A 72,089-nucleotide genomic window follows, 5' to 3' on the forward strand; every position below is an offset into this window, starting at 1 on the left:
TCCCACTCGGGTGTGGGCCCAGCCCTGGCTGCAGGGCAGCCTTTTACGAGCTCACCTGAGTCACCTTGACGGCTTCCTCAAAGAAACCACTCTTGCATATGTATAAGATCATCCTAAGAGTTGGTATTAGTTGGTCTTCCAGTTGCCAGAAAGCATAAGGCATGAATGGATCCGGAGACTTAATTATACTCCTCTGCAAGTGGAGATTAAGGCACCCTACATCCCCGTTGTGCAAACCACTTTCGCACTCAATTAATTTCAAGCCTTCTTAGCAGTAAGACCACTGATTTACTTACTTTTAAGCCTGTGCACATTTGTAGACTAAAGGAAATCTGCTCGTTGCTGTGAGGGAAAACAGTCAAGCTGTTAAATGCAAGCACAATGTTGGCCCATATTATGAAAAACAAGTCAAATTTCGGTATCCAAGCACATCCCCTACTTCCAAAGTGTAGATACACATGAAGATACAAACTGCACTATGTGTTCATGGCCTTCGGCATCTAGGTGTACTTCCGCAGGATCGCTGGTAAGTGAATTGAGCTTGCAAGTAGCAGTTCACTCAGAGCGCATGTCGCCAGTCTGTGCTCAGGTCATGATTTGCTGCTTCTACTTCGGACATGGGAATAGGTACGAGTGCTTCTTGTTTTTCAGTGACATCTCTACGGTCCTTGGAAAGAGGAATGCCATCTTCTTGCAAACAGTGCCTGTCTTAGTTTTTAAACCATCACACCTAAGGACATAGCTCTTACTCCAGTTATCACCCAGTATCAGTACCTGAGTTAAGTTTACGTCCTTTTGCTCATTTTAAGCCTGACTGAGCATTGCATGCCTCTGGTAACCATGCTCCAGCAGAAGGTGAACTGCAATTCCCACCCAGACAGCTCTGGCACTTCAGCCGAGGCTCATGCATTCCCAAATTACCAACTGATCATCTCAGCAAGACTTTTTTTTACTGCTCCACTGTTGCCTTTCAGAAAAATGCAATGAAACAGATAAGGATCCTCCTACAAGACTACTTCTTGCTCCTTGGAAAATCCTTGAACAACAACAGAAGTCAGTACTAGAGCATCACATTTAGAAATACTTTCTTCTCCTCTTTGATACTGGGAAAGAAGTCAGCCTCAGAATGTTCAGCCTGCCTGCAATGAAAGTTACCTAATAATCAGCTTTCAGGCTACATTAGACAGCATTCCTTCTTTGCTTCCTGATGAAACTGTTACTTAAGTAGGGGCAAAAAAAAGAGAACCACAATGAGGGTTTTATGTTTCAGTCCCTAAAAATTAAACGCTTTTATGTGTTCAAAGACTGGGATCCCAGTATTCATGTAAAAGCCATGAGCACCAGACTTCCTAATAATTTTCTATTTTCTGAAAGAGTAGGTCTCTGTTTTTTTTTCCTTCACAGGTTAGATTTTCTTTACAGTAGCCTATTAACTAAAACATACACCATCACATTAACTTCCTAAGACTGAGGAGGAAAATGAAGCTGCGCTTTCCATATCCTGTGAACATGATGTAAAAATAACACCAGTTTAACCATTTTCTCTTTGCCCAGTCGCGTTCTAAAAAAAATGCAAAGAAAACCCCACCACTGCCTTTCGTACAGAACCAGAGTATACAGGCTTGTATGAGGCCCTCTGTGAGAACATGTGGGTTCTTTTGTAGGTTAAGGAGCAGAAGTATCTACTCACGTGGTCCCAGTTGGGGTAAGATTGTCGATCAATATAAATTTAGGCTGAATGTGCCAGGCAATGAGTGAGGGCAGAACTTGCTGCTGTACCCTTTGAAGTACCGTGAGGCAAACAGGAAGTTTCTACCCAAGATGCTTTCAGAGTCCAAGTTGCTCCATAGTTGGGCAGCAGCTGAGCACTAATGTTCTTGGATTGTGAATTTGAATGCAGGCACCTATATTGTGTTTCAGTTGCATTGTAAGCCTCTGTGCTTTTCCCTCTGTATTACACATAATGATGATTTTCTATTGTTATTATAGAAAACAGTTCTTTTTTTTTGTGACTTCTTTCATGTAAATTTGTTTAGTACATTATTAAGGGATGTTACAGTTTTGCAGTGCTTTGACTTAGTGAGCTCTGGATGAAGCACTACATTCTTATCCAATGACATTGTATCTCCAGATGCTATTTATATATTGTCTCAATTCATAAACAACATTTGCATAACTGTTATTATAGCACATTTGCCTGCTGCATATGCTGTAGGAATACATGCCCGTGACATTAATTACTGATTATCTTTGTAGACAAGAGGCTTTCTATTATAACTGATGAGTAGTCAGGAAAGAGTTGAGCTACTGTTACAGATCCTGCCTGCTGCTGTCTCTGTATTTCTGAGCATTTCAGATGGCATGATTAATCCCCTCTCTCCTTCGTTCTATAAATACATTTGAAAACAACTTACCAGTGATTGTATTTTAAGATTTTCCTTTTGTTTGGAAGCTGCTGTTTCTATGCCATCATCTATACTACAGTTTATTTAGGTGGGTGTTTGGGTGTTAGGATATAATTGGAGAGTTTAATAGGCTCATCCCATTATGCACAATGTTCTGATGGTGCATGACCTCATTTCAGTTACCTGGCAATTGCTATACAAAAGAGTGATGTTGGCTTCTACTTGGAAGTTGATCAGAAGTACTAAACTTGATGAACATGTATCTTACATAGTGCAAAAATGTACTGGGAAGGAAAGCAATTCAGTTTAATTACCTTTAATTAGTTTTGTACTTAGAGACAGAAAACAGTTTTATTGGTAATTATTTTTATTTACAATTAATTAGATTTACATATGGCATCCAGATGCCTTCAGCCTCAGAATCCTAAAAATCCCCAAACTCGTGCTGGTGGTTAACAAATGTTAGTTTAATATAATTTTAATGTTGCTATTCACAGTGACTGTTAATCAAGGATGTAAGATTTGCTTGTTGGTGGTACATGAAAATAAAACCCATGACCACTGGAATTTTTTTAAGGATTCACAAGGAGAAAAACTTTATTTACAGAAACTGTGTAGGTGAATCAGTTACATATTTAAGCACAATACATATTTAAGTACAATATGAAAATTGCTTATATATTAAATTCTTTTAGAGTGAACTCCAATTATCCTTGTATGATTTGTTGTATATAGCAAAATTACAAAATAAATCCTTCTGCAACTCAAGTACAATACTTGAGTATCGTAACAATACTTTTACATAATATGCTGGAGACTAAGTTCATAGCCTATAAGGAAGATGAAATGTATTTACTTCCTTCCAGCCAAACTGTTTCAATCCATTCCTGAATTTTAATTTATTCAGTAAATTTTATGAAACTGGGACTTGTAAAAAAACTAATAACCTTCAAGTGGAGTCCATCGGTCTACTCTTAAAGCATTACTGTTTTGGGGTTTTATTTTGGCAGAGTTTTGAGTACTATGCTAATTCTTCTCAGTCTTTCCCTCTAGCTCCATAGGCCTGATCCACTATAGGATCAATGTTTACAACTGTCACTGGAATTGTGTTTTCATCTGTTATAAAAAACAGGCTCATTTTACATGTTTTTGGAAACATAGGGATGTGTCTTTCTCTAGAAATAGCCAGGGACTACCTTACACCGGAGTTCAGTCCGGGCTGCAAGCATTCATTCACATTCTGCCATTCCAGTCACGGCAATTCCCATTTCTGGATAAAATACTAGTGGCCCTGCTCCCAGTTCAAGGCTGCTTTTTCACTAATTACATTTGTTTGTTTTTTTTAATATCTAACTAATGTCTAAGTAGGCTTCATTATCTTACACAACACTTCGGTGGAAGAACTAGACCAGCTCTGAAGAAACTGTAGCTTAACACCCATTCTAACTTGCAATACTAACTTCTCTCTTTGCTATACTCTTGCTGCCTTCGTTTCAATTCTTTTTTTCGGTTCTAGATCCTCTTTCTCTGATGCAAGACAAGGTTAGTAAGGACTCTAGCAATAACAAGTTTTACCTTGTAATTCTGAGTTTGTTGCACTTGCTCAAACAGCTTGATAAACTGCTGTGGGTTTGGCTATTTTTTTTTGTCACCTCTCCCCCTGCCCTGAAGTTGTGAACTTCTATCTGGAATAGAGAAGGAAATGGAGCACATAAATTCCTTGACCTTAGGAAGACAGAACGATAAAGATTGGGTCTGTACTGTTTCTGAGGATGCTCTAAAGCCATCCTAAGGATATCTCAGTATACATGAGTGCATTGCAGGTCTCACTTCCAGACTTCTAACATTAGCAAAATCCAAATCCAGGTTTGGCATGTAAAGGTACATGTAAAATATGCCTCTCTAGCCTGTGGAGATGTTAAGATAAATACATAAAAAAATTCAGGACCTGTAATCCTCTGTCTTCAGGCCTTCCCCATGAATTCAGTAAAGTATCCTTTATCATATTCTGTACCAAAAGAAATGCAAACCCTCCCAATAAAAATGAAAGTAAAAGGAATGATGGACTGGTTTTGGTCTGAAGGTCCATTTTAAACATCACTGAGTTCAACTTCCCTACATGAAGCAGGAACACCTTCCACTAGATCAGATTGCTCAAAGCCACATCCAACCTGGCCTTGAACACCTTTCAGGCATCCAACAGCTTTGCTGGGCAACTTGTTCCATGTCTCACCACCCTCAGTATAAAAAAATATTTCCTTGTATCCAATCTAAATCTATCCTCTTTCACTTTAAAACTGTTACCCCTTGTCCTGTCACTACAGTCCCTGGTAAAAAGTATGTTTCTTATAAGCCTCCTTTATATATTAAAAGATCTCATAGCCTCTTCTACAGGCTGAGCAACCCCAGCGCTCTCAGGCTTTTTTCCCAGCACAGGTATTCCAACCCGCTGGCTGTTTTCATGGCCTTCCTCTGGACCTACTCTAACTGGATCACGTAGTTCTTATGCTGGGATGCAGTACTCCAAGGGGGGGTTTCACAAGAGCGGAGTGCAGGGAGAGAATCACCTCTCCTGTCGAAGCCCAAGGCTGCAGACAAAGCTTCTCCAGCCCTGGGTATAGCTCATCAATGCCCAAAGTGAAGGAACTGCCCCAGCCTGCCTCCTGAAGAACCATTCCCCTGTCTATGCCCTCAAGCAAGGGCCAGTATGCCTTCAAGCCAGTAAGAAGCAGATCCTGCGAGACGAGGCGGGGTAGTGCTTTTTATCATGTTCCCCCTTGCTCAACTGGCTCAGGCATGAAAACTCCCCTCAGAAAAGTGGACATTCACATGTAGGCTTGAAGGTATTCATCCCTTCTGATGGGGCATAATTCACTCAACTAGGCTGACTTGACAAGCAGCTGTCATGCAATTAAAAAGTGTCAAAAACCACCAGCCAGAAGCACCCCCAGAATCATTTCTCTCACCACAGGACTGCACATGATCTGCAATGGTACATCAGATTGTGTAAAACTTCCTCTCCTTCCATTCCCCCCCGGGCTGCCTCCCTGTACCCAGCTGCACAACTGCTGCAACCTTCAAGTTGTACCAAAAATAACAACAATAGAGGACTTGAATTCTGGAAGGAATTCATATATAGTAAAGCTTAGAAGTTTCACATTTATAAAAAGTATGTAGCTATGGTTGTGAATATTACTGGTACACTGATACCCAAAACAAGCACTGAAAATGCAGAAAACCCCTATATTAAAGTCAACTGGTAACCTCCAAATAACCCTCTCAGGCTCTGCAAGCACAGAAAAGAACATGCAATAAAATGGAAACTTCTACTCTAAATTAAACATGCAGAGTTATGCACCAAGTCATGGCAGCAAACAGTGTGACAGGCTCCAAAACCAGGCTATGCATTGAACTAATAAAGTTTACTTCAGTGAGGCAACAAAAAGGTGCCGTATGTAGAAATACTATCTTAATGTGTTTGTGGTATTAAAAGGTAGTTTAGTACACTTTGTATCTCTAGCCTGGAATATGATATATAATCCCACAGCAAATTGATATTCAATGAATTTGCTGTGAGTTTCTTGTTTATGTGGGCCAAAATCCCTAAGAAAGATCACTACTTCTGAATAATCTGTCCCAAGTTTGTCAAAGTCTCACCACAGGCTTTAAGGACTGCCTGTTAACCGAAGAACTTGCTTTGCAAATCTAAACCTAGACAAAGTTGCATAGTGTTACCAGATTACATACACACACAAAAGAAAGAAATCACCACAAAACAGGCTGTTTCAGATATCAGAATATTACTTATATTTAATTAAAACAAGTTTTGATTGAAATACATTTACAGTCAACTTTTAGTTCATAAAGCTTTTAGTTCAACTGACTGTTGTTTTTTGGTCCATTAAGGGTAAAGGTACTTTCCTTCCAAAATAAGATACTAGATCCAAGAGTACCCAAAATAACTCTTAAAAGTGGATATCCTTATAGTCAGAGTTCTCAGATGTTTGGTCCTAAAAATCCTTAACTTGTTAGATAACGCATTTCTAGTGCTGCAAAAGCCAATCAAGGTCATAATTTTGCTACTTTACTCAGTCTTCCGTTGAAGTTTGTTTTTTTCTGGTTGAAAGAAGTGTTTTTCAAGAGCATTGACCAATTCATCTAGTTCCTTCTTCAGCTGTTCAACATCACTGGGAAATGAAATTCACACAAACACAGGAAACAGTGAAACAATGGAAAAGCTAAAAAGAACATTTTCAGTGCGAGGAATTTTTAAATCTACTGCATTGCTTTAGACAAGCATTTTCTATTAGTGCTAAAAGTGTATATATTTGATTTCTTATGGTAATGCACTGATGTTCACTTTCAACTGACATGCATGAAGACTATGAAGAAACATAATGCCACAATAAAATCTAAAGCAGAACGGCTTGAGTTCAGAAGATCTTCTATTACTAAAAGTAAGTGATTAGAAGTGTAATTTTTATATTGTAACAGTATTCTTAGATGACTTTTCATCTGTGAAAAAGCGTTAATATCATTGCATAATTTAATAATTACTTATCTTTAAGACTGTATGATTTCCAAGGCTAATAGTCAAGGATATAATTACTAAACATAAAAGGGTTTGAAATATATTAGAACACTTTATATTTGATTAATATTTGATTAAATAATTTTAAAGCAACTATGTATGTAAAAAGGGGGTGAAAATATTTACATTTATTTAAGGCAGAATGCTTTTCCTAATATTGTTTTCACTGAATGCAAAAGTGAGTTCAAAGGAATTTCAGTGACAACAAGAATGTGTCAACAAATTTTGCAGAGTTGAAGCTTTATACAAACACATTTACTAAAATGACTTTAGTAATATTATTTGATCACAGAGAGCCCTTATCTCACTTAAACAATACCAAAAAGCCACACAGCCTCTATTACACCAAATGTACTGTTGTAAGTGACAATACCTGTTTCCAGGGGGTGCGCAAAGTTCAGAATAGTATTTGATCTTTGGTTCTGTCCCACTGGTTCTCATGGTGGCCACTCCTCCATTAGCAAAAGTGAATGTTATCATTTGGCTGCTTTTACTAGTAGGAAGTATCTAGGAATATTAAGAATATTTTTTTTTAAAGCTTGGAAAGAGACCATATATAAACCCATGACTTGATGTCAGATAACATGACAAAAGCATCAGCTAAAATTAAAGTTTAGTTCTGTTTTCTTCAACATTGTGGTCTTGAGACAAGGACAGCCTTTCCCTCAGCCTGGAATCTGGTAGAACTGCGTCACCGCTGGGTAGCTCATGTCAAATCTAGTCAGCTCATACTCTTTAATAGAAGTTGTGCTGTCATGGCATTTCCCAGGAGGAAAGGAAATAGAGCTTGTGGAAAAATATAGAATCCAAAGCCACACCTTAGTAGACAGTTTAACTTGCACTCACAAGAAAATAATGCATATTGCTGTAGCAAGGCAGCAAGATCATCGTATCACCCTTTACAAACTGGAGAGAAAAATACACCACGAAATCTAACAAGAAACCCAACACCCCCCTGCCAGCTTCACTTCCTCTTACCAAGGCAAAGCAATCGTCACCAGTCTAACTTATTATACGACTCAGTATGTAAATATGTTTAGTGTTTCTCCACAGAATGTTTTATGTATGTGTATATACATCACATATGATTTACATGTAATTTAAAAAGATACTTACAGCCTTTTGATCTGGCTGGCTGCTGTCATACCCAGTAGTTAGATCCCTTATTCCAGAAACTTTAAATCTACCGCAGGATTTTGGGTATGTGTTTTTTCCATCAAAATTTCTAAGGTTGTCAAAAAGCTGTTGAATAACTTCAGGATCATGGCAGATGAAATATGAAGCTTTGGTAATATGGAAGCCATATCTGTGAAGACACAACATTACTGAATCCAAGAAGCAATGTTCTAAGGGTTGTACACCAGACACATTATACAACCCTTCCATAAAACAACATTTCGTACTCATGCTCACCCAACTGAAGCATCAGTTCACGCCCTTACAATTTTTAGAAGGTCTAAACAGCTTAATTATCCTATTTTACATACTTTAAAGAAACTTCTGTGCAGATGTCTTTTATTTGTCATGATTAAAACTGAGAAAGTTTACAGCAAAATCAGAAGAAAAAAAGAAAAAGAGCCTTGAAGAGCTCTAAACACCATAGGAAAGGAAGAGATTACATCTAATAGCTTCCTTGAGTGGATTCCAGATGACCTTTACAAAGTAAAACAAATTCTAGACTGCTTTTTTTCAATCACACTTTAATGAAGTGTTTCTACTCTCCCATTAAAGTGCTTCTACTAAACCAAACTGTTATGAATGTTGTCTCTCTACCTCACCTGTTTGCTGCCAGGTAATGTGATGCATCAAATACAAACGACCTGGTAACACCGACTTTTCAAAATAGCATGTTGTTCAAAAACATACAAGCCTCGACTGGTTGTTGAAGTGAGCTCTTGCTACAGATCAAGACTTGATAGATATCCTTGACAGCTGTGACAATCTGAGGGGCAGAACTGCCATTAGTACTAGGATGTTCATGCTAGAAATCTGAAAGGCTTCTTAAATAGGGTCATGTTTATACCTAAATGGACATCTTGAAGGTTAATAGTAGTTAAATTTAGTCTTAAGAATTTAGTAAGGGAATTAACAAAACCTATCCTGTAACTGAAAGAAGCGATAAGCCTACCAGGACTGTGTCCTTTTCCTGATCTGCATTTACTTCGTTGAGACAGATTCCCCTTCTACATTCCCAAAATACAAAATAGAGTTTCTTCTGCTTCAACTGTAACTCACAAAGCAAATCTGACAAAAAAGTATAGTAGTGAGTAGAAAACTGCAATTCCATACTAGCCAGAAACAAAAATCAAATACATACAAAACAACCCCCCAAAACAAGAACCCTCCTTCCAGTTCATTATCAAACATCAGTTTAACAGAGCAGATTTGTATCTTTCTCTAGATCTGTAGCTTTGCCACAAAAAGTGACTATGTGCAGTGACATCTTGCAGACTGCTTTTATGCTAAAGTAGCTCTGAGTCCTCTTCAGTGGCTATGTACACAGCAGCACTGTGGCACAGCTCAATTCCACTCAGTTAAATACTCCGAAGTCAACCTGAAGCAGGTGTTTACTGAATTAGAATTTAAAACTAATAATAAAAAACTCTCAACCCAGAGGTCAAATATTCAATTCTTGAATATGCACTTGCAGCTAGTAGCATTTAAGGGAATTCCCACATCAGATGCTGTATTTGCTGCTCTAGGTATGAATTCCTCTTTCATGCTTTTGTATTACACAATTTATCTATGCAGTGTAAGTAAGCAAGTCTTTGCCACTTGATTCCTTCCTAAAGAGATGATGAAACAAGCATGGCTAGTGCTGGACATAAATGAGAACTCAGAACTGGCAAAACAAGCAGCACAAAGGCTGGAGTTTTCCACGAGTCTCTCTGCAGGTTCCATACTCCCCTGTTAGTGTCTATGACACATGAAGAGCTGGAGAGTACCAAACACCCTGTGCTGCTCTCTCTGTTGAAAAAACAACCCAAAACCTCCACAAAAACCACTCCCTGTCCCATGAAATCCAATAGTCATCTTTGCTATTGATTTCTTTGAACCCATCAAAAAAGAACAAAAGAAAAAGTAGTGCCTCATATTAAAAGCTCTCAGAGGGATACCCAGCTGTATATAGCCAAGAGTAATGGCCAGTCACAGCACTTCTGCATAATCAGCTCAAATCTCATTAATCAGGAGCAGAAAGAGCAAAGGACAACCAAAACTCAACAACAATCATCCATCAAAAAAAAAAAAAAAGACAAAATAATATAATAAAAAGCCTAACTTTAGAGCCAACTAGAATTAATTTAATCACAAGTAGCCCTGCAAGAACAGAAGCAAGCTGGCTTCTATGTATAGCATAAGTAAGCCAGAGCCACTTGGATCCATTCTGCCATCAACATCTTTATGTGTCTGGCTCATTGAAGCAGCAAGAAGCACTACGACCTCTATAGCTCAGCAATACAGCTGGCCAAAAACCTGCCCAATCTTCTGTAAAAGGATCTCAGTGCAGAACTTCCCAAAAGGGAAAAACCATTCAGACAAGCAAACAAAAACACCACAAAGATGCCATTAACTAATAAAGAATTAGTAAGGCAGTTATTATATTTAAAATACCTTAAAACAACACAAAAAGTCAAAAATATATTCATGTCTACAAGGCAGGAACACTTTCTGGAAGATTACTATTAGCACAGAATTGTCTTAATGGTACAATAACCCACAGTTTATTTCTTTATAAACTATAGGTTGCTACTGAGTCCCTATTAATCCCCATATGTGAAACTGAGAAAATCCAAAAAATAAAAAATTAAAATTGAACTCACTCATCATAGACAGCTTTCAGCTGCTGAGACAAAGACAAATTCCTGGTTGCCAAAAAGCTGGCCATCTCCGCAGTTATAACAGCAGCACTGACACCATCTTTGTCCAGAACAGCAGGACAGCACATATACCCTAAACAAAGAACATCAGATATAATTTGACACATTTTTAACAGGAAATAGGATGGGGAGGGAAGGTTAGCCAACATATTTTAAAGGAGAAATGCACATTACCATAGTACAGACATCTTAGAGTCAAACCAAAAGTAGAAAAATTTTATCTTCTAATCAGTGTCAACTTTATTAAGCAAGGTATTTAATGGAATTTGAAGACAGAGATTTGCATTATATCAGTGCCACATGCTCCCAGGTCCTTATGGAGCTTTCTTGAAAGAGAAATGTCACACTGCAGGAACAATTCAAGTACAGCATTGTCTCAGATGCGATTACCTTACACAGTAGTGTAAGGTAACACTGATAATTATCTGTGAAATTAGTCACATTACCTGGTTTTCAGGTACTGAGATACTTAAAAAATAGCATTATAGCTTTACAATTTCCTCCTCATGAATTCCTAACTTTTATTTGTGGCTTTCAACCATGGCTTTCCAGTTTACAAATGTAATTTGGGGTAGTTTTTACTTTATTTTATTCACATTTACACTTAGCTTAAATCTGTCAGGTAAAAAAACTCAACTTCAAGTCTGAAAAATGCATTTGCTTTTTTTTATAAACCAGTTTATGCAGAATTTGCAGTCCAAATCTACACGGCCATGCTACTGTAGATATAAATCCCTAGCTCACAAACTTTGTGCTAAGCAGAGATACAAACGTTTTAACCAGTAGTATCAACTAGCCAAAGAGAAAATTATCTGTCACTCACTGGAAATACACCCATTGTATTGAGGACACCCTTATGTTGCCTTTTTTTTTTTTTTTTTTTTTTTTTTTTTTTTTTTTTTTACATTTTACTTCATTACTGAGACACTAACAGAGCCCTGGCAAAGGTTGCCCAGAGAGGCAGTAGAATCTCCTTCTCTGAAGATATTAAAGAACCATCCGGGGCCAATCCTGTGTGCCCCAGGGTGCCCTGCTTGAGCAGGAAGGTTGGACCAAATGACCTCCAGCAGCCCCTTCCAACCTTACCCATTCTGTGGATTCTCTGCAATTCTGTCATTTTTTGCAGTAGTTCTATTTTCACTATTTTGCAAGATATGAAACACAACATTCTGTTTTTTACCTATAGCCTCTTCAAATGCAAAAAGAACAGCTTTTCCCTGGTCCATGAGCTGTTTGGCACGGTTGCCCATCCACTTGAAACCTGTCAGTGTTTCCTACAGCAGTGAGGAGAAATCAAAGGCATTAAAAAGAAAAGCAGTGTTTTACAAACATATGACACTTAGTAGGAAAGCTAATAAAAGAACATGCAATAATGTGTAGCATATTGCTTACCTCAAAGTGAAAACCTTCCTTTAGTGCAATTGCTCTCAGGATTTTGGAAGAAACAGTACTGGATAGCATGTAGACATCTTTAATGGCATGAGTATCCCTACTGTTATTTTTCCAGCAAGTGAAGATCCACCAGCCTAAAAGAGCTCCTAGTTCATTTCCAGAAAACACTTTCCATTCACCACTAGAGGCAAAGAAATATTAGAAAGTACGTGAACTCAAAGGATAATACAGGGGGAAGAAAATCTATTGGTTCTTCTATAAATGAATATTAAAAAATAAACCCCTGCCTTGGAATTCCAAGTAACAGTAACAAGATATCACATATTCATTATGAACAAAAAAATTCCTCCTCCAAAGCATTCTGAAACTGCTATCTCTCTTCTCCACCATACACATAAGCTTTTGCATTTATCCAAAGATGAAAGTGATATTTCCAACATATTTTAAGTAAAACAAAAATGTTCAGCAGACAAATTATAAACTTAGTGATTAAGACAAGCACAGAGACAAAAATACAATTCTCAAGTGATCAGTATTTTTAGTTGACCTAGTGATAAATACTTTAAATTTAATCACAAATACATCAATTGGTCATTGGGAAGATTGGGGAAAAAGCCTCCAATGGGTAAAAAAGATTAACATTGATGTGTTGCTAGAACAGGAAAAAAAAATGAAGAAGAAAAAGACAAATGTCAAAATTGTCAAAAAAATTCCCAGTCACAAAAGGGGACAAAGACACTACCAAACTGACAAAACCAAGACCTACAGAAACAGTACCTGTTGTGAAAGAGAAGCAGACTCAGTCTCCTGCATTTATTGATGCCAACAGGCACAAAGCAATGCACAGCGGCAACTTAGTGTAAGAGCGCTGAGAGAGTGTGCTCTAGCAGGGGGTTCTGTCAAAGAAGAAGTACAGATACTGTAGAAGCCCATATTAATATTTGATTAGTGTATGAAAAGCTACAGCAGAACTCTGAGAGGACACAGGACTGGAAGTTAGGAGACAACTAAGACTGGCTAAACAACGAGCATAGAGGTAGCAGAATGAGAGCACCACACTCTAACTGGTAACAGATACAATGAACTAACATCCGTCTTCAAGTTTCTGGTAGCTCTAACTTTTCAGACAAAAAGCATGAATGATTTTGCATTCTTGTTTTAACCCATCATGAGTAGCATAATCTGAAGCTTTTTATACCTTGTCCTCAATGCTGAATTGCCAAATGAGGCTGGCACAGAACAAAACCATTGAAATATGAACCTTCCAACTAACACTGGCCAAGATACAGCAGAGGGCCCACAAAAGACCATTCTTATTTTAAAGACAGAGTAACCTCCTTAGTTCATGCTGTGAGGCTAATGAGTTTAAAAGCACCCCAAAACCCCAAAGAAAACACTGCCACTTTTAAGCCTACTATTAGACCAAAAGAGGTTCTCTGTTGAGCAAAAAGGGTATTTGCACTCTCCTTTTACTGGACTTTTGGAATTTGTCTAGCTGATACAGATTCAACTATTTAATTCATCCACAACCACTGAGGACATCTAGTAGACGTCCGTATCATCCCTTGGGTTCCAAAGACTGTTGACATAATTTTACATCCCTCTTCTGGCTCTCATGCACAGGGAATTCATATCTGCTGCCCCAGCAGATTTTTTTTTTCTGCTCCTCCCTGAGCTGAAAACGTTGAAGCTTAGTTTTATTAAGGATTTATAGTTTCTAACTGCTCAGATTAGTTTCTGCTTTATCAAGAAGAAACACCACTATTTGTAGATATGATACCAACTGCTTGAGCTTCAGCTTTCTTTTATTCATCAGATAAAACCATAATACAGAAATGTAAACAATTGTAGAAGTACAGGGTATCAGAGGGCATGAAATAAGGGGACAGCCATATTGAGTCAGAACTATAGGTAACATTTCACAAATATGAACAATTTATGCTGACTGAGCAAGTTTGCCTTTTGAGATCCCCTTCTTTGACAGGGTATGCAAAGATAAATAATGCATATATAGCTGGTTCTTGAAAGGGAGAGTAGAAATGACTACACCAAGAAGTACCAAACAGTGAAAAACCTCAAGATGAAATGCAAATATGTAACATTATGTAAAGAAGTGAAAAACTGAGCAAGAGAAGCACTGTCTTGGGGTGACTTTATGATGTGTATCCTGTATCGTTGTTCTATGCCCAGAAATTAATTTTGTGCCTTTCTATGCCTTTAAACTGAGCCTGAGAGGGGGAAGAGAAAAATAACTGAGCAGAACTTTCAAAGCAGTGTTTCAAGGACACACAGAGATAGAGACAGCTCTGCATTCAGCTGCGGCACGAGCGGGAGGAAGCACCCGGCTTGTTTTTTTCCAGCCAGCTTTCGGCCAGTTTTTTTCAGCTCCTTTTCCTCTGGAGAGTTGAACTTTGTTTTCCTGGGACTCTGATTTTTCCCTCCTTCTCTGCCGGATGGTTTCAACGTCAGAATACATTGGGAGAACTTTCCACTGAGGCTTTGGCCCTGGAGTTGGGCCCACCACCATGTCCCAGCTCCGAGGAGGGGGAAAGAGAGACTACGGAAGGACTCTGAAATTTTCCCGGGTTTCTCTCAGCAGAGTGAGAGGTTTTATTATTATTTAGCATTATTATCCTTTTCCTGTGTGCTTGTTAAATAAATAGTTTTATCTCTTTCACTTTCTCTAGAGGGAAAATTATTTTTTTCCCGAACCTGGTGGGGGCGGGCTGGTTTTAACCTGCCTTCTCTCAGAGAACATATTTCCAAATTTGCCCAAACCGGCACAAGAAGCACAAATCATCTAATGATTAGTAAAATGTTTGGTTTAAAAGAATTTGAGAAAGGAGACACTCATACTAAAGAACAGAGATTATCAGGGAACTATACAGATTCTCCTGAACTCAAGTTATTGTTTAATAAACCTAGTATGAAAGAATGTTTGTCAGTATTATGTGGAAAAATTCTAACAGAAAACCTACCTTTGAAAAGGTATAGCACAGTAACAATGATTCACATGCTTCTGTGCATGCCTGAAGCACAGCAAGTACAGGCTTCTGTATAGTGTCTAATACTGATCATTATTTCATATCCTGCCCCTACTGTGGTCTGCTTCATACAGCCCTCTCACACTTCTGTGTGTTTTCAATCCAAAAAATTGCTCCTGTGACTATTCTTCCTCTGCAACACAGGTAGCAAGAATTCTCCAAATGAGCCTAGCCTTGGAGTAAAAAATGTCAACGGCTTGCATTACTTTATTACCATACCTCTCTTGTTTCTCTGCCACTGCCAGTCGATCAGCATCAGGATCATTTGCTAAAATGATTCTTGCCCCATCTTTTTCAGCCAAAGCAAAAGACAATGTCTGGAAAAGTGGCAAGCAGGACCAGATGAGTATTAATATTCCCAAATAATATTTTCACTTTATAGGTTTTAAGTAATTTTCCCAGTTTATTTTATCTCAAACACCCAAAATCATTATATGTCTCTCAAAAAACCCATAAACTTCTAGCCTGGCAGCAGTAGAACATAGTCAGGACATTTAACTTTACCTACATCATTCCACTTCGGTAGCCCAACTTAAAAGCTACCTAGATTTAACAGGATCTTTCAGTAACAAAGTGTAACAGAAATAGTTGCAGAAACTCCAGCCACCTGTTGGGACCTCTCCTGCCCCCTCCTGGTGTTGGGTCAGCACAAAATAGTAGAAGCCTTCCAAAACCAACTGAGGAGATTTTTATTATTATTTTATTTTTTTAAGTTCACTATCACTTTGTTCTATGTGCAGATCCTGCCCATTCTGTTACAGCACAGAACAAGTTAATTGAAAGTTATAGCTAATTACTACCTGACTGGTTCGAAGAGGGTTATGTCAATGAAAGGATACCAGCTAACTCTTCACTAAATGTAAAGGCTATGGAACAGATTCAAAATAGACCTTCCACCAATATCTACAGCTGTGACTTCTGGCAAAAAGGAAAACACTGAAAGACATCACAACTATAAAAAAAACCAAAACCAAACTATTTACCAGAACACCTTTGCCTTCTTCAGGATTTGGATATTTCACTGTGGGAAAGTCTGGATCAGGATCTTTCTGCTCCGGAACAGCAAAAGGAGGGCTAAGGTCAAATGCCTTGAATGCCAACTGCACAAATTTATGTCCTACGCCATGCACAGAAGTATGAACAAATTTCAGGTTTGTTTCCTTGTTTATGTTCCTGAAATAAAACAGGTTAACAGTAAACTTGGACATGGAAGACTGTTCTGCACAAAACTGACTGTTTGGAAACAGATTCAATTCAGTATTCTGTAGCACTGTTAAAATTACAAATTAAAAGAGGTCATATTTTAAAAGTAATGGCTTGAAAATTGGCTTAGCCTAATTTTTCAACAATATGAGTCACTCTTGGCATCCAATATCCTGGTACGTGCAAATCACCAGAGTAAGAAAAGACAGTGCACTCTACACATCCCAAAGAAGGCGAGTGAAAAACAAATACAACTGACTAAAGAGACTCTTCATCCCCAACTCTAGCATTTAAACCACCCAAAAAGACTGCGAACACAGTGAGTCAACAGCAGCCTGCCCAATTTGAGCACACTCATTTTAAGAAGCACAGCACTGAAACTGTTGGACATACCTAAAATCATGCAAACTCCTAAGGAGACATTTAGTTCCAATTCTGACAAAGCAGTGTAATTTTCCCAGCCTTCTAGTAACTCTGACTGTTTTTAGCAAGAGTAAGAACCTGGTTACTGGTGGTTAAAATTTTGGCATAAAATAAGCAGATCTAAAAGGTTGATACTCATCTAATACATAAATCAATTCTAACTATTAATCACTGTCCTGGGTTGCAGTGTATTCTATTACCATCCCCATCAGCTGTTGAAATCAGGTGGGGCAGTGTTTCCTTGCCTCCTCCCCCCAGACTATCTTGCTGTTAATTGCCCATCATTGTCCTGCCGCCTGACTCAGAGATAACTCCCTCCGGACTATCTTCTGTTAATGAGCCTAATCAACACTTTGCCTCATGACTCGTTACCCCATTGTGAGATGCTCCACCCAGAGGGAGGAACCAAGCATCCCATCGTGGATATAATCTGGGACTCTGACCACCAGAGACATGGGCTTCCCACTGGATTTCCAGAGGAGAGGAGCTACACAGCCACCACTGGACTTCCTGAGGAAGAGCAGACTGTTTTACTACAGGATCACTGCTTCAGAGGACTGCAGCCACCATTCTACCAGACTGCTACCACCACCCTGCCTAACAGGGTGTCAGGTTGTACCTTGACTCTGTCAGTTTGACAGTGTTTTCTTTTACCTTTTTTTTTCCCCTTTTCTTTAATTTCCATTAAATTGTTATTCTGACTTGGTGCCTCCCACTGGTTTGTTTTCAAACTAGTACAATCACCAAGAGGAACATCCACTTCATTTTGCTAAGTAAAGATTTTACTGAGGAAGTGACAGGAATAGGCTGTTGTAAGGCACCCAAGGCTACCAGGAGCACAAGCAGAGCTGGAATGACAGAGCAAGACCTCCTTTGTCCAGAACTGGCTTAACAACCTGGTTCACTGTCTCTCAGAATCTTGTTTTAAGGCTGGTGGGCTGTCCATGTCAGCTCACCTCCAGCAGCATGAGATAGCCCCAGTCTTGCTGTGGCACTTGGCTGATACATGCCATGAAAATACAGGGAGATGATACCATCAGAAATTTGCTCACTTTGCTGGGTTAGACTTCTGCCAGGACAGCTTTATGAACTGGCTTACTACACTACTACACAGCTGCCAGTGCTACCACAAAAGATGTCAAAAAGGCACAGGCAGAACTGGGTCATGGCAGGATCATTTCCATCAATTTAAACTGCCCTGCTAACATACCCGATGGAATATCCTGTTTTCTTAAAGGAATTAACACCAGTCACCTGTAAAAGCACTGTTTCTGTATGTCTTTGAAATACTCCTTATTGACCATTGCATATGGATCATGAAGTAGTGGGCTGCTGTCAATCAGTTTTTCATCCCAAGCCTGAGGCCATGGTTCTTGGTTCTCCTCAATAGCCTGAGAAATTCCTTTGTCATGAGGGGAAATGATCTGAGCACCATTTTCCCAGTAAACCTAAACAAGAAATAGGGTAAGTGAGTATTTGATCATTAATCTTGTAAGATAGTTTTGTTATGTTTTTTGTTGGTTAAGGTGCAGTACATTCAGTAGAGTATTACAGTAAATTAGGCTTAGGTATACCCAAAGTATTCTGTTCATATTCTCAGTGTTTCTTCTCACATCCCATTTTTATTCTATTAAAAAAAAGCAGTTTAATTTTATCGAAATATATCAAGATCCATAATGAAACACAAAACAAGGCCCAGTCGTTTATTGAGAAAACTTCCATTTTTGTATTTTGGAAACAGTCTGCATGCGACTGAATGACTGGTGCACAGGCAATTCAGCTGTGATTTCTTCAGCAGCTAGCAGATTACAAAGGCATTACTTCCTGCTTTCTAGAGCAAAGATTTTAATTACATTATTAGTTTGACATGATACTAGCTTTAAATACATAGAAGAGATAAGCAAGATAGAGAGATTAGTAATTAATTTAGTCTATAGCATGATAGGAACTATATACAATTGCATTAGTTTCTCTACATGGAAAAAAAAAAAAGAGACAGAAAATAGATCATATTGGAATACCTTGTAACCATTGTCTTGTTTTGGATTATGGGAAGCAGTAACCATAATTCCAGCACAAAGCTTCAGATGAGTTACTGTGTATGGCTGTAAAAAGAGAAAGTTACCTGAAGCAGAATGCACAACATATTACATATTATTTCTTCTCATGTATATATAATACTTCCATAGTGCTGAATGAAAAGAAAGTCAGGATGTGATTCCTACAAAGGCTTCCTAAAGGAGAAGCTAAACAGTACTTGGTCCACTAGACTCCACGTGGCACAACTTTAGCTCTTGTTTTTTCTCGTGCATTTTTCCATTTATACGTTACTAATGTTGTTCCAGATGCTTTGTGAATCTCTACGGTAGTGTGTTTCTAGAAGGAAGGCAGATGCATGTCTTGCTTACTGTAGAATGACTTCAGGTACCTGAGGCCTTAGAGGGTGCCAAGTCTGTTGGGGTAATGACAGAAGTCTGCATGGAGCAGAGAACTACAACTCAAGCAGTCTCATCCATACTGTCTTTTGGGAGCAGCCTGGGGAGCAACTACTCCATTGGGGCTCAGAAGAGTATTGTTTTGGAGAAAGCTTTTAAAAATTAGCTCAAGACAGATGGAGTGAATTAAAAATAAAGCATTATTCATGAACACAGGTCCAATTTTTGTTTACTCCTGGCTCTTTATTTAATAGTGAAATGCAATCAGCTGCAGTTCTTGCAACACCACTTTAAGCTGCACTATGAAGAATTTGACCCTAAATCTACAAAAAATTATATCAGTATACGAATGCTATGTAGAAAGTTTTTATACCACTATGTTTTGTTTGCAATGGTCACTGGAGAAACTGGTACAGGGGGAAATTACTGCTTTTAGTACAAGGGCCAAGTGCAGGTCTTTTCTGTATTGCTCTGGAGACACCTGGTGTTCTGATGGGGGCATCAGAACACAATCCAACATCCCTTCTGGCAAAACATCACTGCACTCCAACAACTTGCTATTAGAATTCCATACCCGCCCTTGCCCCTCCTCCCCTCAAGAAAAAAAAAAAAAAGGTCAAAGTCCAGCCAAATCACAGAACCAAACGTGAGTGTATGTTTCAGACTTCACAGCAATCTAGACATGATGAGATGCTTCCTGCAAGATGCCTGCCTGAAAACAGGAATAAATAGAACTGCATCCCACTGTCCTGACATTCCACATTCTCCCTTCTTTTGCTATGGATGTTGTAAACCAAACATAGCTAAATAAGTACGAGACTAACTGCAGGAAGAGCTTAAAAAGTAGGAACTGGTTTGCATAGTTATTCTTAATTTAAGTAATACAAGGTATCGGACAGAATTTGTGTATATATAAAGCAGATATAGTACATAAAAAATACAATAGAAAAACCTACCACAAAAGGAGTTGGTACTATATCAGAGAATAGATAAACTGGAACTCCCTGACTGATGAAGGTATTGGCAGCAAGTCTTGCAAACCTAAATAGGAAGAAAAGATACCCAGGGAATATATTAATTTTCTTACCAATTAGTTTCCTAGAATTCACAGCTTCTCCTCCTACCCTAATGCAATTACAAAATTCCAACAACCAACACCTACACTTATCAATATATCTCAATTATTATACAGACACAATTTAAATGTGTTCCCTCACTATTCCCAACAGATAAAGCACAACTCTAAGAACTGCTTTGGCATTACCAAAATGTAAAAGTACTGTAAATCCCACACATTATTCACTTTACAGAAAGAAAACACAGTTGAAGTAGATATAAAGCCATAATGTATTACACAAGGCATCTACAAAATACTAAATACAAAACCTAAGAAGTACCTTTTGCTACTACCTCCACTGGAAAGATGAGCACGAGCATCAAATCCAATCACAACTCCTCTCTTTTTCAGGTCACTGAAATTCTTCTCAAGGTATCTGCAAAATCCCTGAAAACAACAACAAATCCACCTCATTAACCTGATCCTGATGTTTAATTTATCATAGCATTAAGATAATTGCTAAGATGCTGATGTCTTAGGAAGCTCAGCACATATAGCATCTCACTGAACTGCTCTGGGATTCAGCTTGTCCAGGACCAATAGACACCACGAAATACCAGAAACCTTCAAATCAATACTGCAAACCTGGACAGCACCTAAGTATTTTCTAAAATATCAGAACCAACTCCAAAAAGCAACTGGTAACACAGTTAGTCTGAACTGCAGGTTTTGAGAAATGATTCAGCTGCCTTAGGTCTCACATGAGGAAGAGAACAGCTGGCCAGTGTTTCAAGTTTTTAATCGAATCTCACCCTTAATAATGACATCTCTTCAGCACATGATACATCAACACTCCAGGTTGCAGTAATTCAAGGTTCTGGGTTTTTTCCCCAAGTAGATCTACTTTAGGATCTATGTATGTATACATACCCTCACTGCCTTTATATAAATCCATGTTCAACACACACAAAGCTTAGTCAAATGTTGGCTACCTTTGGGGTTTTTTTGTAGTTGTTACAACAGCACTGTTACACTTGAGCTTAACTGCAGCTGTGTGTAAATTAAATTGCAAATCAAATATGGAAAGTAACTTCTTTTAATGGTTTAATAGCTCCTCTCTGCTTGTTTTCAGCGATCAGCACTCAGCTAATAATTGTAATTTAAATTACTTCTGAAAACTGGAAGAATAGGAGACAACTTATATTTCCACTGACTACTCATTTGCTTGCCATACATGAGGCTCTTCCATTCATATACACAACCAGTTAAGTGAGATAAAGTGCTGAACACAATACCTGAGTTGTCTGGATAATAGTCAAGTCATTCATGTGGGAAATCCCTGCTCCCATGGCAGCTCTGAGCCCTGCTGTGCCAAACTCCATCCGTGAGCCAAAGTATTTCTGCAGTTCTCCGGCATTTCCTTCCGCAAGCAGTTGTTTCACGATTGCGTAAGTTTTTGGATTCTGTTGATACAAAATTCAGTTATTCTAAATGAGGTTTTGTTTCACAGAACTGATTTTTTGTCCCAGCCCCTGGGTTTCAGGGTCAAAACATGGCACACAACTTCAAGAACACCAGAACTCCTGCTGTCTTCTTAATTTTAAATCAATACAATCTCAAGTATTACTTATTTTAGATTTATCCCCTGAAGTGAACATGCTACTTTGACAACCGTGTGTGTATATATATACATATATATATATCTAACACAATTTGGGACATTAAAAGATTTCCAAGATGTCTATTTTAATGTTTTCTATTTTTAAAAACAAAACAAACAAAAAGCAGCACATTCACAGTTCAGAGAATTTTTCCTCATCACAACACAATAATTACACTAAACATTTAAGAAAGTAAGTTAAGCTGATAATTAAGAAATATTTGTTATTTCTATAAAACTATATGTAGAGTTTAAAACAAATTAAATCATAACCTTGTCCCAAGACTGGCTAGCACCAGAGGCAGCAGCAAAACTAAGCAGACTGGGTAGAAGAATTTCCAACATATTTACAGGTAATGCTTGTAAAAATAAGTGCAACCCCAGCATGAAAGCCTAGAAACTACAGCCAAACTCTTAAATAAAATGACTGGAGAGTGGCAACAAAAGGGCCATGTCAGACTGCTTGAGAACAGCAAGGAGTTTCTAACTTTCCACTGTTTTACTTGGTATATTGCTTCCACAGACTCTCTATTGTTACTCACTCTTTATTTCCAGTCTTAAGGAATTAGCAAAGTCCTGGATGCCTCAACTTCTCAATGTTAATAACATGAGACTTGTGAAGTTCAGTATTTGATTTCTTGAGAACTGATAGCCAAGAGGACAGATGGCAGGTGGCAGACCCCTGACAACAGGATTATCTGGAGAGGCCGCATGTTACTCACTGCTTGAGTACACACACACACTTTACTCTGGAGTACAAAGACTATTATTTCCAAAGGGACACAAACTTTGATTTCTAGGCAATCAAATGACCTCATAAAAGTCAAAGACTTTACTATTTCCTGGATGACCTAGGTATGCTTACAGCAAGGGAAAGCATATCAGGCAAAAAGGAATAAAAAAAATTAAATGTAAACCCAGGTATCTTCTGCAGCTTCAGAAAATGCTGCAGAACACATAGAATAGTAGGCGTTGTGAGCAAGTTTCCACACAAAGGTATAAGCATTCTGCACATCAAACTGAGACCAGAGTCGGGATGCCCTAACCACTGACCTGTGCACCCACTGCCGCAGGACAAACAACATCGTTTAAATAAATACTTAAAAAGCTAAGAGCCTCTGGTGCTAATGAGCAAACTGCAGAATGCAGAATAAACTAAAGAATTTTTAAAAAAAGAAAACCGACTTCTTGAGTGCAATAAACAATTAGGTACCCCAGAACTACTGATTTCCAGTGCACAAATTACCAATTTACCAGTCCAAGAATATGGTAACTGACATTTCCTTGTAGGTGGCTTGACACAATTATCTATTATTATTGAGTAATTATACTCTACAAGAATAAATATAATTCTATGTTGTTATAGAATATATAGGGCAGCATAACTATTCTGAGTTTAGGCTGTTTACAAGTTGATGTCAGGTTTTTGCTTTAACATCAGGCCTCTGACTCATAGGTAAAGCCTGAATGACACTATTTGCATCCAGTTTTGTACAGTGCCTAGTCACCTTTTCATTCCCCTGCAGGAGCTTTGTGCACGAGTCATCTCTTAATACTGAAATGGGCATGTTTTCAGGTAGATACTACACACATTTCTACAGGTGTTTGACAGACTAGAAGCTGTAATGCCAATGCTGAAGGACACCAGAAGCATCCTGCAGCTCTCACAGCCAAGGAGTTTTTTGTTTGTTGTTGTTACGGGAATTTCCCAGGTTTGGGATCTACTGTGAAACTAGAGGATCCTCCAGTTTTTTAAGTCTGGTTAAATGTACATGTCCAGGTGGCTGCCCAAGTCTTAAGAGCTTCAGTTCATATAGTTTGCTAAAGAAAACTTGATTGCGTTAATTTAGTTGTTTGGGCTGTTCCCCACTGCCTGCCTCCACCCCACACCAAGCAATGGTAAAAACCAGGCCAAGTCTGTTCAATATGGCAGAAGGATTTTTCCAGAACTACTTTTATAATTTTTTATGGCTATATTCTCCTAAGAATCTGCCTATTTATTTTTTTTTTTTTCGGTGGAGAATGTTACGATGCCATTGTATGCAGCTAAGTAAAAAAATAATCTTGGTTTTGGCTTTTTTTCCTGCTTAAACAAACTCTTCACAGCATCTCTACCAAAGAGGGATCACATTGTATCTGAAGGATGAAGTGCTGGTTATTTCCTTTCTCATTGAATCTCTCAGGTTATGCTTTTTCTACTCTCAAATTAAACCAGATGTGAGTACCATTTTCTGTGAATACAGTGACAGGTGATTTAATACCAAGTTAATATCCACTAGAGCAATTAGCTTGAACATCACCTGGTAACGCTCGAGTTATTTACTTTAATCTACACTACAGGAAGGCCCAAAGAGGTATCAACAGTAGCGGAGTCTCCACAAGGTTTTAGAGTAGAGGAAAAACTTCTGACTAAACAGATTTTATTTTTACTAAAACCAGAAACTACCTTCCCTTCACAATTCTATGACTGATAATAGGAAGAAAGAAAAATATGCTATTACTGTAATGAACAGAGTGATGCAAACAGCCTGGTAACAACCACAGTAATTGTCATGTAGGTAGGAACTTCCAGTTAGGTCAGCAGGACCACCATCAGCCATAAGGGCTTGCTCTTGCAAACGATTATTTTGTAAGAAACATGGGGCTTATCATCATTAAATATTAACCTATCTCTGCATGACAAAAAGGAACCTTTTTTTTTTGTATCAGAGTAAATGGACAAGGGTTATATCTGACTCCTCTGTTGCTCAATACAAGCATGTAACAGCTCCCTGAGAAATTAAAATACCTCATCGTTTTTGAGCAATCAGCAATGGGTATTGCACACCGGTCAATTATGACTGAGTCAAAGATGCAAGTGTTCACAGAGGGCTAAACTTTCAAAAGTAAAGATGCTATAAGGGATTCTGCATTAGATTTTCAGAGGGTTTAACAAAATAATCAGAATAACCAGTTGAAAAGTAAATTATTACACAGAAGACAGGAATATAACTAATTCTGGTCAGGGAAGTTATGCAAATAAGAGGCTCTTTAAAACCAAACTGTTTTCTCAAAACCAATTAAACTGGGGAAAAAAATGCAAAAGCTCATTGTCATTTGATGTGATGCATTAGCATTTCTGAAAAGAGAACTACTTTGGCACTGCTCTATCATTAATAAAACCAGAGCTTGGGTAACTGGTCAGTGAAACAGCTGAATGACCTTTAATGAAGAATCCCAACAAGTTTGAGGTGCTTCTAATGATGTCCTTCAGAACCTGGAAAGAACACTAAAAAAATAATTATTGTAAGTTTCCACTGATATTTTTGAAATAAGCAGAAGAGGCCTTACCAAACAGGTATGTGTGCTGCACTAAACTTAGAGAGCACTGTAGAGTGCTGAGCCCAGGGGAGTCCCATTAGTGACTGAAGGTGGCAATGGCCAGTGTGTTCCAACAAGCCCAAATGAAAAAATTATGTGAATAGGGACATAAAAAATGCAAACCAAATACGCCAACAGAGGCCTGCATCTCAGTGGGATTTGCAGCAGCAAGCGACTACATGAGCATTTCCAGCACACCACTATGGCAAGATATTTCTTTAGATATGTGGAAAACAGAAACACACGGAAGATTTTACTTCTGCATATAGTGCTATCAAGACCAAAACTCAAGACAAAGTCTCAACAGGAAAGGAAATAATACATGCTAAATACTCCTAAGCAATAGCAGAAAAAGGGAGAAAAAATACAAACCCAGAAAATACTGAAGATTCAGGAGCTATTTTATAAACAGTGAAGATCACAAAGCACTGGGTTGCACCGGAAAAAGCCAGGACTGACAGCTTCTGGATTTCCTAGTGTTTTTGAAGTGAGCCCACGTCTTTTGGAATCAACATTTCAGTAAACAAAAATGTGAAGGTACCAGGAGGTTTTTAACACTGAGAGACAGGTAACACAGCAATGTACGCTGGTCTTTAGTAACTTAAGTCTATCAACTGCCCTGCGACTGAAGCGGTTCGGAACAATACAGGCCCTTTTGAAAAAGCCAGTACAGCTAAAAGGCAGACGGAGAGACCAGCCGAGGGGGTTTCTAAATGAAAGCGGCGGCTGCTGCGGCAGGTGACGGAGCCGCGGCACCCGGCGGGGGCGGCAGCAGAGGGCGGCCCCGCAGCCCCACCTACGCCGGCCGCTCGGCGGGGCGGGAGGGGATCGATGGAGGGGTGGAAGGAGAGCACCCCTTTGTCAGAGAGCTCTGAAAGCAGAGCCAAAGGAGCAAACAGGTGCTTGTACCGCACCCCAAACCGGCACAACGCAATAGCCGGGCGTCACCCCGTGCCACCTGACCCTTCTCCAGCCTGCGCCCCCACCACCCCCCACCGAGCCCCTGCCTGGCCGGAGCCGCCGCCCCTCACCTTATCCCAGAGCAGCCACTGTTCGGCCGCGCGGCGGAGCGCAGCATCTCCCGCGGAGCCCCGCGCTGCCATCGCGCTGCCACCCGAGCCTCCGCCGCTCTGCTCCTTCCCTCTTCCGGAGCGCGGCCGCTCCGCTCCGCCCGCCGGACCTCCCCACCTCCGCCCCGCCCGCCTGCCCTGGCCGGGGTCAGGGTCGGGGCTGGGGCCACGGCCGGGTAGGGCGGCCCCGCCCGCCCGCGGGGCCGCGGTCGGGGCCCTCGCTTAGAGTGTTGTCATTCAGCGCCAGAGGTGTGGCGGGGGCTGCTTAGCCGCCAGTGGCCCTGCCCGAGGCGAAGGCGAGTGCACAGCCCCCGGCGGGGCTGCGGCTGCCGGCCCGGGGCAGCCCCGGGGAGAGACCCGGGCGGCCCCTGGCCCCGGCCCCCGCACTGCGCCGGGCGGAGGAGGAGCATTCCCAAATAACAGCGGGAAAATGCGGTGAACTGCACAGCCGCCTTCTCCGCAGCATGGCTGGCGGAAGAAAGTAGCGCTGTTGTTAGACGTGTCACTTGCCACGGGCACTGGACAAAGGCGACTGAGATTCCTTTTTTTAAACTCAAGATAAATGAAGGATGAGCTCGGGAGCACTTTGATTTGGGATAAAAATTATAACTAGATGATACTTAAGGTCCTTTCTAACCCAAAAAGTTCTATGATTTTCTGATAAATTTTCATAGAAATAATGACTTGTACAGATATTTGAAAACTTTTCAAAGTTTATTAGTACATTACTAGAATGCATGTGAACAAGAGAAATGCTACACATCACTTGCAAGAATGTTAATACACATCCTGATACTCACTACTGATCAGTAAAATAATTGTTAGGATACCCTTTTGAAAAAACTCTAAGATGAAAGATCAGTGGAACCAAAGAATAAGAAAATCAGACAAAAATTATGTTGTGTGGCTGCTTTTGGAATCATCGGTTTTCCTATCATTTTGATAATGGTCATTTAACCCAGCTCCTCTGGCCTCTGCACCTCTATGGCTGAACACAAATCTGACCTCAAATGCGAAATTAAAAAAAAAAAAAAAAGGTAACTGAATTTCACTCAGGAAAATTGACTGTGTTCCTTCAGCCAGAACTAAAGAACAGGTTAATATATCTTTGATTGAACAATTATTATAGCTTATAATAGTGTCTTTGAGAGAAGCCTGAGCAGCCAAGATGCTGCTCTGTCTAAATAGTTCCTATAACTTAGCTTGTGTTTTGACTGGAATCCCCTGAAGATGCCATGATAAGACACTTCAACCAGGTTGGTTTCTTACAACTTTTTGGGCAAACATCTAGTCCAGAGAACACTGAACCCTCTTTCTTTCCTAACAAGATTTCTGGCATCAACTTCCCAAAGTATTAATGGAAACAGCAGTCTGATTGCTCTGGAGCTTCAGGGGTAAGGCATTCTGTACACTTTATCAGCCTCTGTCTGCAGCTAAGCTAGACCAAGTAAGGCACATCTGCAGGGAGATCTATAAGGAGTGACTGGGATTTCCCTATTTAGCTCTGCAGTACAGGCTAAGGTAGGGGAAGATCCCTGAGACTGGTACAGATGCAGAGCATGTATTGCAGGTGTTCTGAGGCTGCTGAGAAATGCGAGGTCACTGTGAAAGTGCCATACAGGAGGAGCAGAGTAATTTGCCAGTGGTGCCAAGTCTGTAATCTGAACTCTTGTAAGGGATATACCTATCCAGGCACTTTCCAACAGTGCTTCAATGGGAGCAATTGGAGCATCCCATTTTTCCCCAAGTTTAGAGGATGAGGTAAATGAGGAAGGGGCTGGCCTAGTTGAAATGTAACTGAACTTCAACATACTGCTCAAAAGGAGGAGAGAAGTAACCACAGGAAAAAAAACCAAGATTTGCTTGTGTGAAGAATGTGAAGAATGATACAGGCCCTAAAAGGCTGACTTTGTAAAGGGCCATAATAAAGAATTGCCACTGACTCAGCTGAAGGAGGTGACAGATTCATAGAACACATCGTCCTTCTACCAAATGCCTGAGGCTGACTATAAATCAAGCATGTTTTTTTCAGGATAGACAAAAATGGTTATCAGGATACATTACAGTGTAAGCTCAGCTGTCTCACACCTTGCAAACTTCTTGCCTAGCACCTTCAGGGACTGATCTGAACAGAGTGGCCAGAACCATGACACTTACAAAGTGCCCCAGTCCTGAAAAATTCAGGATCTAAAGACACTACAAAAGGCTAAAAATCAAAGAATACCCAATTGCTGCCGTACCACAAAACCTAAAAATAATCATAAATGTGACCTAACCCTAACCCTAAAGCTAATCATAGCCCTAACCCTAACCCTAGAAACAAAACCTAACCTTAAACCTAGCCCACAACCCTAACTATACCCTAACTGTAATACTTATACTTAACTCTAACAAAACCCCTAAACCTAAACCAAAACGCTAACCCTAACCCTTAACCATAAATAAAACCCTAACCCTAACCCTTAACTGTAAATAAAACCCTAACACTAACCCTTAACTGTAACTAAAACCCTAACCAGAAACCAAAGCCCTAATGCTAACCCTAACCCTAACCCAAAACCTAACCCTAAAGATAACATAACCCCTAACCATAAACCTAACCCTAATCCTAGACAAAACCCTAACCCTAATGCTAAAAAACCCTAACCCTAAACCTAAACCCAAACCTAACCCTAACCCTAACCCAGCTGTAACCCGAACCCTAACAAAATCCTAACCCTAACCCAACCCTAAGCCTAAACCCAAACTTGACCCTAACCCCTAACCCACTAATACTTACACCCTAACCCTAACCCAACCCTTACCCAACCCTAACCCTAACTCTTCCTGCTGTCTGCACTTGCTGCTGTAATCAACACAGTTTTTCATGAGCACAATACACTGTAAATGATTTTAAATTCCCACATAATTTAAAATTGAATCCTTCCTAGTGATTCTTTCCAAAAAGCGAATTTCCAAGAAAGAATTCTAAACCCAGCAGTATTTCACAAGAAGCCCTGGATACTGAGTTGGAGAAAAGTTGGTTGACTACATGTCAAAAATCAGATAAAACTGAGACACAAAGGATGAAGGGTTTTTCCTATTTTTTTTCCTCCAGCTGTTACCAAACCCAACTGAAATTGACAAAATAAAACTTAAAAAACCCAATGAATAAACCAAGGAATTTGCTGACTTTATACTCTTTTTTGGGAGCTTTAAATACTGTGCCTAAATTTAATTGAATCTTGTTCAAAACAGGTGGAATCATTACTAAATTCAAATTAATGCTAGCATTTCAGAGTGGTGTACTTTGTGGGGTACCTAAAGCACCTCTCTCGACCTACAGTTACTGAAGTGAAAAGTTTCAGATGAATATTGAATGGTAGAACTTGGGCTCAGTGTGGCTGCAACTGCACAGGCTTTTCACACCAAGTATGAACTAAATGGCATTTGTCTGTTAGCTGTGTTTGGCTTTAGCCATAACACCACAGCACCAAATTGCTTTATTTAACTTGCAGATGGGAAGAGCAATGAATGCATCAATGGTGCTCATCAATATCTTCAGTCAAGTTTTGAATTTTATGTTGTCTGCAATTATATGTTGTACAGAGGGATTTTACCAAAGTATATAAATACCTGAAGGGAGGATGCAAATAGGATGGAGCCAGGCTCTTTTTAGGGTGCTCACTGACAGGACAAGAGACACACACTGAAACAGAGGAGGTTCCAGGTGAACATTAGGAAATACTTTTTCACTGTGATGGTGACTGAGCACTGACACAGGTTGCTTAAGGCGGGTTTGGAGTCTTCATCCTTGTAAATATGTAAAAGCCATCTGGACATGGTTTTGGGCAAGTGGGTCTTGAGCAGCGAAGTTTGATTAAATGACCTCCAGAGGTCTTCTCCAACCTTAGCCACTGTGAATCTGAGATGTTGATACATTCTGTAATACAGGAGATGATGTGTATTCTGACAAGGAACCTAAATTTTTCATTGCTGACTTCTGCATTATTGTGATAATGCTGCACAGAAAATTTGTGAAATGCTAACAGAAAGTGAGTATCACAACTGTGGGGTACGCCCAGCCCATGCCCTGGAGGGATGTCTGCTGAGGTAAGGAGACTGCTCAACCGGCCAGCAGGACTCCCTGGAAAGACAACCACTTCTGTGGTCACGGCGAGAAAAGACAGACCCACAATCCTTTAGGAGACCCTATGCAGATCCCTTGTAACCCATTGGCCTTTACCCCCTGGCACCCACCCCCCTGTATCCCTATAAAAGCCAGCCCTCTGCCCTTGCGAGACGGAGATGCTCGCCCGTAGCTTCCCTTTGCTGGAGTACGGATAATAAAGCTGCCTTCGTGCGGAACCAGCTACTCGAGCCTCTCGTCTCTCTCCCTGGTCTGGCTTGGCCTGGAGGCTGCCCTGCAGAGCTGAGCTGGAATCACGAGCTGACAATCACTAAAGAGCTGACAGCTTCTGCAAGGGCCCTCCTGCCAGCAGCTGAGGGAAGACACCGGGCCTCGGGAAGGTGATCTCTTTTGGGACCGTCTCTCCGGACCGGTCACAGCTTCCTCGGCCAGAGCTACTGACCCCTCACCAGCTGTAATACACAACCAGTGATATTTTCTTGTTGTATGTACAGATACTACATTTAAACTCTTCTACCCGGCTCCCCCATTTTCAGTATGCTTTTAGTGCACGATCATTCTCCATTTGCAGCTAACTGGGACATAACAATTGCTATTTGTGGTACCTACAGAAATAAAAGGACTAAGGATTATAGGATATTACTGATAACAAGTTAAAGTTAGTTTTAGATTTTCAGAGCTTAAACTGCATACTTGTCTTAGCTCTACTACTTTAAGCAGTCTGAAAATTTAAAGGTATTTTATTAGTTTTCACTTTCATCACTAATTTGAAATACTATTAGGGAGCAGGACAGAAAAAAGCTTTGATTCTACAGCACAGATTGCCTGGGAAACAGTGGTGCACATAGCACATTTCAAAAAGCACATACAGGCTCAGAAGAGGATGTTGTCTTAAATAAAGCACTGTTCTTGTAATCTGATGAGAGGGGAGGGGAAGCGGGGGAAGAAAAGGAAGGATGTGGTGGATATTGTATTCCTGGCTTGAATTTTAGTATTTGTTCTCCACTTCTGTTGTCCACCAGCTAACCCAAGGATGTGTTGGATTATTTTACATTTCCTCTTGGAAATTATTTCTCCATTGTTTATTGTAAGCTTCTTGTTCACAACTGAAAATCTTTTATAATTTCCACTGTTTGGCATAGATGCCTGATCTCTGGTAGGCAGGCAGATCTTGGATCCTGTGGCAGCAGAACTAGTAAAACATGCTTTTTCTGTCTAATTCTAGAATGCATCCAGTTTCTAGGTTCAAGGATGAATTAACTTCTGTTTGTTCAACAGATAGGACAAAGTCAGAGCTAATGCCAGTTCTTTTCAAGTATATTTTGGACCGCTGCCCTTCTCTTAGATGTTGCTTCACATTTAAAGACCAGAAAAGCAAGCTGAAGTGAAAAATAAAATTAGTCTGACTAATAAATACATGATCTTGAACTCGTCCCTTGTGCAAATGATTCAAATTATGCTCTGACAAAAAAGAAACATTTGATGTTATGGTTTCATGGAATTCAAGAGTAAAATGCATAGTTTATTTTGGCCCAATTCCTTTATGAAAGAAGTAAGCGGGGTACATTATTTTTATATATGTAATTCAGTTTTGTTATAATTAAACTTCTTTCTCTCCCTAGGTAATTTTCTGGATACCTAGGCAGACTTACCAGGTCTACAACTTGATTTGAGTAACACCGTGCTGCCTGTTACAGAAATGGGATCGAGAGGGATTGTGACAGCTCTCTCACCCTAAGTTAAGGAAAGCTTTCCTTAACCAGGATTAGTTATACAGAGTAGAAGTAAAAAAATCTAAACTGGTTGCAGCATAAATACACTGGATATATATTTGCCTTAACAACAATAAGTTATGAAGACTATAGACAAGTTTCCCAAAAATGTTAAGCTTCTAAATCCAACTTTAGACTTCCAAGTAAGCTGTTTCTCAACAGTGCGGAACCTGCAGCACTTCCCATTGAATGCTCAGGCTTGTAAATGCATGGCTGAAAGGCATGATACCAATATCAAAGGGGAAAGGCGGTTGCTTTAAAAAAACTGGCACAGTATGCTTTTATAATATACAGCTACACTCCATAGTTTACACCACTGAAGTTGAAACAGGGGTTTTACTGACAGATTTATCTGATGTCCTATTGATGGAGGAAAGAGTATCTAAAACATGGAAAGTCAGTAGTGGCACATTTCTGTTAGCTGCTCTAAGAAGGTAACACTAAATGCCCTACCTTATTTTTCCTGAATAAATTAAAAAAATCTGCAATTAAGGAACCGACTTAAAAGATGTAGCATCTTGTTAATGAAGATTATTTACTTTCGGTAGAGGAGATAAAGCATATCTTACTGAAACCGTACAAGAACTAAATGAAAGGTTATACTGAGAAATTTGTACAGCAGGTTTTAAAATGACCTCAAACAACTTGGACATTGCACTACAGTACGCTTTTTAAACAGCTTCATTTTTAAACTTCACAAAGCTTTAATTAAAATGAAGCAGAAGAATTAAAAAACCCCAAGTTCTTCCAAAGCTGAGTTCGGGTTTCATGCAATGATTTAATGGGCACGGGCTGCCCTCTCGCGGTCACAGCAGGAATAACCACCGAGGTCATCTGCTCTAAGCTGAGCCGGAGCTGCGTCCACGGGTACCGCCTTACAAAAAATTCCCCACGTTTCTGCCAGATAACAATTGTTTGATAATGTAGTGTTAGTCTTCCCGTAATTTGGGGCAGGAGTTTCCTCTCCTTGTCTTTTGATTTAGACAATCGAAAACGAATGTCAGTGAATAAAAAATATCTGCACTCCTGTGCTGCTACAATATTCCTGTTTCCAGAGCGTTCCAGTATCAAGAAATGAAAAGAAATACTGAGAACATAACAGGAGTGCCATGCATTGAGAAAACTACCATCTTTCTCATATACAGTTTTGCATAAAACTTTAAGTTGCATTCAATTACATTTTACTTTCTGAAGTCCTATTGTTAATATATAGAAAACTTAAGTAAATCACCATAGTAATACATATTGGTAAAGACTGTGAAACTTCACTACGGGCCTAAGGGGTTTCTTTTTCTTTCTACATTCCCTGGCCAAATTGTTGAAAGGCATTAATGTTGCCACCTCTGAGAACAATTTGCTTCTGTAACCATTCCTGTGTTAATAAATCTTTTCTGGTGTCATGTGCTTGCTTGGTAAATGCAAATATTACTCTAGGTATTTGGCTTGATGCCTTCACTGCTTTAGAAATTGTTTCAATATTTGCTTTCTGATTAGCATAATTATGTTCATTTTTATTCTTGGTTTACTTGCCAAATACTCAAAGTTACTTCCTGCTTGTTCATACTTTGTAGGTGATAGGTTAGTCATAGGATGCTTGTTTTTCATGGCAAGATGGCAAAGATACATGATTAAAATAAGTAGTAGTATAATGCCTTGCAATTTTACCCCATCTTCTAGAATAAAAATGCGCTGAAAAGGTTTGAACATGTTTGATTTAAGTACAGTTTCTTTCTTACAATAATAACAGCTTCATAACACCACCAAGAGTAATTATCTCTTTGCAAACAAGCAATTAATAATGTTTTCCCCCTCTAGCACAATTACCTGATAACCGTAACAGACATTTGACTTTGTCCAGGGATGTACGAGCATCATATAATTACAGCTATATTAGGAATTGATAGTTCCTGGTGTAATGCTTTGGATCATATGGTAACCCAACCTTAAAAGAGATGAGTTTAAAGAAAAAAAAAGTGTACAAAAGCTTTACTCTTGAGGAAGGAAAACACTCAATATACAGAAAGGTTCTTGCAGATGGAGATGGGTATCAGGAAAAGAAGAAGCCTGAGCATAATTCTTGACAAGCCTGAAGTTCAAAACATCTTAGGAAAATTTGACATGGATAATGTGGTACAAAACCAGCACTGCAGAAACCCTTCTGTACAAGCTCTGCAAATGGAGCAATATTATCCATTCTGAAGGACTATCTTTCCATTCCTAATTGTGTTTAAAACAGATTTTTCTTTAGAATATCTGTCTGGGTCTGAAGCAGTATTAACTTTCCACTAGAAGATGCATCATCATCAGAAAAAAGAGAAAAGTGTTTTTCAAGTGAGAAGGCTCTTAGTTAGGAAGAGACAGAATCACCATAGTAAGAAACATAAACCAAGCAGTTTTATATAGTTGATAGTTGTGGGCACAAATTTAATGCTTTCATTAATCTCAGATGACCCAAGCCATCTCTCCTTGAGAAGGCATTTATTGCCACTTTGGTAGTCAGCCAAGAGGCCAGGATGGCTTGGTGGCACTACAGCCTGTTCACTCAGTAACATGGAAGAGCCCAAATCTGGTGACTTGTAGACAGACTTAAAACTGCCACTCAAACCCTCTTTGGTGGATGACCTCTAGGTGTTGTGCACCAATGACAAGAGAGAGAGCAAAGTTTCTGTAAGAGCCAGCTAATGAAAGGACTATATTGAATGATAAAGCTGTAACATACATTCTGAATCTTGGTATTTCAGTACTCTAGCATTACTTTATTAGTATATACTGCCTGTGTATTGTAATACAATGTCATCGTACAGGAAACTGTACAATTTCCTGTGTAGATGTAAATATTTGCTGGAACAAAGTCTTCCTGACAAAAACACCATTAAAGAATTCTCAAACAATTCAGTGTCAATAAGACAAGATTATACTTTTCTATAAAGAGTTGCTTTAAAGCAATAATCTATCTTATAAATTTAGAGATTAATAAGTATGAAGTTAACTGGAAGAATAAAGCCCATATATAGCTAATACATATTGACTCACTGCCACTGTGGGCAAGCATGCTGTGCAGGCACAGACAATCATTTACATCTTTGTGTAAGATATTTCTGCACATCTTTTTCATACCACAGACACAGTAATGTGTGAGCTCAGTCATGTGCCAGATAAACTGTCAGCAAAACTTACTGAATGCACTTAGTAGTTGAAATGATTAAACAGAGCATTCAGCTCAAGCTTTATAATCAAAGCACGTAAATACACACACAGACACAAGTCACTCAGTTTCCCATGCTACAAATTTTGAATCATGCAGTAGCTGAAGTTTTCACAGCATATTTCCAAATGTGTGGGACACAAATTTTGGGGGCACATATGCTTTTATTTACCTCCCTCCCCCTTATATCATATGAGGAATTTTTACTACTGTTAGTAGCATTTTATACAGCAAATAACAGCAGAATTATATGGCACTAAAAGTCTTATGCATAGCAATCTAACAGTAAAAAGACTGTGTGTTTTGCTGTCTTCTAAAATTAGGTTTGCGATCTTTAAACAAGAAGCCTAAGGGACAGAAATTCAGCAAGTGCTGTGGAATATGTAAACATCACTTCTAGGCATGTGTGCAAGGGTGCAGATTGTTTGAGGCTGTTCAGAGAGTCAATTGCCTTGTTCCATAGTCTGTTTGGTCTGGATGAACACCTATGGGCCTCAACTGTCAATCACCTCATAGACAGAAAGGTATTTAAGGGCAAACCTTGCTTATTCATACAGCAGCAAAGTTTCCTCCCCTCAAAATTAAGTAACATAATTAGACATTGGATAGCAGCAGCTGTTCTAACTACAGCATGACCAATGCATCACTTTTCTTCCCTCCCTAGAGATCTGCATTTTTTGATTTATTTTTCTGCCTGTTATCTCTCAAAGTCAATATATTTAAAAATAGCACTTCAAAAGGGATCCTGATTCTGAGGTAAAGTTCTCCCTCATATTGCTCCCTTTCATCCAGGAGCCTAAATATTAGCAGATGTACGTATTTCTCTTCATTATGTCTGAGAATGCTTCTTGCTGAGACTTTCCTCTGTGCTACTCTGCCAGAAGCAGAAGTTTACACCTAAGCATTCTTTAGCGTACAGTTTTAGCAAGAACATGTTGTAATTACTAGTATTATCACTTCCTCACTTCTTTCCATTTTTTATGTTATTTTATTTTATTTTAAACAGCAAACTGCACTCTGCCTCTCCCCTTTCCCAAGAAAGACATTTTGGTACAGTGGTAATATGAAGATGCTACCTTCTTACCAACAATAAAGATAACACACCATTAGGCTATCCACAAGACTGAAGAGATAAAATATAATCACACTGGTCTGTACAAAGGTGTAGTGATTTTTCTTAAGGTACTTGTTGGGGTTTTAGTTTAGTCCTAGTTTTTTTCCTGTTAAAGGAATTTTCTCCCACATGCATGTTGCTAGGGGACAAATGGCTGTACTTAAGAAAGACAAAAGAGGAGGGTGGGGCGGGCCTGGCTACTCCTTTGTTTTCACCTGGGTGTGGGGGCAGTTTGCTCTCAGCGTTCTCGGGGAGAGGAGCCTGGTTCTTTTCGGCCGTTTTTCTTTCTGCGGAGAAAGATCCCAGGACCCCCGGCCCACCTTCCCTGCCCTGCTGGGGGCCGGGCTGTGGCCGCCCTGCCCCGCCGCTGATTGGAGCCTTCACTGCGTTGTAGCTGTGCTCGCCCTGCCTGCCTGGACCTCCGGGGAGTTCCCCGCTTGGATACATCGCGTCTGCCACCCGGGATTTGGGCTCATCCCTGCCGCTCCAGCCTGCCGCTCCAGCCTGCCGCTCCAGCCTGCCGTTCCAGCCTGCTGTTCCCGAAGCTCCAGCCGGACACCGGGGCCAGCCGTCTGGGGTTTGTGAAGCCTTTGTTCCATCCCTTCCCGGGATCCCAGGGCACCGGTGCCGCGTGCTCCCCGAGCTCGCTCCGGAGCGCCCCCTGCAGCCGCGGGGGAACCATCGCACCTGCCCTGCTCACCGGGAGCCACCAGCGCCCCTGCCGGCTGCGAGCGGAACTGCACCCGAGGGGAAAGGGCCTGACAGCCGAGAAGGCTGGCACTGGGTTTGTGATTGTTCGCTGTTACTGCCATAGGTATTGCTGTTTTGTTTGACTGGTTATATACATATATATATATATATAGTAAAGAACTGTTATTCCTATTTCCCACATCTTTGCCTAAAGGTCCTTGATTTCAAAATTATAGTAACTCGGAGGGAAAGGGGTTACATCTGCCACTTCAAGGGAGGCTTCTGCCTTCCTTAGCAGACACCTGTCTTTCAAACCAAGACAGTACTGTAGTACAGGACAAACAGAAAGCATAAAACAGCATAGTAAGTTTGCAGCACAGCTAAAATTTTTTTATAATATAGATAGACAGAATATAAAGAGTCATCAAAATGTGCAAGTTTCATCCAGTACTCCAGGTCCAGAGTTTTGACTTCCAGGACTTCTGAGCAATTTTAAATTTTAGTATAATATTACAAGTTATCATATTTTTCATTCTCTATGCTTTTATGTACTGAAGACGAGAATCAGGTAGCATTTTTTGATCATGTTTTTCCGGAATAAATGTAGAGATTTTTCTTGATTGGTCAAGATTTACATTGAAGACAAAGTTCAGTCTTAGATTAGCTGAGAGCCATCACACTTCTGAAGATACCTGAAATATCTTCATTTTGTTTCCTATTAATGACAGTAAAATTGCAATTGGAGCTCTAGACAAGCTAATTTAATGTGGCAGCTCTTGGCTTAGAAGCTTATTCTGATGTGAAGGTGATACAAACATGGAAGATAGCAAAGCACACGTATCTGAAGTCCTGTGAGAATTCCAGTTAAAACTAACTTTGCAAGGTAATGAATAAAAGAGAGGCCTCCAAACAAAAATGCCTTCTTTCCTCCCTGAGTCAGAAGTGACCTGAAATTAAACCTTGCCTTGTGTTGTCTGTGCTTCCAGGAAATTAAAGTTTACTAGCTAGATTCTAGTGAAGTAACTTATTTATCTGACAGAGGGTCCCCAGGGAAACACTAAGCCATGTTTTGCATTTCACATTTACTGTAAGACTTTGGAGCTATTTAGGATCCTCCTGTGTTGCTGTGATGGCTTAGAGGCTCTCAATAGGTCAGCCAGCACTGAAGCACCAAATACAATGTCAACATGACTGTTAAACACATGGAAAACTGTTAACTGTCAAAGAAAAGAGAATATATTGACCATAAAACAAACTAGCAAACAGAGAAACCCTTCTGCATCATTATTTGGAATATTTCCAGGTATAGACATTTGACCAGACAGACTGGTATAAACCTACAAAAGTCAGAAAAAAGAAAAAGAGGTAGGGAAAAAGTGAGGACTGAATGACACAAAATCCCAGATGTCAGTAGGGCAGTTCTCCAGAGAATGATTCACTATACATGGGCTTTCTGTTAATCATTCACTGGAAATATTACAGCCCTTGGAAGACAGAAACAACCAGCAACATAAGCTTTACTTATCTGTAAAACAGGGGAGGGATAACTCAACAATGCACAAAGAAGCAGAAGTAATCCCTCTTCCCACCATATCCACCATCCTAAATTAACCCGAAAATACTACTATCTCTTACTTGAAAAGACTTGTAAGCAGCTATCTGTGTGACAGGCAAGGATCATATGCCAATGTTTCCTCAGATGATTCAACCACAAGTTCTTGGTGTGACTATATTGGAGCTGGTAACCTTTGCAGCTGTTAAAATAGATCTGTGTTCCTATTTTAAGATGCAGAGCTCCTTGCCCTGCAATGCTCAGCTGAACTGATCTAGATACCAAGCCTTATTTATGTGCTGCCTAACTCCAGAAGTAGCTGTGGACTTTGTGACTAGAAAGTAGATCAGTCAGATGTCCTCTGAAAGAGTCAAAGCTTTGGCCTTTCAAAAGTCACAAACCTAAACCACTTAGGGATTCAATGAAGAGACAAGCATGCAGTCAGCATCTCTCCACCTTTGCTGAAGCGGAATATTTTGCTTCAAAAAAACCCCGATTTCACTCAATCACTCCCAAGTTTTGTTGTCACCTATTCTCATGGATCCTCTCAAACACACTGTAATGTTGTTTCCACACCAGCTTTAGCAATGATGACACTGACAGTGTGCCAATTAATCAGCTCTTGCTCCCCTCCCTACTGTTCTCATCACACCTCTGTTTTTTTTTCCAGCCCTTTCACTGGTCCCACATGAATCAGTAAAATTTATCAGTATAATTTGTCTCCTAAGAGCAAACTGTTATTCAAACTATGGCTTAGTCTTCTGCTAGACTTCAGCTGCTTTTCAATTATAAATTGCATGAAAGGCAGAGTAAAAAGCTGCACTGTGTTTAACCACAAATGTGAATCTGTGGCAAATGCCAGTCCACTAACATCTCTTCATCTGATACAGCAGTTACTCGGAGCTGTCCAAGGGGCTGTTCCTCCTCCTGCTCCTTCTGACAACTGTTCTGGCAGAAAGGCAGAAGGAACAGCTGAGAGGGAAGCAGCATGAAGTACCCACACTAAGTGTACAGACTGTTAGTATGTGATGGCTTTTTTCTCACAGTGGAACTTACAGCACTATTTGAGTTGGATTTCTGTTTTGAAAAAGGGTATTTCATATTTTAAAGGGGAGGAAGATACTCTTGTCAGAGTTCCTTGCAGTAGAAGATTAAGTGAAGGATCTGACCTTATACAGCAGAACTGTTTCTATCTGGCTTGCACTGTTTAGTTAGAGTGGTGTAGGGACAAACACCATTGGAAAAAAAAGCCTTTGCATTCTTTTCAGTCAAAACATTTTGAACTCAAGGAATGTGAAAATATTCAGCAAGACCTTACCTTTATCAGAGGATCTCAATAGCTGAGACAAGGTTACATTTTATAAACATCAGGTCGAATTCCTGATTATGGCTACTATTTGTACTGTGCTAACACTAGAAGCAAATATTTGGAGATACAAGGCCTTTTGTTGACTTAACACTCTTGAGGGATGCTATGGAATAATTTAGGTGTTTACTTTAGGAGGCTGAATAAAGGTCAAATGAATCCTTAGGAAAAAATCTCTTGTACAGTATACTGCCTATATATTTCCTATGAAGTAACTGACTAATCTTTTTACCTAACATAATTCGAGGTGAAAATATCTCTCTATAATATATTACACATTATACATATGATAGAGATATATATCATACAGGTAATACAGAGAGATGTATTATCTCAATCTAGGTTCTAATATAACTTTAGGCAATGACTCTCCTGAGGAAGTCTGGGTTACACACTGCTCCTGGAAAAATGATTATTAAGGTTATGATTATTGCAGGTTAGTGGTTGGTGTACATAGTGATTCATACAAAAAATATCCTTTATAAGTCTGTCCTCATCTTAATGTATTATTATTTGCACTATTCTGAGATAATGCTTTGCAAACCTAGGCTGGTTATAACACAGTTCTCCTTGCACATTTTCATTCCTGCCCCCATTTCCATTAGAAAATACTCGGTCAGGAAGAAACTGATTTGTTTATATCCTATATATATATATATTGGGGTTTTTCCTTAAAATGTAAAGCAAAAACACTTTATAGGATACATTTAACTTAGCATAAAGTTAAATATTTCATTGAAACTATTAGTAAGGCAAAATGAATGATAAACTGTGGAGGAGTTTTTTATCTTCTTTCCCAGTAGACCATCATTTGCTATGTTCTCCCAGAATACTGAAACTCCGTATTCTGGCAATGTGTTAAATCATCAAACTATGTAATGTTTTGAGACTTAGACACTGTGTGAAGTATTAAAGATTTTCAAATAATCATTGTGGTAGCAGCAAAAGAAGATGATTACTCTATATCCTTGTGATTAGGACAAAAGGTACTGCTGACTATAGTTTCTGCTGCTCTAAAGATTTGTCTGGTTGTACAAAGCAGAACAGCATCCACAGTTGAGAAACAGCAGAAAACCTCAGCTTTCACAACCCTTTGACTAAGACTCTGTTTAACAAAGCAGGACCTATGGATTTATGTCCTTTTAGTTCCAGAAGGAAATCAAACAACTTGTGAACATCTGAAAAGAAGGCTTACACTGGGCTTTTTGATTAAAACGTCTCCTCCCTCTGCAAACATGGGAGCCTGTTCTCACCTCCTGCAGAATGTTTTTTCTTTTACTATACTGCAACAAGGTTGAGTGCATTTAATAAACAGTTTGAAAATATCTGAAATAATATATTTTAATTAAATTTATTATTCACTCTTGCCCTCCCCTCCCACCACCCTAGGAAAGAAAACGTAACTTGCTAAGACTTGATATGCATGGGCACATCCTAACCAAAAAAATCTATTCATCTGCAAGATGACTTTAATATTAATTAAATTATCACACATACCTATTAAAATCCTGTAAAAGATATTTGTCTCAAATCCTACAGCAAGAGTAGGTGATACAGCAGGGTAACCAGGACAATTAACCAGACCATATGCTCCACACAAAACATGGAAGATCAGCAGCTCCTTTATCTCCTATTGTTTGAGAACACAACCTGCTTGTTTCTTTGTAAAAAAAGCACACTGCTGTCTGGTAACAAAATTATTGTTTAAGTGCAGTTTGTATTAAAGTTAATTATTGTAGTTTTTGGAAGTATGACACTAAAGATAGGTGAGCTCTAAACTAGTATTAATTTAACCAGGGCAGGACCAGATTTGTGATGCTCAGTGAGAGGCACCAGGATTTTTTCTTATTGCTGAAGATCCTCTTCAAAAAACAGCGCTGGAGTCCATTTTGTTTGTGGAGCCTTATACTTCTCCCCAAGTGACTCTGACCATTCCTGCTGGCCTTTGGCACTACTTGTTTCCTGATTATAGTTTTTTCTATCCTCAGTGAAAACTCTAATCAATTTCAAGTAAACAAAATAGATGATTAATCTATAGATAATACATTCCTTGGAGAACTGGGACTTCTCAGAATTATGTATTTTACCTTTTTAAAGCTGTCACAAACACTGTTAATGTTAATGAGCTGTTAAAGCAAAAAATATTCTGGTTTAATCATGGTTCAGATCTCAGCTTTGTCCTTAAATGAAAAAGAAAAACTGTCCAAATCTCGTAAGTCCTCACCGTCAGGGAATATTATTTCCTGACCAGCTTTAAGAAGCTTCTCCTACCATTGACTTTTCCCTAGACTCTTGTCCACCTGCCTCTCCTGCCTCCATCTATTCTTTGATTCCCTCTCAGGCTTCGAAACTGAATCAACTCCTGAATCAACTGTGCTTCAGATCCACATTCTCAGGTAGTTTATCCAACAAAGTCTGGTCAGTATAATGAAAACACTGTGCATGAGAAATCAGCTATGATTTCACTCAATTCTTGTCAATAAACTATTTTGTGTCTTCCAGAGAAAAAGAACTGCAAGATGTTACCTTGGTCTGAAGATTACTGTTCATTGGGCTCAGAGAAGGCAAGATAAGAAGCAGCAGAAATTTCCAATATTCACATTATTTTACGAAATCCCCAAATAGAACTTAGCATGTCACATTTAATAAGCATCCATTCAGCCATGTCTACTTTATACCTTACTGAATTCAAGCTTTTATATTTTTCTACATTTATTTGTGTACAACTGCTTTAAAGTATTCTCTGTCTCTAAAGAACCGGTGACCTACCACAGATTATACATATAAATAGAAACACTGTTGTGAAAACAGTAAACTGGAATTCAAATCAAATCTTTTCCCTCTCCTACAGCATTTCAGTCTGTTTGTGGCTTCTTATATAAAGAGTTTCATATCAAAAGCAGTGGAAATAAACAGGTCTAACAAGATTTGAGGTTTATCTCAACAGATCTGTTCATCACTGAGTTTTAAACCGAACTTGCATGCAAACTTGGTGAGTCATATTTGCATAAAGCAGAGTGTTCTTCTGAAATCTTGAAGGAAATAAAGGCTGTCCTTACTAAGGCTTTAAACTGTAATTTACTGATCATGTACTTGGCTCTGGGCTTTTACCTACATTATATATTCATGCTTAAGGAGATTAAATGTTGTAGCTAATAGTTTGGTCAACCACCATGAGAAGTTTAATCATATCAGGCTAACAGATCACTTTCCTGACCTTCATCCTCTGTAAATGTATGAGGAACTGTTACTGCAGTAGTGTGGCTTTTATTTTACTGTGATCGTTTCAGCCTCAGTATTATTTTCAAGGAATGTGCTATTCCACCTGCACAGCCAGCATGCTCAAATTAAAGCAAGACTTGTTATGAGTAAGTGAGCCTCCAGCATAATAACCGAAGCACTTAAATCCTCTGCTTGAGGTCTCTTGGAGGTCTACATCCTTTTTTTTGCCTAGTTCATAATTCCTAGAAGTAGATTCTAAATTTTCTGGAGAATACTACTTATGAGTGATGAAGAACAAGAAAGCAGCTTCTGAACTGAAGACTGAGAAGGTGTCTAGGCAGCGTAGAGCTAAGTGTAAATGCTGCTGACAGACTAGGACCATAAATCTTGAGATGGGAATGCCAAACAGATGTATTTATTCCATATCTCCTTGCTAGTTTACTGTCATTGCATTCTCCTAGACTGGTTTTTGTTATGAATACAATCTTCAGCAGGTTATTTAATAAAGGTGGATGTGGCATAATCTGCACAAGTTACTGCTATTTGGCTACCTTTTTTTTACTCTTATGTCAGACCAGTATGGAAAAATAACCAAAATGCAATTGGTTTAACATTAGCTTTTTATACATTAAAAAAACACCAATGAGACAAACAGTTCCAAGAAATCATAAGGGAGCAAAAGCAGTACAAAGCTAATTTTTGAAGAGTCCATGGTAAGCATATTTGCCATGACTAATCACTTCTTATAGTGATTTAACTGCTATCTCTCATATGGTGCTAGAGACAGCTGGAGACAGAGGACTTCTTTATAAGGTTTGATCTATAAAAAAGCAAGAAAAGACTGCCAAGCAGTCCATTTTTAGCAAAGAGCAAATGTCTTTGTTGTATTTGGATAGAGTCACTCCAGAATTATTACATGGAAACTTGATTAATATTTATATTTTACTAAATAATTTGTTACTCTCCTTTTGAAATAAATTTACTACTGTCTTCTTGCAGGATAGGCAGTTTGTTATTGATGACCAAAGTTCAGAAGCTAAGGAGATTTACTTCAAATTGTATCAGAAGTTTTGAGCATTTTAACTTGAAATTCAACTTTCAATTAGAAATTCTGTTTTCCTTAACAGGAACCGGGATAGAGAAGAGGAGGAAAACACGGATCTTCAAACTTGCTAGATAAAACAAATCAACAGGATTTGGTTAATTAGAATAGCCAAGATTTTTAATTTGCACTGATCTTTTTACTAGCTCTGGGGAGTGGAAAACATCTGCAATGCAACACACACTGCCAGTCTGACCTGGGCAGAAGATGCGGAGTGACTCCACTCACAAGTACTTTCTGCCCTGCTTTACACAGCCATGCAAAGTCACTGAAGAACCAAGAAATGGTTCCAGGCTTCCACATGTCTCCAGGCATCCCTTCTGCTTCCCTGTTTGCAGAAATGCAAAAGCAATCTTCCCCAGTTACTTTCTTACTTCCATTTATCAATATTGCCAAAATTATTAGAGTTGAATCAAAATATTAATAGAATACTTCCAGATTTCCTTTAGTATGTACATCTATAGCTTCAGGCATGCGGAGTTGTGAATGTGCTCTTTGTAATAAGGCCACTAATGAAGCCAATCCCTTCATGCTTTGTCGCTGCACACAATACTACTGAGCTTTCTTCAGTTTTCCAACCCCAGTACTATCATTGAATTCCTCAGTGAGTACTTGTCCAGCTATGACAAATTCAAACTCCATCAGATTAATTAATAATAATGTATGAATGGGAAATAGGAACCAGTGGATTTTGACTTCATCATTGTAGACTTTTGTTTCACTTTTAATTTACTTAAGCATCACAATATAAAATATTAATATAGTACGTACATGCTGATTTTTACTTGCTAACTATTGTGTGATAAATTCTTTAACAAATGTGCCAACATAAAACCCAGGAAAAAGCTGTCATCTGTAGGGATTTGATCAACTTTGTGCTACTTCAGTTTCTGCCTCTACCTCCAAGCAAGCCCCTGTGTATATTGTTTATTCATAATATGGTTCTCCACACTCTACACACTCCACACACTCCACAAAACCACTAGTCTTCTTTCACAACTCCTTTCAGCCTAGGATGCACTTTGTTGTTTTCTTGTGATCCCCTTGTCAAACTCAGAAGATGCTCAAGATCCTCTCTTTCCTCTATGTTCCAAAGAACTGATCTAATAACTTGCAACTCCTTATATTCCACTAAAACCCAAAGCTGTTGATTAATTTAGGAAGCACCTGAGCTTCCTAAGAGCCATAGCATAAACTTTAAAGTCTCCCAAGGCACTGAAGACATACTTGGTTTGAAGCTTAGGACCAAGTTAATAGCTTATCATGCCTAAACCTGGTTAGCATCCAGAATACCAATATTCTCCTTTAGTCCCTTGAGGAAAGCTCTATCTACCAGGCATTCCTGGGGAACACCTATTGAATAGCAACAGGAACTGGCATCTCAGGAGATGTAATGGCAACCACAACAGTTTGAAGAATTAAAACTAATTGCACCACTTCCCTCTTTATACCCTGCCACAACTGCTATAACTGCATCCTGTAGGGGTGTGCTAGGCTCCAATTCTGGTTTCCAACAGTTTTTTTCAATCCACATGCAAATGATTGTAAAGTATTGGCTCTGTCCTTGGGACAGCATCAATAACCTTACTCTCTTCTTCTCTGGCAAGTAGAACCAAGTCCAGTTATTTTATTCTCTCCGGACCAGAGAAACAGATTTTATCCTCATCAGTGGAACTCATTACAAACAAAGGGAAGACAGTCCTTCCCAAACCAAAAATCTAGTGGTTAAACTATTTCCCTGAAAGGTGGCAGCCACCTGACCCCTGACCTTACACATGTACAAATAAAACTGAAACTGAATTCCTGCTTACGAAGTCCTGGAAGAAAAATGATTCTTGCATTAGAAGGACAGTGTTATGAAAGATACAGGGAGATTGAGAGAGTAAGCAGGAGAGAGAGATTTCTTCCAGAAATATACTACCCATATAGCTTATTTTCTCTACTGATGCTTTCTCAACCTGAAGGCTGAAGTATTGTAATACTGGGCAATTTTTTGAGTATAGAGTTTGGAATTTTAACAAAGAACTGAATCTTTACAGCTCTGTTACATTTAGGGTGGGATTTTTTTTTTTTTTGTTTTTTGTTTTTGTTTTTGTTTGTGTCTAAGAATCATACAATCACAGAATCTTGGGCTGGAAGGGACCTTAAAGATCTTACAGTTCCAACCCCCCTGCCATGGGCAGAGAACACACACCTTCCACTAGACCAGGTTGCCCTGGTCTAGGCAATACCTTTCAGCAATGCTTTAACTTTTGTATTGAGAAACAGCTGCTTGCTGGGCAAAGTGGAAAGAACTAATTAGGAAGCATTTATATAGTTTGCTGGGAATGTTCTTAACCATTTTTCTATCACTAAAGGTTTGATGAATATATCTCCTTTGAGTCAGAGGTACTGTTTCCAAATGTTGTGGTTTAATTCCACTAGGCAGCTAAGTACCACACAGCCAAACACGGAACACCAAGGCAGGTTATACTATCTAGGTCTATGAATTTTATTTTATTTTTTAATATATAATTTTCCACAAACAAATATACAAGGTTTTCTTGTTTTCAGACTGTAGACACACATACTAGGAAGGTGTCAGTCCTACAGAGATTGATAATTGCTTTTTATGAAGGAGAAATTGAGCTTATGAATATATAAAACAAAAGTCTGTAAGAAAAGCAATAATTAAACTTGAGTTTTATAACTACCCAGTATCTTCTCATCAAATTATTTTGCTTCTTCCTTATCATCCCAGCTCCTGAAGTTTTTTTTTTTAACATTTCTACATTACTATTTTGCTCATTCTGATCTGTAAAGTAAACCACTGTCAGGTGAGTTACCACTCCCAAAGAGTGCTTCTTTGATGTATATAAGTGTTTTAAATACTGTTGGCATTTGGATGAAGCTTTAAAATGTTTTGGAAGTATTTTTGCCTTGAATATATATATAATACATACAAAGAATTCTTGTAGAAAGGATGCTTAGAAAACAATCTTAACTGTGATTCTACTAATAAAACTGAGCAATTAAGTTATGTGGGAATACATATAATTTGAGTTTCAAAGGGAATTTCAAATATTCACATTTTACTAGCACTAGCATGGATTAGTTTTACACTGAGGTATTTGTGCATACTTGAAATAGATCTGTTTTAATATGTAACTATGTATATATAATTAATTGTGAAATTAGCATCCTGCTAATTCAGTATAAAGTATCTCATTAAGTCACATAAAAGGGCTTGATGATGTGAGATTTCCAGTGTCACTTTCTTTGTTTTGATGTTTAAGACCATGTTAGTTAAGATGCGTGTGTCTTCTACTTACCTCTGCCAATATTTATTCTTTCTGTAACTCTTAGAAATGAGGACAGTTAGTTGTCTGGTCTGTTCAGGCATTATTACCAACAAAAATGAAATCCAGAAAAAGTCTTCCAACAAAGAAAGTCAACACTGGAATTTAGCTTGGAGATGAAGTTTCAAGAATTAGTAGAGCTAAATACTAATTAAAGAAAATTTATTGACTAGTTTTCTATAGAAAACCTGTTTACATGTTTCCTAACTGATTGTGTTTTCTAGTAATAGTAACAAACCGAAGATACATTCTAGAAAGCATGAGGAAATAACTGACATAGATTGGGCCACCAATTAAACCTTATTGCAACTTAGTTGAACTGACCGTTAAAGAAATTTTCTAATGTTTTGAGTGAGATTTATTATTTTTCATAAAAGCTGACAGGTGGTTTCACAGATCTTCTAGTAGCAAAGCTAATTTGATAGTTTCCCTGTGCTCAGGGGTGTTGGTTTCAGTGGATGAAGAAGGGCAGGAAGCTACTGCCGCAGAAATAGTGCCAATTCCCTGCTCATAAACTCAGATTAGTTCTCTAATCTTAAAAGGAAAAAAAAATAAAAAGTACAGTCTTTCTTTCTGAAGTCAGAGGGAGATCGAGTTAAAGCCTACCTTTGGAGAGCTCATTTCATGGAGGCAGATATGGTTCAGTAATCCTGCTGCATTTTGCCATTTCCTTTGAGTTGGGATCTGCAGTGCAGCACTTCACTCAAAAGAAAATGAGGATCGTCTCTCTCTCCGAGTCTGTCACCTTTGTGACACTGAGAGCAGTTGACACAGAACCATACCCTCAAAAAGAGTAAATAAAAATTTAAGAGAGCAGATGCAACTCAAGTGAGCAGCAGTACTTTCTGTAGAAAACCCAAGAGGAAGAAAGAATTGTTTTTGTAAGTGCAAACAACCCTGTGTCCTGCTGCTTGACTTCCTATTCTGTTGAAAAGGACAGTTCTGCTAGTTCCTCATTTGTTTGGTTAATAAACAGATAAGTCTCCCACCAAGCAGTAAGAAGACATCTGAGTTTTCATGTTCTTGGTTATCTACTTGACTGAGAAGAGGTATTTCCAGCTATAAACATCTCAGATACTGAATCACCCTAATATTTTAATACTTGTGTCCTTGAAAAAAAAATAGTATAAAAAATAGTGGCTGTAGTTAGTACCATGAATAGAGCTGACAGTCAAGCACAGAGGAAAAAGGTTAAAACTTTCATTATTTTCAGAACACTTTATTTTTGTCAAGTGCAGAAATGGTACTGATGTACTATATTTGAGAACATAATTTTCTGCATACTTTTTTTACTAGAAAAGGAAACTGGGGCATAATGAGGGGAGGAGATACCAACTGGGGTGATTGTCCCAAACAGGAAGCTGGCAGTCTGGTATTCTGACTCTGCCTGTGGATAGGTCTAGTTAGGGGCTGATAATGGTATTTCTGCACACGATGTTGGTACCAGATGAAAAAATGCATTCAAAAAAGTATCTGTCTTTATAATTATTGCAATACTGTATATTAAATGAGTGGTGTTTACCTTAGGTATTCAAAATCAGTAAAAGCAAGTAAATAAATTATTTAGATTAGAATAATTTAGAGTATTGTATTTGGAAGTACTGGGAAGCTATAGTTGCCTCTGCCTTGGTACAAGAGTAAGTCTTTAGTTTTATGCTGTGTCAATAGAAAAGTCCAACTGTGGTTGGTGAAATACAAAGTAGGCCAAGGTCTAAGCATGGAAGTTAGTTTACTGGAGTATAAAACTAAGCCGGAGTTTAGCAGTGAAGATTTAAGGAAGAAAGCATGAATTTGAGGCCTAGTGGACAGGAAGAGGTAACAGAGTGAGTGCAAGCAATGCCCCCACATGCTAAGGGACAGTGAATACAGGGCCACATTTAGTTTCCAAACACTTGTGTGTCCTGGTGTTAATGCTGCAATGGTGGCAACAATTTCCACAGGGCCCTTATATGGCTCCTTGAGGCAGGTGCACTGCCCTGCCCTTACAATAAGCAGCTTCGATTCAGCTCTGATAATGGGCTCCATGCTGGTGCAGAGCAATTGTTCTGCCATACATCCTCAGCCCTTGAGCCATGCTACGCCCTGGCAGCGAAGAAGCCACCAGCACGGTGAGCACGGCCCCTGGAGCAGCAGTGGCAGAGGAGCCTTCGCTGGCCACAGCTGAAACCCACTGGTGTCAAGGGAGACACACCCAAACCTGTCTGGGTGAGAGGCTCCCCCGTGGGCAACTCCATGAGGGTGGCACTGCACCCCAGGTGCTCGGGGGCCATTGTGACACGCGATCAATGCCAAGCAAACGCGTCAGGAAGTCACCTCAGCCCGCCCCGGGCCCTTCAGGACACGCTGCCCCGCGCCCATCTCACCCTCTCGCTGCACCCCAGCGTTGCGGTTGCCGGGCTGTGGGGGCAGGGGGGTGGCCGGGCTCAGGAAACCACATCTGGGAGTTGTAATATTAAACTAATGCCTGGGGCGCCCTCGGGGTAATCCCCACAGGAATGTGTAAGAAACGCCTTCGCATCTCCTTAAAGCTGGACACGGGCACCCCGAGCTCAGCGGTTCCCCACGGCACCTCCGGCAGGGCGGGCGCCGCGGAGCAGCACCGCCTCAGGCCGGCGGCCCCGCGCAGGCGCCGTGCGGGCAGGGCGCGCCCCGCTGCCGCTGGGCCGGGCAGGGCGGCGGCGGCCGCTCCGCTGCCAACGCGGAGCAGTGCGGGAACGGCGTCGGGAATGGCTCCGGCAGCGACCGGTGGGATCCCGCCGACTGCGCCATCGCTGGGCCTGACGGGTGACTGGCTGGGCAGCAGCTCCGCTCTCGGTGGGTTGCTGCGGCCTCGGTCCTTCGCCGCGGTGGGACGCTTCAATCCGCGACCCCCTCGTTCCCCGCCGGCGGCCCTTGCGGCTCTCCGCGGGCTGCGACCTCGCTGGGCAGTGCGGCCTCACTTAGCCGCTCGGATGTCTCGGCTGACCCCGCTGCTTCGGCTGGGGGCCGACGCTGGCTCCTCGGGGTCCCTGGCATTCGAGTCCCTGCGGGGCCCGCAGAGATCGGCACGGCAGGGGCGCGTCCGCCTCCGCCCTAGCCCCGGGCAGCCCGGGGGAGCGAGCGGGAAAGAGGTCAAAGAGGCTCCGCGGCGGCAGCGGCTGAAGTTTCTCCCGCCTGTCAGCGGAGCGCGGCGGGGGCGCTCGGGGCGGGCGCTGCCGGGTCCCGCTCGGGCGGGCTGGAGAACCGGCGCGGGCTGCGAGTGCTCCCAGCGATCAAACGGCGCTTACTGACACGACACCCCGGCCTGTTGATGTAGTCGGCTTTGGCCCGGAGGTGCCGGGGGGAAAAAAAGAACGGTGATTAGCGATACGAGTTCGAGTCTGGCAGCTCCTCCGTAGTTGATTCGCTTTAACTGGAATCGGATGGCTTTTAAGATAGAAGTGCATTAAAAAGTTGTTTCTATTTTACCCTCACTTTTGAGGTTAAACTTGGCTTAGCGTTTAGGTTTTGGAAGTGAAAAGTTGACTGTAACCCTTGAGAACTCTGAAGAGCCCTCGCACACATACAATCACCAGAGGAAGTTTGTTTAAAATGGCATTTTCTTTGTTTATGTCTAACCCCAACTGTTACGGTACTAATAATCTTAAAGTGAAACCGAATTTCTTGCCTGTGTAGTCTGAAGTGCTTTCTTTTGTGCATTGTCTGTGATGCTGAAACACTTGTATTAAAAATTGATGTGCATTTCCACTTTCAGCTTGATCAGCTGTATTACTTTTGGATGGTATGACATGGGTAAGAGTGTACCAGCCTGTTTGAGAGTAAACGTTCAACTTAGTGGAAAGATGGTCATAGTTACTAGCAAGCAATAAATCCAGAAGTATTTCTTGTCTTTCTGTGGTTCCTTTTGTGTATTTGTGTATTACTTGGTACAGGCAAGCTTGATCAGAAGGGTTCGAGGTAACTACTACCTGCTATTTATTTTCTGAAAACAAGAAGAATGGAAGGCTTGTTGTTCAGTGCATGCTTTAGGAGAGTGGAAAGAAATAAGTACCATTAAGCATCTTGAATTTCATATTTGTGTTGACTGGTAGCTAGTGGTAGCTGCTATCTAAGGACGTGAGGTTTTCTGTGCAAAGGTAGGAGGAGGAGGAGGAGAGAAATTGTGGATTTTTCTTCTCTTCTTGGTCATCACCATATATATCTTTTTTTTTTAACAGTTAAAAAAATAATTTGCTCTTTGGTTGTTACTTAAGCATATTACTGCATGTTTATACATGTTGTGATTACTGTACAGTTTACCTACTACTGATATCTTGAAGAGGCTGTAAACACATGTTTTAGTAAATGAAAGGACGTGTATAAATAGGCTTATACAGACTTCTTACAAATGTTTATACTCAGGATTGCTTTATTGGGCTTGAAGGCAGTTACGTGGGTGGAGAACTCTTGGTATGCTATGTGCATTTGTAGGATTTAATAATTATAGCAGCAATTTAGTAGTGTATCTAGGTGAATAGGATTGTACTTAGGCTAAAGGTTGGCAAGTCTGGCAAGAGATGCAACAGCTATGAAAGAATTTTCTTCTCAGCGTTTTACAAATGCTTTCTGCCAATGTATCTTCTGTATCTCAAGATCACAGTATACCTCTTTACACTAGAGATATATTGTTTTGGGCTAAAATTGATTTTTGACTCCTGTAAACCAGTGAGGATTGTTGTTAGCTTGCATAAGTCCATTGATATAATGTGCCTGGTGGCATTCATTTAATGCTGCTCACTAGATGCCAATTGTGCTTGCAAATTCAGTGATATGCAATAGTTCTAAATAGCTGATGTCTCCAGGAAGGATTTCATTTCATTGATTTTTAATGGCCATACTGGTGAAATGTGCTTTATTAAATGTACTGTGGCTGTTTGCAGAGTGTGTTTTATTTGAAAACTGAAATTTGAGGAACAGTTTTGCAACAGAAATGCAAATGTAAAGCACCAGTTCTGTTTATTTTTGCTATAGGAGCTCTATGCTGCTCAAGTAGTGACCAAAGCCATTACACCATAAGCACTGCAATTTAGTAGTGGTAAACAGTGAACCATATAAGCTTTTTGTCTCTGTATATGCTAATACAGCATTATCAACCACGTATTGTGTTGCGCAAAGAAGAGACTAAATATGTCGCTTCCCTTTATATTTAAATTTTTCCCTTTTTCAACAGGACAAAACTGCTCTATATACTGTTAATTTATTTTTTTTCATTGCATTCTAGATAATGTCAGATACCTTCATGGTGTGTGGCGACTGATGATTTATTAGGTTTGGTGTTCCCTAACAAGCTCTCTCTGGCTGTATGGGAATTGCAATGCTTATTGCAATTATTTCAGCACTCAAAATTATGGAGTCTTTTATGCATTTTACGGTAATACTTCTAGCTGTATTTTTTTGGTGTGAGTAGGACCTACCTTACTAAGCAGGTACCTCCTTTCTGAATCCCCACCCTACCCTCAGGCTTTCAGAGAAGCCAGCCTAAAACTTTCTACAGACAATTTATTGAATTTGTTGATAGGGTGTGTAATTCAGAAAAAATTGGCATTAGTAAAGAACTTGTCAGTGCGGAGACTTGCCTCTCAGAGTAGAAAGCTCTCTTTCCAGACCTACTGCAAAATTTGCCTACAGTCAAAATTTTTGTAGTGACTTTGGTAAGCCAGAGACTTTGCCTCTAATGTAAGGACTCCTAGCAGGCTCCAGCCTGAGTTACTATGAAAAGCTCGGTGTTGGGTACCATGGATGCTGTTTGGTATTATGTTCAGGTGGGTCATGCCTGAGACTTGATGCCTGTGTCTTATTATTGGTGTTCACAATGTAGGTGTACTTAGAAGGAGCTTTAAAGAAACATGGCTGGTCCTTCTGCTCACTTTCTTGAGACACTGCTTTTGACAGATCTAACAAAGGTTTTGAGATCTGTTCTTAATCAGCCCTGCTTAACCTCTAAGGCAGTTGGCAGTGTGTTACTGGTTGTCAGTATGTTCTTTCATTATGTGGCTTCCTTTTTGTCATCTCACTTCCTGCTTATTTCACTTCTGGTTGTAGGTTCTGATTACTACAAGGAAGCTAGAAATTAAGTGGAATTTACAAACGTGTTGAATGTTCTTCTTCGATGACAGGTGTTTTTCTTTGTTACTCACTTTAGGCATATTCCCTGAAGTACAATTTCCTCGAACAATAGACAAAGCAAGTGGTAGGCAATAGGTTTTCTTCACTTAAGGGTTTTTTTCCTCTAGAAAATAAACTTCTTTTAACCTCTTCTTTACTGACTTCTCTAGTTTGTCTGCTCTCTTCTGTAGCTACCACCTCACTAGTAAGGCAGAGAAGCCTGAATGTTTCCTAATTATTTTTTTGTATATGTGTTTTGGGCAGTGATATGTTTTGTCTTTGTGATTGAAATTGCTAGTAATTTCATCGGCTTAGTTTTGCGAAAGCAATTTGACTGTAGTGTCCACAATAGATAAATACTATTTAAATCAGGTAACTCATAAAAAGTATAGTTAATTTGAAGTTGCATCAAACTGTTCTTGTTAAATTTACTCTCGGTAAAATAATTAAAGATGTGTATTAAATGGGTACATGATTACCATCAGAGTAAATGATTTACCTAAGTGATTTCACTGCTGAGCACTTGAATTAAGAATCTAAAAAAATTAAATTTGACTTGATAATAGAAACCTTTAGTGCAGCTCTAGTAGAATGCTTTATCTCTTGAGTAAGTTGAAGGTACCCAATGAAAGTATACAACTGATTTAGAACTTAGTGTCATTAGTGTTTAATGTAGTTCAAAATACACTTCTTCTAGAGCCAGGAGAGGATGAAGCACTAGGTATCATCATCAAGTATCTTTTCCTTGCAGGGGGAGCTGGTGTCACAGTCTGCCTGACCATTTCTCATTGTGGCATTGCCACAAAAAGCTTAAGCAATGCTTTGATTATGCCCTTTTAGCAGCAGTGTGTAGGTCTGTGTGATGAATTGAACCGGAGGTGATCCATATATGAAAGAAAGGAAAAGACAAAAAAAGCGCCAGAAAACCCCCCAAAAGAACCAAAACCCACTCATGCAAACAATTTTCCAATTATTTTGAACCTTAAGTGATTGCCCTGTTTCAGCACATGGGTGGACTGGCCCGTTAATGGTGAGGAGGGGGAGAAGTGATGTTGCTACTGAGGCATGTTTTCCAGCTGTGCTTAGCTGAGATGTTTGAACAGACTGTGTGCCATAGTGTAGTATTTCATTTGTCTTGTACTTAACTAGTTTGTGTGTAATCGTATTTAATTTGTTTAAATATTAATTAGCATTAAGGTCAACAATAGTTTGTTTCCATATACTGTGAGATTGATATCTATGTTTCATTTTCATGCCTGAAAGCAGGGAATATGATCCTGTAACTCCTTAAACTTTATGGACAAGAAGTTAGTGAATACATATGTATTTATTTTTAGCAGGTAGATTGCTAGAATAATCAAATTTGTAACAGGTAAACAAAACTTTTTAAAAGGGGTGCCATAAATGATAAATGGCATGGGCATAATGGGCAAAATCCAGAGTAACCAAATAGGACTTTTTACTGGTACAACAGAGAGAAGATTACATTGTTGTTCATAGGCCACTTTCTGTAAATTAATAATACAAAAACAAGTGGAATGTGCTTGACATTATCAGATGCATGTAGATTATACTTGGGTGTAGTATAGGAGATTTAGAAAAACTGCATTATTTTAATGCTGAGTTGTATATTGCTAGTATAAGAACTAAACTGTTTTGATCTTGGTTATTAAAAGGATTTGTTTTTCAAGAATCTGAGTTGTGCTTTAAGCAAGACAGGACTAAGATTAAATATTTCTAGAAATTTCTCATGTGCTTTATGAAAAGTTTGTCTAGGCCATGTAAAAATTGCAATTTAATGAAGGACGAAATAGTTCTTCATTTATCTGCTGACTTTTTACTCTCATATTCTGTTTCCTGAAGGTGCTGTAAATTGTCTTGAGCAATTGCTGAGGTGAAAGAATACTACCATTGTATCTGAGTAACAGTGATTAGAACCAAAATACTTGTCTGAGGTTGCCTATCTTTATATTTTACTTCTTAGGTAAGGATTAAGTAAGGGCAGGCAATACTCAATTACGGTACTTGGTATATATTCATTTTTAAGCAAATGAGTACATGGGATCTGAATTAGTAGCATGAGTGTAATTTATTAGTTACAGCTAAAGCATCAATAAATGTGCTGAATATCACTCCTCAATATTTTCATTTAGATTACATCTTCAAGCAATTTTCGTATGTAGACTGATATAGAATGACTGGTGTATAAAAATGCCAGGACAGCAAAGCACTGAAACAAGTCAGTTCTTTTATGAATTGACTCAAGTCAAGGAAGATTGCTATGGCCTGATTAAAACCATTGAGAAGCAGCATCATACATCATGAGAATGAGGTAGACTCTCAACAGTCTGATATAAGCATAATGTGCCTCTAGGGAAAGGGAATAGGGAATGTGCAATCAATGATGTAGCTGTGACATATAAAATATATTGCCCATTCAGGTACTCAGGGTTTGGCTTTGCATTATGTCATAATTGCTGAGGGTTTTGAGGGCAGACTGTGTAGGGTGTTTGATTATAAAAGCTGAGTGCTTTGCTCTACTTATAAGGTTAGACAGCACCAAGTATTTGATTCAGCTAGTTAATTTTTTCTAGGATATTTTTGTTTTGCTTGAGCTGGAATTTTGCATCTCTGAACAAAAAATGAATGGCATCAAGCAGTTTCTGGACTTTGTGTAAATGAACTGTTTTTATAGAAATGTTACTGATTTAATGTTTTACTAGTAATAAGCAAAATACTGTGCTATTGTTCGTTTCTTGTTGAATTTTAATAGGAGGTTGAATTTGTAGGTATCTAATTACAACCAAAGAAAAGTCACATAGGCCTATGTAAATAAACTGGTATGTTGAAATATCCACGTTAATTTAATGAATTTTTAAATTAAAAAATTACTTCTAAATATATTTTCCTTCCTAGTTCAAAACCTCCGTAAACCTTAACCCTAATAGTAGACTAATCTATGCTACAGAGTATTCAGTTGATAAATTATGATTTTTTCAACATACTTCTGTCAGTAGAAAAAATGCCAGTACAGGCACAATTCTCCTTTCAACTTGCATGGGCTGCATGTATTCTTTGAGCATTTGTCTAGATTATCATCACGTAGACTGCAGATGAGATTTTAGCTACTGAGGTTTTCTCATTGGTGTTTCATGTGTCAGTCTACAAGCAGAAGTCACAAATCATAAAAGATTATGTAGGAAGAAAAAGAAACAGGAAGCAAAGAAAGTCAAACCATGGTTCTTTACATGCAGACTTTTACAGGTGTTACATACTAGGTAGGCTGGAAATCTCAACTCCAGTGGTTCCTGACAGTTTGCTCTCTTGGGGGGTGGTGATGGTGTTAAATTGTATCTATGTTTTCAGTGGCTGTGTCAAGCTGATGGGGTTTCAGGTTGATGATTTAAAAATAATTGTGTTGGACGTTATCCTTTTTTTAATAGAATCACAGAATGCTAGTGGTTGGAGGGTACCTTAAAGATGATTCAGTCCCAACCCTCCTTGTACCACCTCCCACTAGACCAGGTTGCTCAAGGCCTTATGCAACTTGGCCTTGAACACTGCCAGAGTTGGAGCATCCACAACCTCCCTGAGTAACCTGTTCTAGTGCCTCACTGCTCTCACAGTTAAGAATTTTTTGCACGTAATTAATTATTTTGCCCTTATTGTTTGAACATACTCTGAGACTATGGCTCTGTGTTTTTACGATTACTCTGGGAAACTTTGTTCTAGGTGCACTTGGCTATCCTTGCTCACTGTTATTTCCCCACTTCAGCATACTCAGTGGATTGTCTTAACAGAGGAGTTTGCCAAACCTCAGGCTGTACTGATTCAGTAAAATGACTGCTTAAAAACTGAAGACTTTTTGTGGCATTTTTTCTTAAAACCTGGTGTCTTGGGGTGACCTTATGATGTGTATCCCATATCGCTGATATCTCAGTAATGCAGTTTAAAACTGTTTTCAGGGCTACAGTCTATCGGGAGCAGTGTGAGTGGGGTAGCAGAGAACTGAATGGGAAGGGACCTCCTAAAGCCACTTTGTGTCTGGAGAATTGCAGTGAACCACAACTTGGAAAGCCTGAGGCATGGACCTCTAGCCATGTGATAAGGCCCCCTTGCTCTCTAGGTTTGGTGGGAATTGCCTTGCCATGGTTATGGAGAAAATAGATACTTGTTTGGGCAATGCATGCCACTTGTGCCACAAAGAGAGGCAGAAAACCTAAAAAGTTGAGTTGGATAAATTTTGTGGCTGTTCCACAAAATAGCTTGACTAGAAAGTGGCTGTTGCTAGTAGGGAGGTGTTTCCTGTTCATTCTTAACATGGATACAGTGCAACAAAATCCAAAGCATCTGCCTGTTTTTGTCTTGTGTTTGAACATGAAAGGTGCATATTTATTAATACCCTTAAGAGCTTGTGATGTATACTGTTTCAGTTGGATTTCTTAGATTCTGAGATGTTGTAGTCATCCAAGTAATACTTCTCTGGTGTGGTGGCTTTTCTCCTGCCTCGAAAGTAAATGAAACTACTTTGTTGATTAGCGGGGGACTTTGTTGCTGTTGCTACCTGATGAGTTAGAAAAAAAAAAATTATATTTTGGTATATTAAAGCATGAATTATAGATTTGTAGAATGCAGATAAACTGCATGTAAGATCAACTTTCTCAGTTATATGATTGTATCCCTTACTCTGTCCTGTCTTTTGTTTTCTTGCAGTATAAAACAATTGCAACCTTAAAGTTAAATTGTACATGTTGTTCAATTGTCCAACTCAGGCATACTTTGGAGCTTCTAAAGGTTACATGTTGGTAAATTCTGCATGCAGTCGTGTAGAATTGCTGGCCTCTTAAAAATGAATAGCTTTCTCTTTTGGGTTTGAGAACAAACTAGACCATCTGGTTTTGTCCAAAGCAAATATCCTGAGATTTTGCTTTAACGTTTAGTTTTGAGATCTGTTCAGTAATTTGTTTGCATTTCTTTCCATTTTTCTGCATTTCTGCTATTTCTTAAAAAAATATTTTAGTGAAATACTTAATACATCTTTTTTTTCCTTGGTGCTAATTGGGGTTTATCAGTTGTTATTTCGAATAATTTCCATTGTTTCCACTTTGAGCAAGTCTTGTGTATTGCATACTACTCAACTGACAATTCAAGACTGTTCTGAAAAATTCAGAAATATTTTAAAATAAAAGGTTTACTGTTTCTAGAGGAATAAGGAAAACTAGGGTAAATACCAAACTGAAGTTTTAACTTTTCTTCCCTGTCTGTCACCTTTCTGGTGTTTCTTGAATGCAACTTAGTCATGCAGCTGGTGCAGGAGATTTTTATGGAATAACGCTCTTTCTGCAAATTTGTGCAGGCTTCCATTTTTTTATTTTTGAAAGGGAAGGATTATTATTCTAGGCATTTGTGTTGTGAAAGTGTCCCTGTCATGGAAATGTTTTTCTTCTGACTCTTCAATTCTTCAGTGAGTTTGATGAATGGCTTAATTGTGAGTTTCCTTGTCCATTTAAATACAAGTAGATGGAAGATATCTTGAAATACGTGGATAAAAACCCAACACTTTCTGGCTGTCATTATTACCTACTCAAAAAAATTGTTTTTGGCTGGAGTGGAGGAGAATAATAGAAGGTAGAAATGCAGGAGCATTCTTGCATATTTGGGATAGTAATGTTTAAGTCTTTATTATGTGGGGTGGGGAGTGTGTATAACCTCTAAGGGTTTGCAAAAGTTTTGAGTATGCAACATGTAATTTTGGATTTTTCTGAGCTGTTGAACTTTTTATACTTTTATATTTGATATGGTTGAGAATGTACTGAGTTTAGTTTCTTTGTGTATATTGGACATTAAAGTGTGTTAATATTGGAAGAGGTTGCCCAGAAATGTGGAATGTCCGTCATCTAGATGGAGCTTATCTGTGAAACCTGATCTAATCAGTGCTGCTGTTAGCAGCATTTGGACTGATGAACTTCAGATGTCCCTTCTAATGTAAATATTCTATATTTTGATAGGTCAAAATCCCAGTTTATAACATGGGATTTACATCTGTGAATTTCAGAACTTAGTTGAAACAAAAGTGCTTAATTGTGGATATAGAGTTAGTGTGTGACAGTGCTTCAACTTAAATTCTTTGCAAGAAAAAATAATTCTTTCATGTCCTCTTTCAAGTTTAAATACAAAATGATTTCCAAATCTGAGACAAACAAAGAGTGAGCCCACCTTATTCTGATGAGCAGGGGTAGATGCTCTTTCTTTTGAGAATTCCCACTGTCAAAAGAAAAATAAAAATCAAGGGTATTTCATTCACACCTGATACTTTTCCTATGCAAGGGTCAATATTAAATCCTGTATTTATTCTCATATTAGGGAAGGATCCATATTTTATTGGTAATTTTGCATGAACTTAGGACTGGAGGAGTGGTATGGCATTTTGCTCACAGATGTGAACAAGGAGCAATGGTGATGTTACTCTTCTGTGAAATATGTGAGCCCTCTATTTGAGATTACAAGCCTGTCAGGCTAGAACATTGTTGGTTCTTCACTGTTATATTGGAGAAATATCACGCAGGCTTTTTGGATGTTAGATGTTTGTAATCGTTTGGTGAAGAGGGAATATCTGCTGTTTCCGGTGTTAGGTTCCCAGCCAGTAGAGTATTGTTGTTGTCATCACAGAAGGTACCTTGCATTGACACTGTGGGGATTTGGTCATGCTTGTAATTTTCTGAATTCTTTCAAGTGATTTACAGTGTATAGTGATAAATGTGTTTATTGATTTACATAGATGGAGAGGTTCCCGGGGTTTTGTCAAGCCATGGCTTACAGACAACTACTTTGACGACTAAAACGGATGGCAGTGATGGCAAGGCTGAACACCTAGAGTATATTGCCTTTGCTTTGGTTCCTGTTTTCTTCATCATGGGTCTCTTGGGGATCCTTATCTGCCATGTCCTTAAGAAAAAAGGATATCGTTGTACAACAGAGGCTGAAGAAGTAGAAGAAGAAAAACTTGATGAAAAAATAGGTAATCAAGTCTAATAAACAAATACCTATTTCTGTACATTGCAACTACTGTGGAATAATTTATTGTGACACTTCTGTCATTTCTGTGTCTATATTTGACATCAAAGCAGTATTAAAAATAATATTTTTGTTATTATATGTCACTTGGGGTTTGATCGTTGCCAGTCAAAACTAGGAGTGTTCCGCTTTCCCATGCAAGTCTGCTAACATCAAGTAAGAGCTTACAGAGGGATCAAAGTATCAGTATATTTGCTTGCAGCTCCACAGCTGGAGTCACCAGATCATTTTTCTGCATTCTACATGCTGTTAACAACAAAGTATTCGTGTACATAGTGCTAGCTGAGAAGTGGCAAAAAGCTGCCATTTAAAGCCTAAAATCTTAGTTTTATGTTTTGCAATCCTAATTTGTTCCTGTTGTGCTGTCATTCTTATCTCACCTCTCTTTATAAAACCAAGCCTTTGGACTGAATATCTTCATTCTGTTTTAAGTAATGCTTGCTGCTTATAATTTTTTCTTAAAGTTACCGTTGTTTCTATCCTAATGTTTGTTCATTTGTGCCCTTGTTTTTATTGTTCTGTATTCCCATCTATTCTTACTTGGGGAAAAAAAGGGTGGTATCATGTGGGAAAGGCTACAGTAACCTGGTATAGCATTTGTAAAATGTAAGTAAAAACAAAAGTCAAGTCACTTGTAAATACTCTGGGCCTTTTCCTTTCTCCCAGTTAATTTCTTTCAGTAGGTTCATAATGAGTGCAAATGACAGTGGCTCTGTGGTAAGGGTAGACCTATGTGGTGCAATAATGATGTGTCAGTGTGTTCTTAAGCATTAATTGCCTGGGGCATCTGTGCAGTGAGTGGAATTGTCTGGTCTATTAGTTCCCGAGTGGGACAGTGAGGTGTGTGGTAATGAAATGGGGACATCCCCTGTGCCTCAGTGTCAGGATCCAGCTGTGTCTAAGTTACATTGCAAAGTTGTGGGTATTAAGATGAAGCGTGGGGACAGGGATGGGGAAGCCTCTAATTTACTACCTAAGAGAAGAATTTAGAGTCTAGCGTATCAAACTTGCCTCAAGCCCATTTTTTAAATAAAGTATTACAACAATTATTAGGGAAGGGCACAGTTTTGCCTCTTCATTGTTTTAGTTCCCCCATTAATCTTCTTCAGCCTTTGCAGGTTATTTTAGGGAAGCTTTTAATATTGTTAATGGGTGCATTCTGTTCCAAAGTTTTCAGATTTTTTTTTTAAATCAATCAATTGTTTTGTCCTTGTAGATGTGGTGAAAAACTTAAATTGGATCCCCCCTCATACTAAAAGCCAATAATACCTGTTTTAGAATAGTGACTTGAGACAGTTTAACGATTTGTTTTGGGTTTTTTCTCCCTATTATTGGGATTAGAAATGCTGCCCTCTTGTTTGTCTATTCCTTACTAGCTAGAGAAGGAATTTTGAAGTATGTTTGTGAAAATGCTGATCTTATTTAATTCTTAGGTGAATTTGTTAGGGCTGCTGTACAGAGGATAAACCTGTGTTCATATTTTTACTGCATAAGGACGATAAAGTCTTATCTAAGCTTTTCCTCCATAATGGCAACAGATCTTGCCATTTTTTAGAAATGTAGTTTCTTTTGTTGTGTGTTCAGTTTTGGTTGTGACTTTTTTTATCATTATTTTGTTTTAAAATAGTTCAGTTCTTGATTCATAAGGCCAGGATGCTGACAACATATTTATTTCTTTGCACAGAAATGAATGAATCTATGCATGAGAATAGTGACACTGTGGGACAAATTGTTAACTACATCATGAAAAATGAAGGTATAGTATTGTGACATTGAAGTTATCAGCCCTTGTGATAGTTTTCTATAACAAGTATGTTTTTTCAGATAGTCTGATATATGGTATGTTCATGTGCTTTCATTTAATAACCAATTTGTTCATTCTTAGCTCTTTGAGATTGTCTTCACAAGGCAATTGCTTCAAGGACAATAGGGAAGTTTCTTGCTTACTTGAAAATTGTTTTGTATGGTAAATTCAGGTAATGCATTTACAGATATTTTCACTCTTTAGGTATTTGGGGTTTTTTTGGTTCAGCCTTTTGCTTTGTGTGTGAAGTAGAAGCTCAATGTTGCTTTCTTAGTAGTAGTGTTTAAAGCCTGTGGAAACTTTTATGTTTGACTAGATTAAACTTCTTGTCCTGAAATGATTCTTGCAGCTCTTGTCTGATGAGAGGCTTGTGCATAACTGAGACAATTGGGTCCATAGCACTAATGTTGAATTCTGTACGTGGTATCCTCTTGTGTCTGCAAAGTAAAGGATAAAGAGGATGTGACTGAGAAAATAAAATCATAGTTAAGCACCCCATGGAATGCTTGATTAGTTCAGAATGTATTTGCCCAATAGAAGAAAAGTTTAGGAGACTGGATGTTTTTATAGGATAAGAGCATTCAGCCTTTTATTTTTACATTTGTATAAATCAGAGTTTTAACCATTGAACTGGATTTGAGTTACCTCTGAATGAAGACTAGTCCTCTGGAAAAGTGGTGGTTTTGGGTTTGCATGTGGGGTTTTTTGGGTTTTGTTGTTTGGGCCTTTTTTCTGTTGTTTGGTTTTTTTTTTTTAGACTATTAGTGCTTTGAGCTTGTGTGTTTTTCCTTGAGATTGGGATTAAGTAACCCATATGTTTTGATAAGAAGTGAGAAATTAAAAGCTCTTGGCTGATAATGAATTTGCATTTTGTAGGGCTCACTTAAACTGATGTTTTTAATCTGAAGTTGTGTTAAACGTCTGAGGTGGTTCAGAGATCTTGTTCAAGAGTTTTGTTTAGATGGCTGTGTTTCGTGGCGTGTACTGGGGTGGAGCGTTGAGTGCAATATGAACTGCAATTTTAGGAGCTCATGTTAAGACTATCAATAGAATTACATTAACGGGGTTTTTTTCTGCGGTTTTCTCTTACACTTTTTTGGAGATATACATAATGCAGTCATCTTTCTTTTAGATGAAATTTCTTTGAGGAACTTTAATTTTGGTTTTGTTTTTTTTCTGAATCTAGAACCGTTCACTTTTAAGAGTTCTGTTTATTCTCATTGCAGCAAATGCTGATGTGTTAAAGGCCATGGTAGCAGATAGCAGTGTCTTTGAACCTGAAAGGTAATTACTCCTCATTTTAATGCATGTTTCCTGAGGCAACTAAAAAGATACCCTTTCAAAGGATTTTGTTTCCTGAGCACTTCTAAGACTACATCGCTTGCTTGAGTTACCAGCTAAGAGGATAATACTTTGATTTTCTGTTGTTTGAGTCCCTGAATTTTAACATATACCCTAGCTTAGTGACTGGCTCTTCTGGTTATGTGTTTTAGCTGCATGATACAGTTTTACTGCATTTTGGGCTAAAGGTTTACAGATGCTGCAAATACTGGTTTACTTGAGGGTGAAGTTATGTCCAAAGTTACTCTGACTTCAAAGAACAGAACAGCACTCATTTCATCTGTATAGAATCTAACTTATAAGAGACATCTCTTTCTGTGTCTCCTTTTGGTTTACTTTTTTCTTTATAATTGTGGAAATAAACATTGATTGACCTATCTCTTAGGTTTTTTCACCGCACACCTGTTTAGATAATTATGCAGAGAAAGCAGCTCTGCCTTAGATGCACTGTATGTGTAAAAGAACTTGTAGATGCGTCATATGTGAAAAGGTGCTTGTATCTGTACATGAGTACTTTTAGCTATATCTGTACTACTCTCAGTGCTCTTCATATATAACCCTGTGTTCATATTCAATGCAGAGGAGATGAAAGTTCAAGTAGTATTGTGTTACCTATAAAAGAAGTAGGACTGTATCGTTACAGCAAAACAGAGTTGAGTATGCAAAGTTAAATGTGTGTTCTAATGGTGAGAGGCTTGGTTATTGAGAAAAACCCTGAATTTCCAGTGGGATTTCTTCTCAACTATAGGTATTTTTCTGTGGTGCTGTAGAAATATTTGTTTGAATTTTTTGCATAGGCATGTGTCATGTTGTCTTGGGAGTTTTAGATCATCCTTTCAGTGATAAAATATGAAAAGTAAGGAGGAAGGAAAAATGATTGCTCTTCCAGAATTTGATAGATACTCCTGAAGCTTTTGTAATTGAGTAGAAATCCACTGTAGTTTTTTTTAAGTTCAGTGCACTATGAAACTTTTCTATTTATAGCAATCGTAATGGCTGAGTAAAATCTACACTTCTCTCATCTGAAGCCATTAGTTCTGTCTTTGCTTCAGATGCTGAACAACTTTTACTTCCCTAATAGTGTTTTCTTGTTTATTTGAAGACCATTAAATATCTCCTGTCAATATTTTTATTTTGACAATAAGCATCCAAGTAACTCCAGTCTTCTCTGGCATGTTTTACTTCTTTTATTTGTTCTTTCTGTTCCCCTTTGGAATCTCTTCCAAAGAGTCTGTTAGTATTTTTCTTGAAATGACATTTCTAAACCTGCACAGTGGGATCAGATATGGCATGATTAATGCTGAGTAATGTAAATTTAGGTTCACAAGTTATATTTCTGTTATTTCCACTGTTAAGTTGTCCTTTTTGAGCAAGAACATTGTTAATGATTCATGTTCAGCTCATGATCCTCTTTTTCTGAAGAATGATCATCTGTCTCGTTGCTTTTTAATCTAGGTTTGTGTAAAGGTTTTCTGCTAAAACACTGAAAATTTGTGTTGCCCTTACTAGAATACATCCATTTTTTTTAGTAAGATTTGTGTATGTGTGAATGTCTTTCACATGCGTGTTCTGCTCTCATCATTCTAATTTCTTATCTTGACCTCTGCAAGTTACTATGGATGACCCAAAGTCTATGGGTACTTTAGTTGTTCTTCTATTCTGTTACCCAGTGAACTATTTAAAACACTGAATATCATCAGGACCAAAAAGACCCCATTTAGTGTGTCTTTCCAGTTTCATAGCAACTACAGATATATCACTTTCCGTATGTGTTTTTCATTTTTTTTTGTTACAAGGTATGCTGCCTTACTCTACAGTTATTTCACCTTTCATGGTCTCTGGCCTGCTTTAGGGGAATTTGTTACAAGACAGTGTCAAAATGGATGCTAAAGTCCAAAAAAAGTACATCTGGTTTCTATCTCTGCTGTCTGTTTGTCTGTTTTAGAAGAAAATCAGATTGGTTTGATTAGTTGTTCTCAAATGCCTTTTGGAGGTTGTAGTGCTTTTTCTTTCTTTCTAGGTACTTACAGTTTTATTTTTTTCCCCCCTGAAACAGAATGATCTGTTGTTTCCTCTTGTCATTGTGATAGACATTTTAGTTTTGCCTCCTTTCAATGTTGTGGGACTGTGCTCTTCTTGTGTGAGTTTCTTGAGATCTTGTAATAATTCTGAAATACTTTCTGTAGTTCTCCAAGGTAGTTCTTTTGTGACTATAATCAGCTTATTAAATGTTGTCATCAGTATAAATTCATATAACTTGTTCTCTTCTACTCTAACCTGATTTTTTTCCCTCCTGATTTCCTTGTCTTTTGTGTTAGTTACCTTAACCACATGATTGCAGCTGAATTAATTCGTGAAAGTGATTCTGATAATAAAATACACTATTGAAGGGAGCCTTAAGCTGGACATCCTCACAAATAAATGTTCCCTGTAAAAACTAGATATTCACTAGACATAACGGAAGGTTGGATTTCATACTTTTTCCTTTTTGAGAAACAGTATTCTGTAGTAAGTGTTAAATTTTCTTTATTTCTTTTTCCTACAGCCCATTATCTCCTACCTCTCCTGAGAGTCCAATGAGTCCGGGGACCCCTTTGTCACCGGGTGTTGTTCCGTTCAGACACAGCTGCAAAGGCCATCACTTCCATACTGTTGGAGGAGTGGTAGAAAAGGATGTTTGTACTCGCTGTAGTCACAAACGATGGCACCTTATAAAACCAGCTCAAAAATCTAAAGAGAACAGAAGAAGTCGTATTGGAGAAGTTACAGTCCTTTCTGTGGGAAGGTAAGGCTTAGGTCCTTTTGTTGTGTACTTCTCTTAGGAATGCTACAGTGGCTGGTGTTGGATCAGATATTCACTGATTCTGCTCTGTTTATAACATTGGTGTTTTTTTTTTATAGCCTTGTTACTATTAGACTGAAGTTATTTCTGGAAGAAGTAAATCTGATTTTCTTTTTTTGTTTTTTTTTAAGAACTGTGTAAAAAGATGGACATTTATGATGGGTATAAATCTAAGGCTCTTGCTTGATTGATACAGGCTAAAAAGAAACAAGAACTGCATACTAGTAAATTTATCTGAATTTGGTGTTTCTCAAGTAAGTGTGAGGCTATAGAAACCACTTCATTCTCTTTGTTATTTTTAATTCCTCCCTTATGTTGTAGTTGTCTTTGAAAATTGCTGTTGCAAGAAGTGGTATGCAATCTGTGGATTCTGGCTTCAAAACACAGTTGCCTGAGAAAGTGTGATTCAGGAGTAGTGAGTACTGGAAATACCTGCAGGTAATAGGAAAGAAGATGCTCTGAAGTGAAGCAGGGTCCATGTCTGTTTTGACATCCTGTTCTTGGGACCTGAAAGTTTGTTCCTGGCCATGCTATTGGCCCTGAGAATGTTCTAACTGATCTCTGGGGAAACACAAGTGAACTTTCTTTTGCTCACCTCAGATTTCGAGTCACCAAAGTGGATCACAAGTCAAACTCCAAAGAACGGAAAAGCTTGATGTCTGTTACTGGCGTGGAGAGTGTCAATGGTGAGATGCCTGCCACACCTGCGAAACAGGAAGTGAGCGAAGCACCTGCCTCACCTGTGAAACAGGAAATGCAAGAGAGGAGAAGCTCGGAGTAAAATGCAGGTATCAAACATTTTAATGTTTGGAACTCATACTGAAAGTATTATGTTGTGAAATACATAAAAGTAATCAGTAAAATTGAAAATATCAGTTCTGTGTGGAAACCTGTCTTTCAATTTCAAAATTTTCTACACAAGTCTGCAAAAATTACATTTTATCACTCAGTGAATGATAAATTAATAAAAGCTTTTTTATCCATCAAAGTCTTATCTAAACTTTGTAATTAGAGTAGGTGTTGAAATAAAAACTTCTTTGTGGGTATGGCATCACTAGTTCAACAGATAAAATGTCTGCATGTTAATTTTTTTGCAATAAACAATGGCTCAGATTTAGTGGCAGCATGTTTATCGCCCAAAACAAACAAGTGCTACTGACAGTTGTATCACTGGAATAACTACAGTTATTCAATAACTACAGCTGCTTCCTTATGCTTGCTGCTTTGTACTGCATGCTTGTATAAGATGGTTGCTTACTAGATACTTCTCTGATAGATCTGTGGAGCTTTGACTAATGGCAATGGAGAGACATGAAACTCTGGTCTCACAGGGATCTAACTAAGCCAGGCGGTTGGGGTTTTCTTGTGAGTCGTTGAACTTCAGTGAATTGCTTGAGTTACTCTATTATGCATGTGAAAAACACGTCTGGCATGGTTTTGAAGTGCAACCCTAACTGTGGCTTTTTTTTAACAGTTTAGATAGTTGGGGGGGAAAAAAACCCTGGAAGTTAATACGGTTTGCCTCTGTTTGATGACATGCTGATGGATGATATGAAGGGGAAAGGTGATTTCACACAAATGCGATTCAAAATTCAGACTTGACCCTTGAGGAACAAAGGTTCTGTGGTGACAAGGTACTGGAGGAAGTGAACAAAGTGCATGGTGCCAAACTCTCTGTATGCTGAGAGAGAGGATAAAATTATGTTGTGTCAAACTACTGGTAACTTCAAACAGAAGAGAGAAATGCATAAGAGGAAATTGGGTCTATTTAGAAAAGCAACAAGATTCTAATGCCCTTGAGTGTCTTGAGGTTAAAGTAGAGAGCTGATATGCAGTGGGGTACTTCCTCCCAACCCTTACTGGCAGCACAGGTTTGACTGTTGAACTAAGCTGAGTGTATTTGTCTGGCCTTTATGTCTCACTGTGTATCACTATATTATACCAAGGTTTTTTTTAACCATTGCTATAGAGGAAGAGAGACTTGGAGATTTGGTATGCTTCCAAATATTAAAAAAGTTATGGAGGGTAATGAAGTAAATTGATTTTTTTTTTTTTCCAGTGAATAAGAAGACAAATGATAGGCTAAATTGCAAGAAGGTGGAGTTCAGGTTTCAAAAATTAAGAAATTGGAATAAGCATCTTTATTGCTGGACATATATAAGAGCAGACTGGACAAATGCTTGTCTATGCTGATGTGCTGCTGTTTCCCTTTTTGTTCTGTATCACATTTTGGTAAATCACAGCTGCCTAGTGGCTGCTGTTTCATTGTTGCAGTGTAATCTGTGAAGGATCTACAGATGTCAGTGAAAGGCAGACTGCACTCTTATTTTCTGATTCAGAATAATGTCCTTGTGCTCAGGGTTTTTTTATGTTGGTGTGGTTTCTATTTCTTCCCTTTTTAAAAATCAATATTAGCTAAATGCAATAGGAGATAACATCTTCCTTCACTGGATTGGCATTTCCATGCCCAGCTAATTGTTTTGTTAGTTCTGTGACTATTTTTATTTCTTCCCTGTATCTTTAGTGGGAACATCATCAGATTGTTCATAATACGATTTTTTTATTCTACTTAAAGGCAAGCTAGTTATCTTCTCTTTAAGCATGAGAAATAGAAAGAATAGGGCATTTATGAAAATAAGTTTTTGTGCACTTTGATTAAAAAAAACTGCATCATTTTGAAATCACTCAAAATGTTTTGTAGTCCAGTTTTTTTATCTAATTTGTTCTTTCCTCTCCTAAATAGGAAAGATGTTCCCTGTAATTATCTAAAAGTTTCATAAATTTGAACCATTACTACTTTAATTTAAAAATAAGTTGTTCTCTACAGAGATATTATAGTAAAGCTGTAAAAAAAATTGTCCATCTATGGCAGCTTTTTATTGTAGAACTTCCCTTAGGATTAAAGTTTTTCCCCTTCTGAAGACAAATGTTCTAATAGCAGAGAAATGTCTCAGCAGAATATTTTAATGGTCTCTGCAGTCCAACAGAGCTATTTAGTAAATCCAGGAAACTAGCCAGATCTGTTTGATGTGCACTAGAAAAAATAAACAGATCTTGTTTGAAAGCATATGATTCTGTTCCCTAGCATGGTTCTAGAGCAGTTTTTGTCTACTGGCATGAGAAGCTGTTCACGTGTAAACAGGTAGTAGTTAGAGCTTTACTTCAACTACTTATTTCAGACTTCTAATAAATTATTGTAGCCCAGTTTACTGAAACTGAGTAGATAAACAGCATTTAAGACTTTTGTGCCTCTAGTCTATACATTTGATTAAAGGTTATCGTTTGGGGAGATTTGACTCAGATCTTCAGATGCAGAGGAAGAAGGCAGACATAAATGTGTGTTTAACTGCTTCCAGAAAAGGTTTTTCTGTCATTCAGAGGCAGTAGATTTGTGCCTTGTGGCTGACTTTAACCATTGTTACTGAGACTTCCTGTGTGAGGTGGAATTCCTGAGGTGGACAGTCCCTGAACAGAGTAGCATTGCTGATTGCCTGTATTCACTGCTACTCTCAAGTCCAGGGTTTTTTTTTCCCCTAAACTGACATGTTTTGAAGTGACCTGTACAGTGTTTCAGCTTATCTAGTGTCTTGCTGGCTACATCATTTGAAGTTGTGGCATGTTTTCTCTATGTCTTCAAGGTCCATGTTCTCAGCAGACTCCATTTCATCAGTTAATTTTATTTCAAATACGCTTACTGGCACATAAAAAGAGTAGTAGATACACAGCTGGTAACTGAAGTCAAAACTTTGAGTTGAGCTCTTGCACATCCATTTTAAGCTACTGGATAAACAAAAACTGGTACCGGTACACTGAAGCTATGTAACATTTTCCATTTCTAGTGCTTTGCACTGTGGTGTGATTTGTCAGTTTGTCCGTGTGTTTGTCCATGCATTTCAAGAGTACTAGATCAATTTTTAGTTCCTCTTTAGGATTTCACATGCTAAACTTGGAATGCATGGCAGCTACTTCATGCAGTTGTGGCTTTTTTTTTTCCATGTCAGAGCATCTGCTAACTTTTTAATTGGTGTGTCCATACTAAAACTAATTTTGCTATTTAGGTTTATTTTTAGAATTGTTTTCTTCTCTTACAGGTGGAACTTTTATAAGAAGATTGTCTGCAAGCACTTTGGAGAAAATCGAAAACTTGCAAGAGATGCACACTATTTAAGGAAATGTATTTATGGCAGTGTAGGATTTTACAAGTTCTGTGATGTCATTCCTGCAAGGTTAAATACTTCATGGTTTTTGACCAGTAAAATAGTAAGATTTAGGCACTTAAATACTGTTGAACTGTGTGGACATCATAACGAATGGCTTCATCTTGGAAAGAAAACAAACATACAAGTTTTTGGACAGGAAAGGTAAAAGCTTTATCAAGTCTTAAACTTTTTTTGTACTTAGACAAGCATTTTTAATGAGCTCAATGTCAAGAGTAATACAGTTACGTCGTGGATAAACTGCATTCACCCCAGTGGTCCATCTGGATTTTTCTCTGTTCTGCCCACTCCAGAATTGACAAGTGTTTGCTGAAGATAAAAGCCAGCCTTTGAAAGATGACAATATTCTTTTAATCTGTTTGTACTTGTTTGTAGTCAAGTAAAACATACAAGGAAATAATTATGTCAGCCGAATCTCCATATGTGCCTTTAGTACATAAGACCTCGAACTCTATGCAGGGTACTTCACAGTAGAGACTGGTTCAATTATATGCAGATTAAATTAAATTAAATTGTTGTTCCCCAGACCCATACCTCTGCCTTACTACTTAACATAGGCTGAAGAGCATCTTTTCCTATGCAGTTGGATGAGCTCTTGGTGAGGTTACTTTCCTCAAGGCCTTTTGTTCTCCTGTTTTCTTGTAACTGCTCACTCGTATTTGAAGAGTGCCTAATGGTTT

General features: G+C 38.8%; 3 protein-coding genes across 5 annotated transcripts in view; 1 reads left to right on the top strand and 2 right to left on the bottom strand.

Moving 5' to 3' along the window:
- Positions 1-125, bottom strand: part of TBC1D1 (TBC1 domain family member 1) — a 101,479-nt gene extending 101,354 nt beyond the window's left edge. Inside the window, exon 1 of the mRNA XM_042053021.1 lies at positions 56-125. The gene's annotated coding sequence lies outside the window, so the exon portion shown is untranslated. The remainder of the gene's footprint in view (positions 1-55) is intronic.
- A 6,063-nt stretch (positions 126-6,188) lies between these two features.
- PGM2 (phosphoglucomutase 2) lies at positions 6,189-26,631 on the bottom strand. The gene is made up of 14 exons (XM_042053320.1): positions 26,480-26,631; positions 21,724-21,891; positions 20,769-20,875; positions 20,328-20,412; positions 18,958-19,041; positions 18,191-18,384; positions 16,294-16,483; positions 15,530-15,627; positions 12,267-12,447; positions 12,055-12,148; positions 10,818-10,947; positions 8,113-8,302; positions 7,370-7,503; positions 6,189-6,592 (listed from the first exon to the last, which is right to left on the bottom strand). Exons 1-14 carry the CDS (start codon positions 26,549-26,551, stop codon positions 6,490-6,492), a joined length of 1,830 nt encoding a protein of 609 aa, XP_041909254.1. The 5' UTR covers positions 26,552-26,631; the 3' UTR covers positions 6,189-6,489.
- Positions 26,632-50,648: 24,017 nt separating this feature from the next.
- The window catches only part of RELL1 (RELT like 1), a 23,121-nt gene continuing 1,680 nt past the window's right edge, over positions 50,649-72,089 (top strand). Inside the window, exons 1-8 of one of the 3 annotated variants that reach the window (XR_006020493.1) lie at positions 50,649-50,822; positions 60,910-61,149; positions 62,890-62,961; positions 64,236-64,293; positions 66,896-67,135; positions 67,793-67,980; positions 68,469-68,557; positions 71,284-72,089. The exon at positions 71,284-72,089 is cut by the window's right edge and continues 1,680 nt beyond it. Coding sequence is in view for 1 of the 3 variants with exons in the window: in XM_042053145.1 (XP_041909079.1) it covers positions 50,735-50,822; positions 60,910-61,149; positions 62,890-62,961; positions 64,236-64,293; positions 66,896-67,135; positions 67,793-67,973 (879 nt within the window). In the remaining 2 variants the exon portion in view is untranslated. The remainder of the gene's footprint in view (positions 50,823-60,909; positions 61,150-62,889; positions 62,962-64,235; positions 64,294-66,895; positions 67,136-67,792; positions 67,981-68,468; positions 68,558-71,283) is intronic. The other 2 variants (XR_006020492.1, XM_042053145.1) reach the window with 2 other exon arrangements.

Source organism: Corvus kubaryi, unplaced genomic scaffold, assembly GCF_017639235.1.
Source record: "Corvus kubaryi isolate FWS band 111438036 unplaced genomic scaffold, C.kubaryi_AGA036_p1.0 split1-131, whole genome shotgun sequence".
NCBI classification, from domain to species: domain Eukaryota; kingdom Metazoa; phylum Chordata; class Aves; order Passeriformes; family Corvidae; genus Corvus; species Corvus kubaryi.

Coding starts and splice junctions, on each gene's coding strand:
- PGM2 (XM_042053320.1), bottom strand. CDS start 26,551: ATGGCAGCGCGGGGCTCCGCGGGAGATGCTGCGCTCCGCCGCGCGGCC. Junction 20,876..21,723: donor CTATTATCCAGACAACTCAG/GTATTGTGTTCA, acceptor TGTTGTTTTCAG/GGATTTTGCAGATACCTTGA. Junction 12,149..12,266: donor AGGAAGGTTTTCACTTTGAG/GTAAGCAATATG, acceptor TCACTGCTGTAG/GAAACACTGACAGGTTTCAA.